At 32.5% G+C, this 72,089-nt stretch overlaps 3 protein-coding genes and 2 pseudogenes across 13 annotated transcripts; 4 read left to right on the top strand and 1 right to left on the bottom strand.

Annotated features, from left to right (window-relative positions):
• Positions 1-18,978: 18,978 nt before the first annotated feature.
• LOC149519086 (disease resistance protein At4g27190-like) lies at positions 18,979-23,711 on the top strand (annotated as a pseudogene).
• Positions 23,712-24,956: 1,245 nt separating this feature from the next.
• On the top strand, positions 24,957-54,556 carry LOC111288550 (uncharacterized). 9 transcript variants are annotated; one of them, XM_089759366.1, is made up of 16 exons: positions 24,957-25,446; positions 25,607-25,729; positions 26,475-26,554; positions 26,673-26,767; positions 26,879-28,128; positions 28,910-30,455; positions 41,647-42,345; positions 43,121-44,077; positions 50,369-50,971; positions 51,286-51,343; positions 52,630-52,740; positions 52,847-53,044; positions 53,496-53,658; positions 53,743-53,900; positions 54,056-54,267; positions 54,379-54,556. In XM_089759366.1, exons 4-11 carry the CDS (start codon positions 26,702-26,704, stop codon positions 52,701-52,703), a joined length of 5,253 nt encoding a protein of 1,750 aa, XP_089615492.1. In that variant the 5' UTR covers positions 24,957-25,446; positions 25,607-25,729; positions 26,475-26,554; positions 26,673-26,701; the 3' UTR covers positions 52,704-52,740; positions 52,847-53,044; positions 53,496-53,658; positions 53,743-53,900; positions 54,056-54,267; positions 54,379-54,556. The 9 variants fall into 9 exon arrangements, with proteins under 9 accessions (XP_089615492.1, XP_089615493.1, XP_089615490.1 ...); XM_089759367.1 differs by having other exon boundaries at positions 24,958-25,446; positions 26,859-28,128; XM_089759364.1 differs by having other exon boundaries at positions 24,958-25,446; positions 25,650-25,729; positions 26,673-28,128.
• LOC111288789 (tyrosine--tRNA ligase, chloroplastic/mitochondrial-like) lies at positions 52,988-58,704 on the top strand (annotated as a pseudogene). The gene is made up of 7 exons (XR_016341873.1): positions 52,988-53,044; positions 54,056-54,163; positions 54,379-54,473; positions 55,307-55,460; positions 55,553-55,614; positions 56,229-56,354; positions 56,472-58,704. The product of XR_016341873.1 is annotated as a tyrosine--tRNA ligase, chloroplastic/mitochondrial-like (transcript).
• A 67-nt stretch (positions 58,705-58,771) lies between these two features.
• LOC111287246 (SART-1 family protein DOT2-like) lies at positions 58,772-66,677 on the top strand. Its single transcript, XM_022877638.2, has 13 exons — positions 58,772-58,902; positions 59,601-60,441; positions 60,948-61,089; positions 61,204-61,258; positions 61,702-61,815; positions 61,913-62,009; positions 62,686-62,752; positions 62,898-62,957; positions 63,080-63,692; positions 64,072-64,454; positions 64,979-65,199; positions 65,838-65,922; positions 66,293-66,677. The coding sequence occupies exons 2-13, from the start codon at positions 59,630-59,632 to the stop codon at positions 66,365-66,367; spliced, it is 2,724 nt and encodes a 907-aa protein (XP_022733373.2). The 5' UTR covers positions 58,772-58,902; positions 59,601-59,629; the 3' UTR covers positions 66,368-66,677.
• A 225-nt stretch (positions 66,678-66,902) lies between these two features.
• LOC111287247 (bidirectional sugar transporter SWEET2-like) lies at positions 66,903-69,508 on the bottom strand. 2 transcript variants are annotated; one of them, XM_022877639.2, is made up of 6 exons: positions 69,313-69,502; positions 68,055-68,091; positions 67,742-67,958; positions 67,469-67,627; positions 67,278-67,397; positions 66,903-67,183 (listed from the first exon to the last, which is right to left on the bottom strand). In XM_022877639.2, the coding sequence occupies exons 1-6, from the start codon at positions 69,371-69,373 to the stop codon at positions 67,070-67,072; spliced, it is 708 nt and encodes a 235-aa protein (XP_022733374.2). In that variant the 5' UTR covers positions 69,374-69,502; the 3' UTR covers positions 66,903-67,069. The 2 variants fall into 2 exon arrangements, with proteins under 2 accessions (XP_022733374.2, XP_089615494.1); XM_089759368.1 differs by lacking the exon at positions 67,742-67,958 and having other exon boundaries at positions 67,278-67,627; positions 68,038-68,091; positions 69,313-69,508.
• Between the last annotated feature and the right edge of the window lie 2,581 nt (positions 69,509-72,089).

Below are 72,089 nucleotides of genomic sequence, written 5' to 3'. Positions count from 1 at the left end.
TAAAATAAAAATATATATTTTATATTTTCATATAATTATGATATATAATTTTCATATAAAATATAATACGAATTTATAAATTATCAATATATACCAAGTCTAAGTATTGTTACTCCAGCTGCTACTGCTACCTTTTACTCTTTTTTAAATCCATATGTAATTAACTTATTTCACCTTGTGTATGATCCAACTATGCATGATTCTTCTGTTTTTCCTGCTGCTACCATTTTTCTTTTCTTTAACCCACAGATAATTTACTTATGGCATCATTCGGATTATTTTTCTCTTTCATTATTCTTCAGGACCTATAAGGTATGCAAACAGGTATAAAATTCTTGATGTAATTGTTAAGGGAAGCTATGGAGTAGTTTGTGTAGCGCTTGAAGCACATTCTGGGGAGAAAGTGGAAATAAAGAAAATAGAAGATGCATTTGAGCTCAATTCTGATGCAATAAGGATTTTACGTGAAGTGAAGTATACCTCTTTCATTCTGATGCAATAAGCGTATAATGTTGCTACTATCGAAGAGGGAGTTCAAAGATATATTTGTTGTTTTTGAGCTTATGGAGTCTGATATTCACCAAGTCATCAAAGCTAATGACGACTTAACCCGCGAACAGCACCAGTTTTTCCTTTATCAAATGCTTCGTGTAATGAAATATAGGCATACAGGAAAACATTTTTTTTTTTGTACATTTCTCTAATTGTTTCAGGTGATCTGCTTTCTTATGTGTTATAATGTCATGATCATTGATACATTTGTAATTGGCTTTTGGCCTTTTAGCTGCATAATTATACACTTTTACTTCTCTTAATGAAAGGTCGAAATTCAGCTTTCTCTAAAGATGTAAACTTTAGTTATTTCCTCAGTTTTTTTTACCTAGCATTGATAGCTTTACATGATTTAATTGAGAGGAAATTGGTTGGGATAGGGTTCTTGAAGTAATTGCAAATCGATACAGATTGATAAGTTCTTGGTTGCAGCTAATGTGTTGTGTATCATTGCGACCATAAACTAAAGAATATACTGATAAATGGATGTTGACGTTTAAAATTTAGGGGGTCAAAATAATATTTTTATAATAATTTTTTTAAAAATATATCAAATCTATTAATAATAAAAAATAAATACAAACATATAATAACAAAACTTATAATTATAAGTATGCTATAATATATATATATATATAACAAAATGAATATATTAAAAAATTATTTTAACGATTTCTAATTGTAAATCACTAACAATATTTTTTATAAAAATAAAATCATTATTTTTTTACAATATTAATACTTTATTTTATTATATTTAATATTTAAAGTCTTAAAGTGAAAAATCATAAAAAAATATTTTTAAATAAATAAATATTTTTAAAACAATAAAGTAAAGACTTTGATGCTATAAATTGAAACTTTTTAATTTTTTACATGATTTTTTACATTATGAAAAATGAAATGATATTTAAACTAATCATATTAATTATTTTGACGTGTAACAAATTTCAAATAAAATGAGCATGTAGAATATAGTAAAAAAAATAGTTGAAAAAATCACAATTGAATATTTATCAAGTTAATTTTAGTTGTTATAATACTTGCATATATATATATTAAACTTAATTTATATATTTTTGAAAATATAATGTTGATAAATTGATTCATTTTAAATCGAATCATTTTTAATAAGTAAATACAAGTCAAAGAATTATAATTTTTTTGAAATTAAGAGTTGTAATATTTAGATACAAATAACTTTTGTAACTATATATCCAATATAAATACATATAATAAATAATAAAAAATATCAACATAATAAATTTAAATTTGAAGGGGCCAAACTAATTTTTTTATTAAAAAAATTAAAATTATTATGAAAATAATATATGTATACAATTCAAAATTTTTGGGGAGCCATGACCCTAGGCTCTTTAAAGATCCGCCATTGATTGTAAACTTAATGTTTGTTACTTTTTGCTAGCAACATTTGCATTTAGTAACACCCCAACCAGTCTATTTTGTTTTTGTTGCATGCCCTTTTTTTTTTCTTTTTCTTTTTCTTAAAGAATAGCGGATATGTATGTTTATACTTTACTAGTAACTTATTCATGTGTTACTGTTGTAGATATTTAATTTTATCCGAGCACGTTCTAACTAATTGTGATTCTTTTAAAGTTAGGAAAAATTCATATCCAATATTTCTTTAAGATTTATGAATTTTTAAAAATAAATTTTAAGTTAAAATAATCAAAATATCCTATAGTCAAATATAATAAACTTGTCAAACTCATGTCAACCTTTGGAATTCACAGTTGAATAGGACTATTAAGACCCTAGATTAATAAAATTACAATTTAGATTCTTGAAAATCTTGATTCCACCACATAAGGGCGAAATTTCCAAAATGCCCTTTGTGAGTATTTTCGTAATTTGGCTTTTTTGAGGTAGGTTTTTCATTAAAAAAAAATTCATATCATGTTTTAATATTATTTCATGAATTTTGATGCATTGAAAATCTTGATTGCACCTTACAAAGGTTGAAATTACCAAAATGCCCTTTAGGGGTATTTTTGTAATTTGACATTTAAAAGGTTGGTTTTTCATGAAAAGCGATAGATCATGTTTAAATATTGTTTCATGAATTATATAACACATTAAAATCTAGATTGCACCATAAAAAGGTTGAAATTACCAAAATACCCTTTAACGGTATTTTCATAATTTAACTTTTTTTAAGTTGATTTTTTACGAAAAGCTCCATATCATGTTTTAATATTATTCTATGAATTTGATGCATTCAAAACTTTGATTGCACCTTAAAAGGGGTAAAATTATCAAAATATCTATTTTAGGTATTTTCATAATTTGATCTTTTAGAGGTTGATTTTTTTGCAAAAAGCTCTAACTAATAGTTAAATGCTATTTTATGAATTTTAGTTCATTAAAATCATGAAAACAAAAATTGGATCATAAGATTTAAGGAAATTTATGAAAAAGCTTAAAAACACTAGTAAGGGTAAAATGGTTTTTTCTTATTAGGACAACCACATTAGAGGCCCAAATAGGTTATTGATCTTAAAAAGTTTAAATCCTAGGGTCAATAATACATTCTTAGGCACCAAGCCTAGGGACAAATAACAAAGTCACTACAACCCTTCGATGAAATTGGTCCAAGGGCTACGAAAAGAAATCTTGGTCTTTAAATATATCATTTAAGGCTAGAATTTATAGGAGGTAGTAGTTAAAAGTGGTATGAAAACCAGAAAAAGAAAGGAATAAAAAAATCAAAAAATTAAGAAAGCTAGAAAGGTATAAGTTTCTTCCTTTCTATGCATATTCTATACATGCTTTAATATCATTCATGTAATTTCCTTTTTATCTCTATGATATTTCAAAGAAAGATAACCTTTTCCAAGGTTGGTCTCTTCTACATTTTCTCTTGAATCAATAGTTCATCTTACCAAGTTAATGGTATAGTTTGAAGCAACAAAGAATAAAAAAGCAATAAAATCCAAGTGGAGAGTTCATGACCAAGGCTTTTCATGCCTTGGTTAAAACTCCCCTTACTTTTTTCTTATGGATTACTTGTTTGGCTTGAGATATTTTAGTGTGTTTGTGATAACGGAGATGGTTATTTTCATATTGGTTTGCCATTTTGATGTTGTATGTTTGTTGTTTGGCTATAAAATATTATTTAGTATTTTCATCCTTGGTAGTTCTTCAAATGTTTGACAAAAATACTTAAAAATAAAAAAAAAGGTCTAAGCTAGTTTTCCAAGTGTTTGAATTATGTCCTAGTAAAAGAAATAAGTTTATGGTTGTGGGAAAAGCCTTGGCAAGCATTCGGCCATGCTCTTCCCTAGTATAGCCGAAACTTCCATGCAATGTTTTTGGTGGCTAAATGTTGTTGCAAACTAGCTTCTTGCTTTTTTTTTTTTTTTTTTACTTTTTTATGGAATTCAATGTTTTCCAAGAGTTAGATAAAAATTTTCAAAACAAGAAGATGAAATTTGCAAGGTTTTTTAGTGATATTTAATTTGTTTTCCAAATGTTTGTCATAAGCCCTAATAGTGGCTACATTGCCTATGTTTAATGGCCAACATAGAAAATGCTTTAACATGGCCTTAGTGGTTTTGGCCTTAGCCTCCCCCATGGTTAACCAAACCTTTTTCCTCTTTTTGACTCCTTGTTACTTAGTTTTTTTGTTAAGTTTATTCATGCATGGTTAGTTTATTAAGTGCTTGTGAAATTGTATTAGTCATATAATTCCATGGTATTCTAGTTTCATATGTCATTTGCATTTTAATTATTTGTCATGTGCATCATTCATGTAACATTTGCACAATCATGAAGCCCCAAATAAATTTCAAAACTGTGGTTTTGTGGCTTGCTTTAAAAGTCCACCTATAAATTGGGGATTTTTAGAGAGGTTTACAAAAATCATAGTAAACCTTAAAACCAAACCCTCATCCAAAAACCAAACCCCAAAACCAAACCTTCATCTAAACCATAAAAACCCTAACCCTCATTTAACACCAAACCCCAAACCAAACACTCATCCAAACCCTAAATTTTTATTAAACCACCAAATTTCAAAATCAAACCCCTAAAGCTCAAAGTCAAATCCTTAAAGCCCAATGTCAAACCCCAAAACCCAAGTTCAAACCTTTAACCCAAGGTCAAATCCCAAATCCCAAAGTCAAACCTTATAACCAAGGTTAAACCCCTAAACGCTAGGTTAAACCCTTAAACCCAAGGTCAAACCCCCAAATCCCAAAGTCAAAACCTAAACCTAAGTCAATCCCAAATCTCAAAGTCAAATCCCTAAACCTAAGGTCAAACCCCTAATTCCCAAAGTCAAACCCCCTAACCCAAGGTCAAACCCTTAAACCTAAGGTTAAAGCCCCAAAATCAAACCTTAACTTAAATTCGAAAGTCAACCTTAAACCCTAAAACGAACCCTGAACCCTAAACCTAACCAAAAACTCTAAAGCAAAACTCTAAACACTAAAACCAACCATAAACCTTTAATCCTAACCTAAACTTTAAACCAAATTTAACCCCTATTATATATATGACTCTTGATCACCTTTCATTGCAAGATATGGAAAAGAAAACAACTAAGCCCTTTAAAGAGTATGCCTAAAGGTGGTATGATATAGCTACTCAAATACAACCATTATTAATAGAGAAATAAATAATAGTGTTGTTTGTAAGTACTCTCAAGTTGCTTTACTATGAAAAAATGATTGAAAATGCGACTAAAAATTTTGTTGACATGATGATTTCTGGAGAGATCATTAAAAATGTCATAAAAAATGATAAGCTTGAGAAGGGTATCCACTGCTGCTAAGAGGGCACCTAAGAAGAATGAAAGTGAGACTCAAGCTATGAGTTATGAAGGATAGCAATATAAAAACTACCCTTAACAGGTTTATCCCACGTATTATCTTGCCATAAATCATACTTTAACTCCATGATTTTTCTACCTATTTGCTTATCAACCCACCTTCAAATCACCTACCTATAATCCAAACACCTTGACTACAATAAGACCTTTTATTTATCTAACCAACCCAACGATGGTACATGAGAACCACGAAATAATCAAGAAAAACCCACTTTCGATCCTATTCTCGTGAGTTATACAAAATTGTACTAAAAACTCTATAAAAATTACTTGATTGCTACTATCTTTACAAAAGCACCTTAACCTCTTTAACCCAAAAGGTATAATCTCGTTATTCACTATGACTATCATTATGGGGTTACTGGCCATTCCACCAAAAATTAAACCTCTTTGAAGTACAAGGTGCAAAGTCTAATTAAAAAAAAGCTGATAAATTTTAATACCAGTGGGAAAACAACACCCAATGTCAATGATAACTTGTTGTCCAATCATGCAATTAATGTTCTGAACGAAGATAAGGGGTAAATGAAAAGAAGAGTGGATGAGATTAAAATACCATTCAATTAGCTGTATGAAGCTTTATATAAGGCTGGGATGATACACTTGGTGAACCCATATACCTATCGTAGAAAATGTATCTAGAATTAGATATACAAATATCATAGTAGAGCTCTAAGGCATTCAATTAAAATGTGCAAACAATTTCATGATGAGTTACAAAGGCTAATGGATTTCTACCAGATCAAGTTGTATGAAGAAACAAAAGCTTCAAAAGGTGCTGAAGTAATTATGACTAATAAGTGGGTACTAAAGCCAATTACCATACATTATGGTGAAAAACCAAGACCTATTGTGGACAAGTTTATTCTCAGGCCAATGACCTTCAAAGTCTCAAGTCCATTCCCTTACAAGGATGAAAAAGCCATGCCATGGAAGTATGGTTATAAGGTGACAATCCAAGGACAAGAAGAAATCATACCTAAGTCTGATACTGCCAATATAATTGGTGTAGGTGGCATGACCAGAAATGGAAGATGCTATACTCTAGAGGCACTAGAAAAAAAGAAAAAAAAAAAGAAAATAACGAAAAAATAGACTGGACCAGAATTGATTCTAGATATCATAAAATCTATGGTCGAAAAAAAAGCTTGTGACTTTTTAAAGTTAGTAAAGCATAATGAATACTCTATAATGGAGTAATAAAATAAGATGTCAGCCATAATCTCCTTATTGTCACTACTATTAAATTCAGAGCCATATCATAATGCCTTGTTAAAGGTGTTAAATCAAGCTTATTAGCACATAATGTGTCAGTGGAATTTGTAAATCATTTGGTAAGGAAGTTGGTGATACCACATTATATATTCTTTAATAACAATGAGATTCCACCCGAAGGTAGAACAAGTACAAAGGCTTTGCATATCACTATTAAATGCAAAAGTCATATCATAGCCAAAGTCTTTATTGATAATGATTCGACCATTAACATTAAGCCCATGTTTAGTTTGGTAAGACTACCTATTGATATATCTCACATCAAAAGCTATCATACGATGGTCTGAGCGTTTGATGGAACCAGGCATGAAGTTTTAGGAGATATTGAATTATCTATGCAAATAGGACCTTGTGTCTTCAACATAAAGTTCTAGGTTATAGACATTTTTTCATGCTACAGTTATTTGTTGGAAAGACCATGGATTCACATGGTAGGTGTTATTCCTTTCTCTCTACATCAAAAGGTTAAATTCAACAAAAAAGATCAGTTAGTGATTGTGGTTAAAAAAGAAGACTTGTTGGTGACTTAGCCCATGAATGCTCCATACATATAAGTTGTAGAAGAGGCATTAGAATGCTCTTATCGATTCTTTGAACTTGTTAATACTATGGGTGGAGGTTTCAAGTTCAGTAAGATCATGATCAATCAGATGATTAATAAATATTGGAATAATGAAGTTGGACTAGACAAAAATTTACAAGGGATAAAAGAATCATAAAAAATTATAGACAACAGTGGAAGACTGGGCTTGGAATATGTAGCATGAGATGACAAGAGAGGAAAAAAAATGACAAAGAATATGGTAATGGTTATTCCTTACTTGTATGAAACATTTAATCTTAAAAGATACATGTACTCGGTAGGTAAGAAGAATGTTGAAAGGGAATTAAGCATAGAAGAAGCTTTTGCTAAATTATCCATTCAGATGATAAATGCAGACATCTGAAAGGAATGAATGCTAGTTTATCCATGCCTACCAAACTTTGAACTGAAAAATGAAAGTGTCATCCAAATACCTATTGTCATGGATACTTTCTTAATGTAATTGCAACTCTCAATCGCTTATACCTAAAGTATTGGGATGATTTCTTATATATGGGCCTCTTATTATCTATTATCTCAATAAAAAATAGTAGCATGCATTTTATTCATTTATTCTATTCAATCTACTTTTTTATCAAAACATTTTGCCAATACTTCCTATTTCATTCAATTTCAAGTCCTTAAATGAATATGATGATAATCATGATAATAATTAGGAATTTAATTTTGAAAATTCAATTAACACTGATGAACTAGACACTGAAGGAGACTTTGAAGAATACATTTTACCTCTAGATTTGATGAGATTAATTGAATAAAAAAATAAATTCATTAAGTCTCATCAAGAAGTTATTGAGATGATCAATTTAGGGGATACTAAGAACCAAAAAAAAAAAGTTAAGGTCAATACTTTTTCCCAACGATTGATAGATAACAATTAGAGAATTTGCTTTAAGAATTAGTAAATGTGTTCACTTAGTCTTACCAAGATATGCCTGGACTTAGCATTGAGATAGAGGAACACAAGCTACCCCTAAAGCCTGAATGTAAGCTAGTTCAACAAAAACAGAAAAGAATGAAATCAAAAATATTGTTGAAAATTAAAAAAAAAAAGGTAAAAACATAGTTTGATGTAGGCTTTCAGCAAGTGGTCAAATATCCTAAATAGGTGGCCAATATAGTACTTGTCTCTTAAAAAGAAGAAAAGGTATGAATGTGTATGAATTATCATGATTTGAACAAGGTTAACCTGAAGAACTACTTTCCACTGCCACATATTGATAAACTAATGGATAATATAGCCTGACATGTGGTTTTCTCTTTTATGGATAGATTCTCTAGCTATAATCAAATAAAAATGGCTTAAGAAGACATGGAAAAGATTACCTTTGTAACTATGTAAGGAACTTTTTGTTATAAGGTTATATCTTTTGGATTAAAAAATACTGAAGTAACCTATCAAAGGGTTATGGTACCACTCTTCCATGATATGACACACAAAAAATTTAAGGTGCATGTAGATGACCTAATTATAAAATTTTGAGAAAATAAGGATTATATAGTTAACCTCAGAAAATTATTTAAGAGATTGAAAAAGTTTCAACTTAAGTTAAATCCATCCAAATATCCATTTAGAGCCAAGTCAAGGAAATTGCTAGGTTTTGTGGTTAGTGAAAAGGACATTAAAGTTGACTCAGACAAGATACAAGTCATTTAGAACTTATCCTCACTCAGTACACCAAAGAAAATTTGAGGTTTTCTAGGTAGATTAAATTACATCTTTTGGTTAATATCTCAACTTACCTTCAAATATGATCCCATCTTTAAACTCCTCCAAAAAAACAACCCTAATGAATAAAATAGAGAATGTCAAGAAGCTTTTGATAAGGTTAAGCAATACATGTCTAATTTTTCAATATTAGTATCATCTGTTTCGAGAAGACCATTAATTTTGTATATGGTGGTACATGAGAAATCGATGGAACGTGTACTAAGACAATAGGATGAATCAAGTAGAAAGAAAATGGCTATTTACTACTTGAGCAAGAAATTCACGAAGTATGAGTCTAAGTGCTCATTGCTAGAGAAAATATGTTGTGCTTTGGCTTGAACAGCTAAAAGACTTGGGCAGTATATGATTTACCACATTACCTGGCTTATAGCTAAACTTGATCTAATCAAGTATATCTTTGATAAGCCATCATTATCGGGGAGGATCGTAAGATGGCAAGTAATGTTTTTTCAGTATGATATAGTATATGTGAGTCAAAAGACGATTAAAAGAAGTGCCATTGTCGAATTTCTTATAGATCATTCCTCTAAAAGCTATGAGTCCATGAAACTCAATTTTTCAAATGAAGAATTAATGGTCATCTCAGGATTAGAGAAAGATAATGATGGTGAAAAGTCATGGAAAATGTATTTCGATAGGGCTAATGCCATGGGGCATAAAATTGAAGCAATTTTAATATCTCCAACAAGGCATTATTATCTCGTTACAGCAAAATTAAACTTTAACTGCACTAATAATGTGACTAAATATGAGGTCTATGTTAAGGGTTACAAGCTGCTTTGGATAGAAATATCAAAGTATTTAAGGTGTTTGAATATTCAACTTTGGTTATCTATCAACTGAAAGGTGAATAGGAAATAAGAGATTCAAAACTTATCACATACCATAAATACATTTCAGAATTGTGTGAACAATTCAAAATAGTCTAGTTTGAACATTTGCCTCATGAAAAAAATCAAATTACAAATGCATTTGCAATTACAAATGCATTTGCCACTTTGGCTGCAATGATATGAATAGGGAATAATGTTGAAATACAGCCCATCAAGTTGGATGTCAAGCACATGCCAATACATTGTGCCAATATGAAGGACGAAAGATATGAAAATCCTTGGTATTATAACATTTTGTAATATCTAAGGAGTCAACAATACTCGAATCAGGCAACAGAGAACGATAAGAGAGTCTTAAAGAGATTGGCTATGGGATTCTTCTTAGATGGTGAGATTTTGTATAAAAAAACAAAGATCAGATGTTATTATACTGTGCAAATATCTCCAAGGTAAGAAAAATTATTAATAAGGTACATGACGATGTATGTGGAGCACATGCAAATAGGCACATGATGACAAGATAGATTATGAGAGCCGGATACTAATGGTTAACGATGGAGAGTGATTGCATTGATTATGCTCGAAAGTGTCATAATGCCAAATCTATATCAACAAGATCTTCTCACTTTGTTGTATGTTTTGGCACCATCTTGGCCATTCTTTATACGGGAAATGGATATCATTGGTTCCATCACTCTAAAAGCATCAAATGGAAACAGATTCATTTTTATGATGATTAATTATTTCACTAAATGGGTCAAAACAACTTTTTTTTACAAATATAACTCGATCAGTAGTCTGTAAGTTCATCAAAAAAGAAATAATCTGTAGATATGAACTCTAAAAAAAGATCATCTTAGATAGTGCAAAAAACTTGAACAGTAAGATAATGCAATAAGTATGTGCTTAGTTTAAAATTAAACACCATAATTCAGCTTCATACTATCCAAAAATGAATGGGATAGTAAAAGCTGAAAATAAGAATGTCAAAATGATTTTGAAAAGGATGATTGAAATATATAAAGATTAGCATGAAAAATTGCCCTTCGCTTTGCATGTTTATCTAACGTCAATAAGCATCTCTATTAGGGTAACTTCGTTCTCCAAGGTTTACGAGATTGAGGCTATATTACCAATAGAAATAAAAATCTCATCTTTGAGAATCTTAAGAGAAATAGAACTAAAAAAAGCTAAATGGGTTTAAGAATGCTATGAGTAATTAAACCTCATTGAAAAAAAAAGTTAACAGCACTTTGTCACGGGTAACTATACCAAAAAAAGATAATGTTGGCTCACAATAAAAAAGTCTAACCTCATCAATTTCAAGAAAGATAGTTGATGTTAAAAATAATCTTATCAAGTCAACATGATGACAAGAAAAGTGGACTCCAAATTGAGAAAAGTCGTATGTTGTGAAAAGGGTATTTTCTGAAGGAACCTAATTTTGTTAGAGATGGATGAAGATGATATTATAAATCCCATAAATTTTGATGCTGTGAAGAGATACTTTGCTTAAAAAAAAAGAGAGAGTTCAAGTTAAAAACCTAAAATGGTGGCTTAAACTAAAAAAAAAAAGATGGAAAGTTAAAGTTAAAAACTTGGAAATGTGACTTGAACTAAAAGGAGATTTATCTAAGTTGAAAACCTATAAAGGCAACTTGGATAAATAGGATACAGCATCATTTGTGAGGTGCATCAAAATCAATATCAATGAGTTTTTGAAGAGTTTTGAAATGTTAAGTGTATCATGTGGTCGAATTTTTGAAAAAATCTTTGATATGTTGTCATGATTTTCTAATTGTTTGTCTTGAGGCATTATTGCCCCAAATAGCCATCCTTATATGCCTTGTTTTATCCCATTGCCATCAATTGTAATATGTTTCTTCAAATAAATGATGTTCATTCCATTGTAGTTATGTTTCACTTTTAATCCTTGCCTTTTCCTTTCTATTTAGAAGCTTCGCCATTAATAAGAAAAATATATAATTCGCATCTTATACTATGAAATTGGGATAATGACTAATAATTGAATAATGTCATGAGAGATTGTGCATTTACTTTGAGAAAGTTTAAGGAGACAAAGGCCAAAATATGAAAATTTCAAGGTTTGGAAAAAGTATTAGTTTTGCAAATTCCCTTAAAAGAAAAGATGAGTGCCTATTTTGATTGATGAAAATCAGATTTGATTTTTCTCATGAGAAGCATGTAGAGATTGGGATTCAAAGGAAAAAGTCTGGGGAATTTTAATACCACAATCAAAACTTTCATGCAATTACATCTCGGATAGGACATGTATTTGCATCATTAACAGTACTGTTATTACTTACCTACTTTGATCGTGGCTTAGTTTGGATCATTTTATTTTTCTGACTCACAATTCAACCCCGATCATTTGTTTTGATCTCAACTCAATCCAGATTTTTATTTTTTTGACTTGTGATTCAATCCCAATCACCTATTTTGATCTCATCTTAGTCCATATCATTTTATGTTTTAAACTTGCAGTTCAATCCCAATCAACTGTTTTGATTTCGGCACAATTCAGATCATTTTATGTTTTTGACTCGAAGTTTAATCCCAGTCACCTGTTTTGATCTTGACTCAGTCCAGATCATTTTATTTTTTTGACTTATGGTTCAGTCCCAGTAACTTGTTTTGATCTTGGCTCAGTCCAGATTATTTTATTTTTTTTACTCGCGGTTCAATTTCAATCACCCTTTTTTTATCTTGGCTCAGTTCAGATTATTTTATCTTTCTAACTCATCGTTCAATCCCGTTCACTTGTTTTGATCTCAACTCAATTTAAATCATTTTATGTTTTTGACTCATGTTTTAATCTTGGTCACCTATTTTGATCTCGGTTCAATCCAAATCATTTTATGTTTTACGGTTCAATTTCGGTCACCTTTTTCGATCTCAGCTCAATTCAGATTATTTTATTTTTTTAACTCGTTTTATGTTTCTAACTCGCAGTTCAGTCCTGGTCACCTGTTTTGATGTCGACTCAATCTAGATCATTTTATTTTTTTGACTTACGGTTCAGTCCTGATCACTATTTTGATCTCAACTCAGTCCAGATTATTTTATTTTTCTAACTCGTGATTCAATCCCGGTCACTTGTTTTGATCTCAACTCAGTTCAGATCATCTTTTTTTTTTTTTTAACTCACGATTTAATCTTGGTCACCTATTTTGATCTCTACTTAGTCCATATCATTTTATTTCTTGTTTCACAATTCAGTCACGGTCATTTTCCTATTTTGGTATACTTCGATTACTTTTTAAATTTCAACTTTCGGGCCCGAACGTAATGGCTGTCGAGGTCTTTGTATCATTCTTATATCTCAAGAATATGCAAAAAAAGGTAACTATAGACAATTATTTTCGTTCAAGGTACGATTGATTTGTCAGTTCAAGTCTCTTTCAGATTGGCAAACCTCGGATGTGTTCGTTTCTCATTTGTGCTATAGGGCCCTATATTTGTTAATCAGTTACAAGCTTTTTGGCCTAATCTTTTATTATTATTATTATTATTATTATTATTATTATTATTATTATTATTATTTATGATTTTATTTTTATTTTTGTTTCATTTCATTTTTTCTTTTATTCATGAGTTGACAGAATTGAAAAATGAAAGGTGTTTCCTTTATTCATAATCTAATTCATCGTAGAATTATTTGGAATCAAGCAATAAATTGGCATAAAACTAGGAATCTAAATCGAAGGGATTTAAAGCCTAAGACTATCAGTCAAATCGGACAAAATCCAATCGCAAGATTCAAGCATATATTAAATCATTTTAAGGCTTAAAATCACTATTAAGATATACTATAAATGGGATGTCAAAATCCCATAAAAAGAACAAGAAAAAGGGGGAGAAAAGTCTGGGTTTTAGATTGATACTATTTGGTCAATTTTGTTTAGGGTTAATTAGCATTAGGGTTTTTGAAGTTTGAAAAAACAAATTTATTATGGTACTTTGAAATCTCTGAAAGAGGAAAGTTTTCTAGAAAATTTTAGGAAATTTTTGGAAAAATCTAGAAATTTTTGAAAAAATCAAGGTTTTGGGTTGAAGGTCTAAATTTTTTTTGTTGAATTTTTTGAGGAAGTTTGAAGTTTCTAGTCGAATTTCGGCTAGGTTTTCAAAAACTGACAATCAAGCCTAGTTTTCGATGGCCTCATCTGAGATTTCTAAAGAAAGGCGAGAGAAAAAAAAGAAGTTAAGGAGAGAAGGGTCCAAAGGTTTCTCAAAAAAGGCTGAAAAGCTTAGCTTTTATACTAGCACTAAACTACATTGTTTCACTCAACTTAGGATCCACGCGTCAACCAGCTGGCCCGCGCACGACCCACATGTTGGATCCAGCCCGATCATAGGTTTTATTTTTTCTTTTTATTTTCTATTTACAACTTTATTTGTTTTATTTTCCTAAATTTTCCTATTTATTTTCTATTTCATTTTATTTATTTTATTTATATTATTATTATTATTTTAGTTCTTTTTAATTTCATATAGATTTCATATAATAAAAATGTTTCAAAGGGAATTCATGAATCCTACTAAGCTATTGGAGGTTTTTTCATAAATTTAAATTTTTTATGAATTTTTTCAAACTATTGGAGAATTTCATAAATCAATTTGCAAAAAAATAATTGCTAATAAAATATTTTGTATTTTTATCCTACCAAATTATTAGAGGATTTGCATCTTAAATCTTATCAAATTATTAGAAGATTTCGTATATTTTCTAAGAAAAAATAAATTTATAAAGAAATCTCACTAAACTATCAGAGACCTACATCAAAATGAATCTTATTAAACTATTGAAATATTTTAATTATTATTTCTTTAACTAAAATTTAAAATATGATGACGGAGCCTTTTCAGAGTGAGATACTAGTTTTCATGAATACTCTTGAAATGATAAAATTATCTTAAATTACTACCAAACTATTAGAGTAATTTTAAGATTAATTTTCAATATTAAATATTTTGGTAAATCATAAATATGGTTAAGATTTGGATAATTTGAAATCAAACTGGTACCATGCTTTGGATGGACGTTGTGAGGGTGCTATAACCTTCCTCATGTGTAATCGCATTCTCGAATATGAAATCTGATTTCGTGGACTAAAATATACTATTTAAAGGTACCTAAGTCAATCTTGAAACTCCTCTTTAAATAGACAGACTCTGTTAGGTGACTAATCACACCTAGATAAAAAAGATTGATGGTAACTCCTTCAAATTCATGTCTAACGGTAAGTCCATAAATTTATACGTTAATGATAGAAACTTTTTCCTTGAACTCATGATAAAATTCAAAGTATGACTAACGAAATTCTTGAAAAAATAACGAAGAACAAAAAATAAGGATAAGGAGGATGAAGGGAATTGAAAGTTTTGCTTTTAATTTGAAAATCTTTCCCTCTAGTATTCATCAATTGATTCAAAAAATCTTTTATTAAAACTCCAAAAAAATAAGCGTTTGCCTTGACAATTTAGACAGAAATGAACTAAGAGGAGGATAAAATGTTGAAAAGGTAAGACCTTATAAGCTAACACATGGTGCCATTTTAAAAAACTATAGGTTCAAATAAATCATCTAAATTCTCATTTTATTCTTAGATGACTATATAAAAGGACATCACTAGAAAATTATATTAAGGCAAATAGTCAACAAAAACATAGTGTGTTAATAAAGTTTCGAAGTTTTAATTTTAATGATTAAGATTTAATATTTGACAATTAAGTAAAAAAATATTAAGACAAAAATAAAAACAGCATGTGTAAAATTGGTTAATGATATTCTTGGGTAAATTAAAAAAAGTCAATTAGGATTGTTCTATACACACAATGAAAAGTTGGTATCTCTCATCTCACAAATCTTTATTGTATTTACAAGTTAATTGACCAATTGGGATTGTGCTATATACTTGAATTTGAATTTTTTTTAAATGAATAGTTATAAAACCTTTACTTATTCACAAATGAAAAGGAGTAGAGCAAAATACAGAAGAATTATTAAGCGAAATATTATATTGCGAAAGTTTTTATATAAAAAAAAAAAGATTTGAAAAATATTGGAGAAATGAGAAAATTTTTTACCCTAGTAGACAACTCGGTACCAAATAGGTATATATGAATATTTATTAGGTCTTATCATAAGCTATTTAAAATGAAATAATTATTTTTCATCCTATACCCCTAATTTAGAATTCAAACATGACACGACAAAACGGAAAAACAATCCTTTGTTTGTTGAGATTATAGATACGCTTAAATGTTTTTTTTATACCCGATCCGTATATGCATAAAATATAATCTATTCAAATTGATTTAAATTAATAAAAAAAATTTATATAAAATATTATTTTTTAAATATAAATATAAATATAAAAAATAAAAAATTATATATATATATATATATATATCGGATCATATCGAGATCAATTTATCTAAAACTCGACCGTAACTTTCTTTTCGAAAAAATAGATTCAACCCGAAATTTTATTTAAAAAAATATTTTATAGGATCGAATTAAATTGAAATCCAAAACATTCGAATTGAATTGTTAACCCTAGTTAAGATCAATATTTTAGAACCAAATACAGCTAGCCATGCTACCTAGATTAAATAATCTACTTGACTTTGGTTTGCAATTAAAACTTTTAAGTGGTTTCTATTTAAGGAGTTGAGTAGGTTTGCATTCTCATTTACTCTCCTGCTTTTCAGTTTCCATTCGTTGTCTTTGCCTCAACTTATCATCTCTGCTTATAATAATTTCCAAGCACAAGCAATTTCTACATCCTTTTGTTTTGATTCCAAAAAAAAAAAAAACAAAATCAAATTAAAGTTGATTTGATTTTGTTTTTCTTTGATCCCTGTTTGCTTTTTCTTTTAGAGCTTAAAATTAGAGGCTGTTTCTCAAATTTTGTTTCCTTCAATTTCCATTTTCCTTCCCGCTTCAATTAACTGCAAAAAACTAAAAAACTAAAAAAAAAAAAAAAGCTGCTCTTTGTGATAGTTTAGAGGAATTTTCCTTCACTTGATTTCCACTCCCACTCTATTTTCTTTTATTTGCAAAAAAATTATCAATTTGCTCGATAATTTTCTTTTTCTTGATTCCCGCATAAAAAAAAGGGAAAAAAACTGCTTTTTAATCTTCTTCTCTCCAAGTTCTAGCTTCCTTCTAACTCAAAAGAAAGAACCAAAAAAGAAAAAAAAACTGCTCTAATTTCTTGTTATATATAAGGTTCATATCTACTTTCATTTTCTTTTAACTAAAAACAGGTGCTCTTTTTCTTTCATTCGGCTTCTACTTCCGTTCGTTCTAAGTCAAAAGAAAGAGTGGAAAGGAGACATTATTGAAGAAAACAATAAGAAAAAGCTGCTCCTTTAATCTTTTACATAAAGTACGGCTGAAGAAGTCTGCAAGTGCTGAAGAACTGGCCTTAGTCCCTGTAGTACTAAATCCAGATCTAAAGCTTTCGAAGACCCCCATTGACTGGTAATTAGTTAGGAACATCATCATCATCATCATCATCATTGCTTTATTATTATTTTTTTTCTTTTGAATTATATTTTAATCTCTTTAGTTATTAAAAAAAATTATGCATATATATAAATAATATATAGTATGACGTTATGAAATAAATTTTAGATAAAGTTATTATTGTTAATATTGTAGTGATTTGAAAAGGTGCTTTTTTAATCTTCCTGTACTGTTGAAGAACTCCTGGAAGTAGGCGAGGACCCAAGTCCCTGCAGCTTTAATTCCAGCCTCTAATTCTTTAGAAGACGCTAAAGTGAGGTAATTAGGAACATTTATATTTCCATGAATTTATTTTCTCTGATCTTTAAAATTCATATTATAATTCATGAACTTATTTTCTCTTATCTTTTAAATATGAATAAATTGCACACTTAATTTTTAAAGTTTTTGTATACAAAATTGCTTTGTTCAAAAATACGTATTTATTTAATTTCATTGTATAGAAAATTAAGTCCATAGAGTTTAGGTTGAAATTTTTTTTAAATACACGTGAAACAAAATATATAAATATTTTTATTTTTATATTTTATTTTTTTTCGGATCTTTAAATAATTTCATCAATTAATATAATATATTTTTATTTATATATATATATTTTTTCGGATCTTTAAATAATTTCACCAATTAAGTTGGTGTGACTGAGTCAAAGTTTATGAGGACTAATTTAACATCGTTGTTGCGCGTAGAAAAAATTTGAATTAGGAAAATTTATTTTAAAAAGTGTGATAAAAAACTGTGTCTAAAAATTTTTAATATTTTAAAATTACCAAAAAGCCAAAAATAAAGTAATAAAAAATATAAATCATAAGTATTTATGTCTTTTTATTTATGAAATCTTTTTGTTTCAAATGCATTTGAAATAAAAACTACCCCCTCATCAAATAATCTTATTTTTTATTTTTTTCAAAATATAATTTTTTTTTAATTTCCACCCAAATCTTGCTTGTGTCAAAAAATTTTAGTTTGTTTAAATAGGCACGTGCACTATAAGCAGTTGGCTATGTGGGATACTAATCCAAACTTTTCCATAGCAAATAAATTAGGGTTTATTATCCTACATATGTTGGTAAAATTTTTAAATTTCACAAAATGTAAATATATATATATATATATATATATTACTCCTGTCCTGTTAGCTAGGCTTTGGAAAATTTAATAAATTAATATAATACCTTAATTAACATGTGATAACATTTGAATTCGAATTTAACTAGTAAAGTTTATAAATCCTATCATTGACATATAAAATCCTAAAAAGGTTATTGTCAAATTTCTTTTCTTTAATTTCTGTTTTCCTTCTATTTTTCCTTCATAACAAATATCTGTTTTACGTTAGCTTCACAGCCTAACCATTTTCCTTTCACAGTTAGTAGCGTCTTCGTTGAAGCAAAGGGGCGCCCTTTAAATTTGGTTCTTAAAATATTGCATAGATCTTTATCTCAAGTGGTAAGTTTCAACTTTCAAGAGAGTAAAATATTGCTCATTTTCTTCAACCTTCTTCGCTTTCTTTTCAGGGTTTATAAAGTGTACTCTCTTTTTTTTAATACTTTTGCATCTGGTTAGCAGAATTGTTTTCTGACTTCAGATTACCGATAATGGCCGACGCCTTCTGTCTTTCTGCTGCTTCTAATGCCTTGGGAACACTGATGGTAGACTGCCTGGTGAAGCCTATAGAACGTCTGATGGTAGACTACCTGGTGAAGCTTATAGATCGTCGTCTTCGTTACTTATTTTCGTTTTAATAAGATTGTTAAAGAGCTCAAGGAGCAGGAAAAAATTTTGAGAAAAGAACAAACTTGAGTTCAGAAAGACGTTGAAGAGGCTGGAAGGCATACTCAAACTCATGTAATTGAGAAGGATGTAGAGGACTGGTTGACAAATGCAGAAAATGTCTTCAAAGATGTACAGAGTTTGGAACGTAGAATTGAAGAAAATAAGAGATGCTTCCTTTCCATTAAGTAAGAAGGTAGAGCAAAAGACAGTGACGATCAAAGAACTTGTCAAGTCTTCTAAATTTGACAGAGTTGGTCACCCTGCTACTTTCCCTGGCATAGAATTCTTATCTTCTAAGGATCTTGTGGCTTCAAAATCTTCAACTTCTGCTTTCAATGAGATCATGGAGGCATTCAAGAATGATGAAGTCAACATGATCGGAGTATGGGGATGGGAGGGGTGAGTAAAACCACCTTAGGCACCGAAGTGGGCAAGAAAGCCAAAGAATTACAACTTTTCTGGAAAGTTATAAAAGCTGTCGTCTTCCAAACTCCAATCATCGAAATATTCAAGTTAAAATAGCGGACTTCTTAGATTTAAAGTTTGAAAAGAAGAGTAAAGAAGGGAAAGCAGAGGAATTATGGCTTCGATTGGAAAAGGAAGAAGAGGTCCTCATAATCGTTGACGATATGTGGAATGAGCTCAACGTGAAGGAGATAGGCATTCCATTGCGTGGAAATCGCAAGGGCTGTAAAATCATTTTGACAACGCGTCGTAAGAAAGTATGTGAATCTATGGTAAGTCAAGTTACGGTTTCACTCGGTGTTTTAGATGAAGGCGAGTCATGGACTTTATTCAAAACAAAAGCAAACCTTGATTAAGGTAGAGATCATGCACACACTATTAAGGTGGCTATGGCTGTTGCAAAAGAATAAAAGGGCCTACCTGTAGCTATTGTAACATTAGCAAGGGCTTTAATAGATACTAAAACTGTTCAAAGATGGAAAGTAGCACGTGAGAAACTTAACTACAGATTACTGGAAATTGGGAATGTTGAAGAAGAGGCAGAGAAAAATGCCTACATGTGTCTGAAGATCAGTTACGATCACTTGAGGAAGGAGACGACCAAGAGATGCTTCTTATTGTGTGCTTTATATCCAGAAGATTACTCAATTGATGTGGAAGCGTTGGTGAGACATGCTTGGGGTTGAAGTTATATAACAAGGCTACTCAATTGAAGAAGCGAGGTTTGAAGTCTTGGAAGCCATTGACTACCTCAAAGATTCTTGTTTGTTGTTAGCAAATACAGAAAGGTATGTTCCCTAAAATCAGGAACTTGTCTTAATTTTATTTCACTGTTGAAACTTTTACTCATAAGTCATACATATGTACATAGCCTTGAATTATATATACAACACGTAACCAAGATTTGAACTTTAAATTTTCAAATTTTAATCTCATATATATATATATATATATATATATTAGTTGTTAATTGACCTCTCAATTTAAGAAAACTAGCATATGGAGAAAATTTTATATCATCGTAAATAAACTTTACACCATCAACTAACTGGAAAACAGTGATTTATTATCAAAGTAGTGAGTTACATTTTACATACACAAGGCTTTAAATGTGTACTTTATAATCGACATTTGTAGACAAGAAATTTAGTTCTTTTATCTTCTTTTGAAGTCCAATTAAAGACTCTCTTTGTCAAATACTGAAATTATTAAATTCTGTCTTCTTCTTTTTTTTAATTTATATCATGTGAAATATCATATAAGGTTATTTCATTCTCTTTCTCTTTTTTTTTCTTCATTTTTATTCTTATTGTTCTTTTTTTTTTTTCCTTTATATCTTTTATCTTTTGTCTTGTACAATTATTTATCTTCTAAAGCACCAAATTATTTGGTTTAATGGTAAGTGCATATACTTCCCTATGTTCAAAGAATTGGGTTTAAATGCTTGATTCTCGCGTGTGTACATATATATGAAATTATCCTTTAAATAAGTATGAGCCAGAACACATTGTCTTGTGTTTTGGTGTGATCAGGTACATTAAGTTACATGACATGGTTCGTGATGTTGCTCTATGGGTTGCATCCAAAGAAGAAAGTGGTTTTATGATAAAACCTAGTTTGGGGTTAGCGAATGAAAGCATTGAACCTTGTAATGCAATCTCATTGTTGGATAGTGAAGAAAAAATATTTCCTAAGGGATTGGTTTGTCCGAAGCTTGAGATCCTATTGCTAAAGAACTGTCATACATCAAATGAATGTTTTCAAGAGATGAAAGAACTAATAGTTCTGAGTCTTGCAAAGCCTTATCGTAGGGAGTTCTTTTCCTTGAATTCTCTTACGTCTCTAAGAAAACATCGAGCTGTACATGTGGAAGATTTCGATGCGTTAGAGGACTTCTCATCCCTTGGAAACCTGACGACACTTGAGATTCTCAGTTTGCGTGGTTCAAAAATTCAGGGATTGGCAGATGAATTAGGGAACTTGAAAAATCTAAAGCTGTTGGTTCTAACCAATTGTAAAGTTTTGTCGAGATTTCCCCCTAATTTGATTCTAAGTTTCTACCAGCTGTAGGAGCTATACGTAAAAGGTTTAGAGATTGCAAGTGGAGAGTTAAGTACTGCTATCCTTCCCGAGCTAAGATTCTTATCCAGATTAGAGGCACTATACTTGGAGTTACCTTATTTACATATTCCAAACGACTTTGAGTGTCCTAGATTACAAAGATATGAAATAGCCATAAGGGAAAGGACGTCTTATTGGCATAAACCGGTAATCTCACCAAGATCCTCCTTGCTGATTGAGGGGGGGTTTCCTTTAAATGTAATTTCAGAGTTACTTTGGAATGTAGAGTCTCTTATGTCATATTTGATGTATAAGATTATTAATAGAATATGATAATAATCATTTTATATCATATTTGATTTGTTTTTAAATACAAGGATAAAAATTGTATGAAAGATTAATATCCTCTTAGTATATGATTATTCAATCCACTTTGAGAGAAAATTATTTTTAATCTATGAGATTAAGCTTCTATATCCAATTATATTCTTACAAATTATATCAATAATTTAAATTGTATAATCTTTAAAGAAAGATAATTTTGACAAATAAATAAATTATCTTGTCTTAATTCTTGCATACATTAAACACAAAATAAAATATCATTATTTAATTTAATCTTATTAATAATATTATCTTATTTTATCTTATCTTATCATAATTTTGTATATCAAACCTGATTTTAAAGTCTTAGATATCAAGGATGAGTATGTAGAATGCTTGACTAATAAAACGCAATAGAAGGTGATAGTTTCATTGATTTTACAAAATCTAAAAGAAGTAGAAGTTAAATCCTGTGAGAATCTGCTAGTGGCATTTCAGATGGAGAAGGTGGAAAATGGCGCACCACTGCTCTCAAGCTTAGAACGCTTATGTCTAGAGAATTTGTCTCATTTGAGTTGCATATGGGAATTGCCATCTCAACATATAAGCCCTGAACGTTTAGTGGATTTAAGTTTAAACGATTGCACTAGTCTGAGATCTCTCTTCTCACTTTCTGTAGCTCAAAGTCTGGCACTCTTTAGAAAACTTGAGATAGTGGGCTGTGATGAATTGAAGCAAACAGTAACAGAATTGGAAGGTGATGAAGAAGAAATATCATCAACCATCAATTCTCACACATCTTTGCGCTTCCCAAAGTTAACATATGTCGAGATAGATAATTGTGATGGTTTGGCTACATGTCCTTGATTCCGTTAATCACTTGTTCTAGTGTCTCCTTCATATGCTTAAACAACCATTGATTCCTTTCCTTCCATATCTGATATATACAAAGCATTCCAAGCTATGCGTAGTATGATAGATATCTTTTGGCACTTTTGCAATAATTATTGTAATCATTTCAGAAGACTTGAAAGAAAGGAACAGGGTTTGCTCTACAGCACATATATAATCAATTAATGTATAGTTTGTTAGTATTAGTATTATTAATTGATATAATGTTTTTTTACTTATGTGATGAATTATAATCAGGAGGTTCGGTTATCAGCACTCAGGGAATCATTCAGCAATACAAAAGAACTTGGTCTCCGGAGAAGTAGGGTGGTAAGTCATAATCTGGTTCCAGATGCTAACGGAGAGGGACTATGTGGATTAACTTCCCTTCTACTGGAATATTGCGAGGATCTTTAATGCTTGGTTGATACGACAACAATGAAGGTGCCAACTTCTGCGTTCACCGATTTGGTCGAATTAGTTACATATAATATGGTTGGTCTGAAAATGTTATGCAAGGGTCAGTCTCCACAAGGTTTCCTGCAAAATTTAAAAATTTTGGAAGTTGTAAATTGCAGAGATGATGTCCCGTTGTCTCCGACAGGAAAATTACAAAAATACAACAACTGGTTGTACGGAAATGTAGGAAGTTGCAAGTGGTATTTCAAATGGATGAGCTTCTTTATAACAGTGAAGAAAATCCAGAGCGGACACTTTCAAATTTACAATCTTTGAAGCTTCTTCATTTACCAGAACTGAGAGGGATATTCAAAGGACCCAACAATTTGTAATCCTTTTCTTCTATTATCAAAATACAGTTTCTTTTGTATAAAACTTAATATTGAATCAATTAGGAACATAAAAAGGATCAACAACATCTTATGATGAATGGTCTTGTTGGCTAGTATCTTCTTCTACACTCTTTTCCTTATTCAATTTGTTCAAGGCTTCTAGAATCTTACTTAACTCCCCTTCAAACTTCTTGTAGGCTTTTTCTATCTTCTCAAGATGATTGGCATTGTCTTGTTCCATTTGTTTGGTTGTGGCTTTGGCTCCGACTTTGGTGTTGTACAATACTGAATGGGTTGAATTGGATAATGACGGTAGAACTATCTTTGAACATTATATACCATAATTAGCATGCTAATTGTGTATGCGAAGAAATTTTCAAAATTATCCTAATGTTTTAAAAATTCTATATGCATGCATGCATAAATACATAAACAATATAAGAATGCATGTAATGACGTTTGTCACATTATGATGCATGAATGAATACATATGTTAGTAATGCTGGAATAAGGATACAACATACAACAATTTAATAATAAATAAGAATCAAATAAAATTTATCATGAAGTTGATATGAATGAAGCTCAAAAAGTCCACTCATATATCCTAACTAGAGTTACATTTTAATAATGAGTATATTCGGCTTTGTCTTCAGGTTGGCTTCTTATGTTTTACTGTATGTGATTTAAGTTAAACTAATGGTTTCCAAATTGTTCTCACATCATTGTGTATTACAAACTAGTAAGATATTTTAATCTTTATCCATCATAAGCTACAAACAAAAATGATTCAATTTGAATGAGAGTATTTTACTAATCATTACGAAAATGATTATCTCACGATAGCATAGATACTTTATTCTCTCCTAAATAGGACAAAGCTTAAGTATAAAGCTCATGTGATGCATATGTATATGATAGCATGGGTAAAGGGACACATATACTTTATTCTCAAATTTCACAAGCCTAAGTCAAAGAATGCAAACATTCTTTTTCTTTTTTCGGTCGACACAGAGCACAAGAGATAATGACTAAAATAATAAAAAATGACTATATAAAAAGACAGCTAAAAAATTACGTTAAGGCTAAAATAGTAAAAAAAAAAAATTTAGTGTGATTATAAAGTTGATTCGATTTTCTTTTTCTTTTTCTTTTAGAGGTCAAAAGTAGAGGCCGCTTTTTTTCTTCAATTTCCACTTTTGCTTCCTGCTTTAATTAACTGCAAAAAGGAAAAGACGAAAAAACCAAAAAAGCTGCTCTTCGTAGTAGTTTAAAGGAAAAAAAAACCGTCTTCTTTATTTTCCTTCACTTGATTTCCACTCTATTTTCTTTTGTTTCCAAAAAAAAAAAATCAATTTGCTTGTAAATCTTCTTTTTCTTGATTTCCACATAAAAAAGGAAAAGAAAAACTGCTTTTTAATCTTCTTCTCTCCAAGTTCTAGCTTCCTTTCAACTCAAAAGAAAGAAAAAAAAAAAAAAAACTGCTCTAATTTCCTGTTATATATAAGGTTCATTTCTACTTTCATTTTCTTTTAACTAAAAAAAAGTGCTGTGTTTCTTTCATTTGGTTTCTACTTCCGTTTGTTCTAAGTAGAAGAAGAGAATCCAGTAGAAGCTGCTCCTTTAATCTTTTACATATAGTCCTGCTGAAGAAGTCTGCAAGTGGTGAAGAACTGAAGACCTAGTCCCTGCGACACTAAATCCATATCTAAAGCTTTCGAAGACCAACAGACAGGTAATTTTATTATTATTATACCTTGTGAATCTATTTTTTTCTTTTGAATTATATTCTAATCTCTTTAATTATTAAAAAAATTATGCATATATATATAAATACATATATATTATGACGTTATGAAATAAATTTTAGATAAAATTATTTCTTAATTTTGTAGTGATTTGAAAAGGTGCTTGTTTAATCTTCCTGTACTATTGAAGAACTCCTGGAATCGGGGGAGGAACCAAGTCCCTGCAGCATTAAATCCAGTTTCTAATTCTTTAGAAGACGCCAAAGTGAGGTAAGTAGGAACATTTATATTTCTATGAATTTATTTTCGCTGATCTTTTAAATATGAATAAATTGCACACTTAATTTTTAAAGTTTTTGTATATAAAATTGCTTTGTTAAAACATATTTATTTAATTTCATTGTATAGAAAGTCCATAAAGTTTTGGTCGTAAAAAAAGGTTTTTAAATCGTACTTTGCTTCTTTTTTTTTTTTTATTGAATTTAATCGTCTTTAAAAATTTTTTGGGTTTTTATAATATTTTTCAGCCAGGAAAATATGTTATTTGGGTGTTTATAGTTTTTAAATGTTACTTTGGTTTATCTATTGGGTCAATTAATTAATGAACTTTTTTATGATGATGATGATTTTACAAAAAAAAAAATTATATTAAAATTGATTATTGTCGGTGAAATAAAAATTAGATTTATTTAAATATCAAATTAAAAAAAAACTACCGAACACAATTATTTAAAAGTAAGAAAAAATATGCCTCGTAATATGTTTAAAAATATTTTGATGCACCCACTGTGTGGGTGAAAATATAAAAAAATAAAAAAAAAATGTTTTGAACAAAATGGTTTCCTAATGAAAAAAAGTTATGAATGAAATATAACTAGTGAAGTTTAGAAATCCTATCATTGACATATAAATCCTTGAAGTTATTGTCAAATTTCTTTCTTTAGTTTCTATTTTCCCTTCATAACAAATATCTGTTTTACTTTAGCTTCACAGCCTAATTATTTTCCTTTCACAGTTTGTAGCGTTTTCGCTGAAGCAAGGGAGCGCCCTTTCAATTTGGTTCTTAAAATATTGCATAGATCTTTATCTCAAGTGGTCAGTTTCAACTTTCAAGAGAGTAAATTGTTGCTCATTTTCTTCAACCTTCTTCATTTCCTTTTTTGGGTGTATAAAGTGTAATTTTTTTTTTTTTACGTTTTCATCTGCTTTGCAGAGTTGTTTTCTGACTTCAGATTACTGGCAATGGCCGCGGCCTTCTGTCTCTCTGCTGCTTCTAATGCCGTGGGAACACTGATGGTAGAGTACCTGGTGAGGCCCGTAGAGCGTGGTTTTCGTTACTTATTTCGTTTTAATAAGATTGTTGAAGAGCTCAAGCTGCAGGAAAAAAATTTGAGCAAAGAACAAACTCGAGTAATGCAGGATGTTGAAGAGGCTAAAAGGCATGTTCAAACTCAAGTAATTGAGCAGTATGTAGAGGACTGGTTGACAGACGCAGAAAATGTCTTCAAAGATGTACAGAGTTTGGAACGTAGAATTGAAGAAAATAAGAGATGCTTCCTTTGGTGTCCTAATTGGAGTTGTGGATATCCGTTAAGTAAGAAGATAGAGCGACAGACAGTGGCGATCAAAGAACTTGTCAAGTCTTCTAAATTTGACAGAGTTGGTCACCGTGCTACTCTCCCTGGCATAGAATTCTTCTCTCCTAAGGATCTTGTGGCTTCAAAATCTTCAACTTCTGCTTTCAATGAGATCATGGAGGCATTGAAGAATGATGAAGTCAACATGATCGCAGTATGGGGGATGGGAGGGGTTGGTAAAACCACCTTAGTCACGGAAGTGGGCAAGAAAGCCAAAGAATTAGAGCTTTTCCATAAAGTTATAAAAGCTGTCGTGTCCCAAACTCCAATCATTGAAAATATTCAAGTTAAAATAGCAGACTTCTTAGATTTAAAGTTTGAAAAGATGGGTAAAGAAGGGAAAGCAGAGGAATTATGGCTTGGATTGAAAAAGGAAGAAAAGGTCCTCATAATCCTTGACGATATGTGGGATGAGCTCAACTTGAAGGAGATAGGCATTCCATTGCGTGAAAATCACAAGGGCTGTAAAATCATTTTGACAACACGTCGTAAGAAAGTATGTGAATCTATGGCAAGTCAAGTTACGGTTTCACTCGGTGTTTTAGATGAAGGTGAGGCATGGACTTTATTCAAAACAAAAGCAAGCCTCGATGAAGGTAAAGATCATGCACACACTATTGAGGTGGCTATGAATGTTGCAAAAGAATGCAAGGGCCTACCTGTAGCTATTGTAACATTAGCAAGGGCTTTAAAAGGTACTAAAACTGTTAAAGGATGGGAAGTAGCACTTGACAAGCTTAAGAACTACAGATTAATGGAAATTGGGAATGTTGAAGAAGAGGCAGAGAAAAATGTCTACATGTGTCTGAAGATCAGTTATGATTACTTGAGGAAGGAGACGACCAAGAGATGCTTCTTATTGTGTGCTTTATATCCAGAAGATTACTCAATTGATGTGGAAGCGTTGGTGAGACATGCTTGGGGTTTGAAGATATATAGCAAGGCTGCCTCAATTGAAGAAGCGAGGTTTGAAGTCTTGGAAGCCATTGACTACCTCAAAGATTCTAGTTTGTTGTTAGCAGATACAGAAAGGTATGTTCCCTGAAATCAGGAACTTTTCTTAATTTTAATTCTCTGCTGAAACTTTTACTCATAACTCATACATAGGTACATAGCCTTCAATTATACATACAACATGTAGCCAAGATTTGAACTTTAAAATTTCAAATTTTAATCATATATATAAATATATATATATGTATGGGTATCCTCTTAATTAGGAACTTTTTGATTAGTTGTTAATTGACCTCTCAATTTAAGAAAACTAACATATGGAGACAATTTTATAGTATCATAAATAAACTTTACACCGTCAACTTAAAAATTTTAAAATTTTTATTGAACTGGAAAACAGTGATTTATTATTAAAGTAGTGAGTACCTTTTACATACACAAGGCTTTAAATGTGTACTAAATAATCGACATTTGTAGACAAGACATTTATCTTCTTTTGAAGTGCAATTAAAGATTCTTTCTTTGTCCAATACTCAAATTATTAAAGTCTGTCATTTTTTTTTTAATTTATGTCATGCGAAATATCATATAAGGTTATTTTATTCTCTTTCTCTTTTTTTTTTCTTCATTTTTATTCTTATTGTTTTTTTTTACTTTATATCTTTTATCTTTTATCTTGTACAAATATTTATCTTTTAAAGCACCAAATTATTTGGTTTAATGGTAAGTGCATATGCTTTCCTATGTTCAAAGAATTGAGTTTAAATGCTTGATTCTCCCGTATGTGTACATATATATGAAATTATCCTTTAAATAAGTATAAGCCACAACATATTGTCTTGTGTTTTGGCATGATCAGGTATGTCAAATTACATGACATGGTTCGTGATGTTGCTCTATGGGTTGCATCCAAAGAAGAAAGTGATTTTATGATAAAACCTAGTTTGGGGTTAGCGAATGAAAGCCTTGAACCTTGTAATGCAATCTCATTGTTGGATGGTGAAAAAAAAAAATTTCCTAAGGGATTGGTTTGTCCGAAGCTTGAGATCCTATTGCTAAAGAACTGTCATACATCAAATGAATGTTTTCAAGAGATGAAAGAATTGAGAGTTCTGAGTCTTGTGAAGCCTTATCGTTGGGAGTTTTCTTTGAATTCTCTTATGTCTCTAAGAAAACTTCGAGCTCTACATGTAGAAAATTTCTACGGGGTAGAAGACTTCTCATCCCTTGGAAACCTGACGACACTTGAGATTCTCAGTTTGCGTGGTTCAGAAGTCCAGGAATTGGCAGATGAATTCGGGAATTTGAAAAATCTTAAGGTGTTGGATCTAACTAATTGTAAAATTTTGTCAAGATTTCCCCCTAATTTGATTCGAAGTTTCTACCAGCTGGAGGAGCTATACATAAAAGGTTTAGAGATTGCAAGTGGAAAGGCAAGTACTGCTATCCTTCCGGAGCTAAGATTCTTATCTAGATTAGAGGCACTATACTTGGAGTTACCTTTTTTACATATTCCGAATGACTTTGAGTTTCCTAGATTGCAAAGATATGAAATAGCCATAAAGGAAAGGAACTCTTATAGGGATAAACCGGTAACCTCATCAAGATCGTCCTTGCAGATTGAGGGGGGGTTTCCTTTAAATGTAATTTTAGAGTTACTTTGGAAAATAGAGTTTCTTAAAGTCTCAGAGATGGAGGATGAGTATGTAGAATGCTTGAATGATAAAACACAACAGAAGGTGCCAGTTTCATTGATTTTACAAAATCTAAAAGAAGTGAAAGTTGAATCCTGTGAGAATCTGTTAGTGGTATTTCAGATGGAGAAGGTGGAAAATCACGCATCATTGCTCTCAAGCCTAGAACGCTTGTATCTAAAGGATTTGTCTCATTTGCGTTGCATATGGGAATTGCCAACTCATATAAGCCTTGGACGTTTAGTGGATTTAAAGCTAATCTTTTGCCCAAGTCTGAAATCTCTCTTCTCACTTTCTGTAGCTCAAAGTCTGGTACTCTTAGAATATCTTCAGATAAAGGGCTGTGGTGAATTGAAGCAAATAGTCACAGAATCGGAAGGTGTTGAAGAAGAAATATCATCAACCATCAATTCTCACACTTCTTTGTGCTTCCCAAAGTTAACATATGTCGAGATAGATAAATGTGATGGTTTGGAATATATTTTTCCGCGGATGATGGCGCCCCAAGGGTTTCCGCAACTGGAAAATCTTTACATAATTAATTGCCATCAATTAAAACAAGTGTTCAGACCTGCAAAAGAAAGGGATGAAAATGACACTATGCTTCCCCGACTAAAGTTTCTTACATCTTTGATGAAGTTGACAGTGATCTCTTGCCCTCTATTAACTGATTCTAGTGTTCATTTTGAAGCTGTGAAGGCTGAGCTGGAGGTACTTTCTTTTTCTCATTATCTAGTAGTTTAATTTTATTTATTTTAAAACATTTTTCAAATTATTAATTTAAGATGAAATTCATAACTTTTGATCTTGCTTTGAAACCAAAATATTCTCTTTTAGGAGGAGTCATTGGTGCTTTAGTTAACTCATGTAGTTGTTTAGAGCTCTCGATTCTCGACCTAAAATGGTTTTATTTAATACACACCCGAATACACGCAGAGACACTAGGTCTAAGAAAAAAAAGATTTCAAGGCATGATGCCATTTGGGAATTTTGGTTGGTTCAGATTTTTAGGCAGCTATCATCCTTAGATCATTAAATCATTTAATTTTTTTTTTTTTTTGATAAATATAGATTGCTTAGGTTACTTGATTTCAAAAAATTCCAAATGTACTTTACATGAACAGTAGTTGTAAAATGTCTTTTTGAAATTTTTTACTTTATGTAATATTTCTAAACTTTTATCATTATCTTCTTACTGATTTAGAAGAGGAAAAAGAAACTAAAAAGAAACTATTTCGACACATACGTAATTATGTGTATTCCTTTTTATTAATTCAAACATGACTCTAATATTGAGTTTCTTCTGTATATATATATATTATATATATATATATATATATATATATTTATTGGAAGGTTGCCCTTGCTTCACCGATCGAGGGATGTCATTTTTAAAATATATAATTTTTTAATTGAATTAATATTATTTAATTTTAAATTAAAGCATATAAATAATAATTATTTATTTAAATAATTTTATTTTTGTATGTTTTAATATATATATATATTAATAGTAATATAAATATAATTATTTTTGTTTGTTATGAAAATTAATTATTTACAAGTAACATTATACAAATGCATTTGCAAGTGTAATTTATATGCGTTTTTTAAAATATTTTTATTTTATTGTATAACTTAATGCATATTATTATTGATGGTATAAAAATATATTAATTTTCATTTTATTAATTTCATTTAATGAAAACCATGCAACAATGAAATAAAATCGTCATTTAAAAATATAATCTCAAAAATAAAATTTTTCTATGGTTAAATTATTATTAACAAATATTAATATTTTTATGATATTTATTCATATTTTTTTAAATTATATTTTTATTATTTTTTACTTTTTTAAAACAATTTTATAAATTTAATTTACATTGAACCGTGATTGTATGGGTAAAATTTTTAAAAAATATTTATACAAAATTTATTTTAAATTAAATAAATTTATAACTAATATTAATAGTAAAATCACACATTGTTATTTTTTGAAGTGAACTTAAAAACATAATGTTAACCAAAGGCCCAACAGTGAAACAGACCTCCACGCGGCAAGTCCAATTAGTCTGGAGTCCTTTTCTTTTGGGATCCTTTCTTTTCGATCTGTTTTTTTTTTTTTTTTTTTTGGTAAGCAGTAATTTTATTATCCAAAACTAGCAGAATTATGTTATAACACCACTATTCCACAATCTGTACAAAGTATTAAAGAATGGCATTCTAATAGCAGCCTTTTATATCATAAATACTTTAAGATTCCAATCAGCCCAAAGTTGTTTGTTAATTACATCTCCAGCAATCCAACTCGGTCCGTGTAGCCTATTCCTGACAATGTCCTTGGTCCATCAATCACTTGTTCTAGTGTCTCCTCCATATGCTTAAACAGCCGTTGATTCCTTTCCTTCCATACATGATATATACAAGCATTCCAAGTTTTGGCTAGTATGATAGACATCAGGGTTCTCCCATTCATCCTATTCTCTGCCCATTTCAGCTCAGGAACCCAACTTCCTACTCTTTGATTAATCCTGCGCATTTAAAATGTCCTTTGCCAGATTTCTTTAGTGTAAGCACAACCGAAAAACACATGATACCTTGATCCACCCTCACTTTTGACACAAGTCTACCTTCAAACTCTATTCTCCAACCTCTCAATCTATCCATTGTTAGAAACCTGTTCAAAATAGTCATCCATCTGATCAATGAATATTTTAGAATATGGTACTAAAACCATATAAGCTTACGCCGCACAACCTTTTCTTGCTTAGACCTAATTGCATTCTATAAATTGAACCAAATGCACCGTTTTGGTGCAAGTAAATAATCCAAAATTGATTTTTTTTAGTTAGTTCAATTCTCCCTATTTCTCTTAATTTCAATTTCTCTTTCTACCCAAACCTCTCTTTTGTCTTTTTCATATTTTATCATGCAATTGCCATTAGTGTAGCCTTAATCGGCTGATACCCGTCACTCGCTAAAGTTGAAAGCCTCCCAAAATCAACTTTGATACTCTACCCGAGCCTCTTTTTCCTATTATCAAATTGCTTTTGTTTGAAAATCCTTGGAAATCCACATATCTACGACCTTAAGTCATAATATCCTATAGTCGATAGGACCTCCTGCTGCTGTCCGATAACTCTGAAACACCATCCGTCTTTTCCTTTTCTCACACCTGTCCAAACAGCTAAAAACCCCACGGAAAGCTAGCACTGAAAATCTTTAAACGATGTCGTCCTCCCCGCCATCCATGGTCTCTGAAAGCGCAACTTTGTTTCTTCCTTTTCTGCCTTTTTCACTTTACCAAACTCTAATGAACCCAAGATCCTAAGCCCGAATCAATGCCTACAATATCTACCTCTCACCCAAAAATCCTAACAAAATTATCAGAAACCCTAGTCTCCGCTAGTTTAAATTGTGATCACGGTTGCTTTTTTAATTGCCTCATGTTTATTGTGATTGCGAACGTAACAGATTCCATCACGATTTTTTTGCTCATTAAGGTCATGAATTTTTTTTTTAATTTTACACGACTATAAAATATATTAATTGTAATTATAAACATAAAAAAAACCTTATTTTAAAATTTTTAAAGTAATTTATTTACTTGATAAAAAATTACTCACAATTTTTTTAGAATTATAACAAAATGACATAAAGTGAACAATAAATTTTTCTTTATAAAAAATATGTTTGTCATTATGAACATCTTGTATGAAATTGATAAAAATTCCCTTTAAATTAAATATTTTCCTCCAAATTAAAAAAAAAAAAAAATTGACCAGTCAACAATAAAATTTTCCAATCCATTCCCCTTAAATCAAAATTCCCACTAAGTCAAAATTCCACAATAAAGTAATAAAATCCCAATCTATTGCCTCACGGCCCCACCAGACCCTTTAGTCCTTATGCAAATCATGTTGGAAGGAAGGCCCTAAAAGACATTTTCACAAACACTTGACATGCAAGCTCCATAAAGCTTATTGAAACATAATAAACCAAGGTTCAATGAGCTACCAAAATCACAACTTTTCACCACAATCATACACAAATTTTCAGCATAAGTTTCTCACAAAAAACTATCTCCAATCAACTAAGCTCAAAGTTCAAATAACCATATAACTAACTTTCAAATTTGTAAATAACAAACAAAATAACATGTTCGTTACTTCAAAATGCATCAAAGATATTCATTTAGTAGAGTAAGAGATAACTTACACAAAAATTTGCATTTTTCTCACAAAGACAAAATATCCATCTTTCTTCTTTCCTCTTTCATGTTAAACACCCTATCTTCTCTATTCTCTACACTGTTTTTTCAGCCCCTATATTCATTCTATCATTTACTTCATTTACATTATAATGGCCTAACTATAGAAGAAAAAAAGGTTCCAACTCAATGTGCTAAGTAAATGGGCTACTAGAAAAAAGAAAAGACAAGTGACTAACCCAATATAATTAGGTTTACAATCCAACGTCCACCTTAAACCCAATTACCATTTTTCATTTCCAACATCATCTTCATCCTTCTAAGCACATCAATCTTCAATGGCTTGGTAAAGATATCCGTTACTTAATCTTGAGACTTGTAATGCACTAACTCAATTTCATTCTTCTCCACATGCTCTCAAATAAAGTGATGGCGAGTTTCAATGTGTTTACTTCTTTCATGAAACACCGAATTCTTGGCCAAAGCAATAGCCGAGTGATTGTCAACAAAAATCTCCGTAGGACACTCTTGCACAAACCCCAAATAGTTCAATACATTTCTTAACTGAATAGCATGACAAATGATAGAATTTGCCGTTATATACTCCGTTTCACAAGTTAATAAAGTCATAATAGGTTACTTCTTGGATGACCAAGTGAATGCACAATCACCAACAAAGAAAGCAAAACCAAAAGTGTTCTTTCTTTCATCCAAATCTTTACCTCAATCACTATCCGAATAACCAACAAGTTTCACATCATTGCAATAAGAATAGAACAAGCCATCATTGATAGTTCCTTTGAGATTCCTTAAGATCATCTTTCCCACACTAAGGTGTGATTAATCCGGTGCCTCCATGTATCTACCAATCAACTCGATAAAAAATGTCACGTTTAGTGCAAGTGATATAGCGTGAACTTCCAACTAGGCTCTTGAAATATGTAGGATCCACATTACTACCATCAGTACTTTTCCTAAACATCAAGCCACAATTAAAAGGGTGTTCATTTCATTACAAGCTCCATCTTGAATCTTTTGAGAACCTCCTTCGCATATGCACTTTGAAAAATAAAGATCCCATCATCCTTTTGCACTACTTCAATGCCAAGAAAGTGTGCCATCAAGCCAATATCTGTCATCTCGAACTCTTGAATCATACTTTTCTTAAATTCATCAAACATGGTTGCATTATTTTCGATGAAGATCAAATCATCAACACAGAGACACAAATAACACATCTCCACAAGTGGTCTTCTTCACATACAAAGCATGTTCAAAAGGACACTTCTCAAACCTATTATTATGGAAATACTTGTAATTCTGGCATTCCATACACATGGTACTTGCTTGAGCCTATAAAAAGCCTTTCTCAACTTGTACACATTGCCTTCACAACTTGGTTTCACATACCTCAAGGGTTGTTCCACATATGTCTCTTTTTCAAGAAAACCAATCAAGAATGTGAACTTGACATCCAATTGATAAAGTTTCCAACCATTTTAGGCAATGAAGGAAATCATCAATCTAATGGTCTCTAACTGAGCAATCGGAGCAAAAACTTCACCATAATCAATACTGGGCTTTTGCTTGTACCCTTTTGCCACCAATCTCGCCTTGCATCTTTGAACTTCTCCCTTTGCATTCTTCTTAGTCTTGTACACCCATTTCACACCAATGGCCTTTTTACCTTCCAGTAAAGAAGTTAAGGACCAAGTATTATTTCTTCTCAATTGCCTTCATTTCCTCATCCATTGCTTTCTTCCATTTCCCTTCTTGAATAGCCTCTTCAAAACAAATAGGATCACAATGCATATAAAAACAATAAAAATTAATATCTTCATTATTTTTGGTGGCATCATAAATCTCTATTAAGCTTTTAGTTTTTCGAGGCCTTTCACTAGGGCTTTCTCCGGATGATGAAAATGATGATAAAGATGATGTTGTAGGGGAAGTGTGAAGAGGTGTTTGTGGCTCTACACATTGGACCACTATAGGTTCTCCTTCATGCTCAAGTTGAAGTTCCACAACACTTACTTCATCATGATTCCAATACCACATGCCATTCTTTTCAAAGATTATATCTCTACTCATAAAAACTCTTTTAGAAAGTGAGTTGCCCAACTTGTAACCCATAGCCGATGCACCATAACCAAGAAAGCTACATTTTTCCCCTTTGTAATCAAGCTTTGTTCTTCTAGCTTCCAGAATTTTGGCATAAACAATACACCTAAATACTTTGAGATGGGCTATACTTGGTTTTAAACCACTTCAAGCTTCCTCCAAAGTCTTCAAGTAAACATTTTTAGTAGGACATCGATTCAACAAGTACACGTGCATGCAATCGCTTCCACCTGCCCAAAACTCTCTTGGCCTCTTCTTTCCCTTCATCATACTCTGCCATATCCAAAAATTGTCCGATTCTTCCTTTCAGCAACTCCATTGAGTTATGGAGTGTAAGAAGGGGTGACTTGGTGCATTATCCCATACTCCTTGCATAAGTGTTTGAATTGATCCGAAGTGTACTCTCCACCTTGATCAGACCTTAGAATCTTTAAATAATAACCAATTTGATTCTCCACAATGTCATTGAACTCTTTGAATACATCTAACAAGTGCAAACTTCCTCTTCAAGAAATACACCCAAGTTTTTTGATTAAAATCATCAATAAAAGTCACAAAATATCTATTCCGTCCACTTGAGATTGGTTTCAAAGCACTACAAATGTTGATATGCACAAGCTCCAAAGGTCTAGTTATTCTCCACCTGCCTTCATTGCCAAAACTTATCCTATGTGGTTTGCCAAAAATGCACCCTTCACAAATTTGATTTGGATGACTAATATAAGGCAACCCTTTCACCATATTCTTACTTGCCAAAGCTCTCAAGCCATCAAAATTAAAATACCCAAACCTCAAGTGCCACAACCTAGACTCATTTTGCATAATAAAACTCAAGTAATGAATTTTATCATATTGCAAATTCAGGTGAAACATTCTATTTGAAATCTTCACAATAGTAATCAACTTCCCATTCCCATCTTTTATAGTGAAAAGACCATTCTCCATATGTATTACATAACCTTTCTCTAAAAGTTATACCAAACTCAAAATTTTTGTGTTCAAAAAAGGAATATAGTAAACATCAGAAACAAAATTATGAGAACCATTCTTGAGCTTGAGGAGAATGTTACCTTTTCCTTCCACTCAAACTTTGGATTCACCTCCAAAAGTGACATTGCCTTTCACTACTTCATTCAACTCAACAGAGACATTCTTGTTTCCGGTCATATGGTTGCTAATCGCATTATCAAGATACCAAGTGTTGCTTTCATCAACAATAGTCCTATTAGAAGTGAACAACAAAGTAGAATCCGCATCACCAAAATCCTTCTCAATGTAGTTTGCTTGCTCATCCACTTCAGCACCTTGCTTTCCCTAACATTTATTACTATAAAGCCCATATTTATAGCTATTATAGCATTGAACGTTCTTTTGTCATAACCTTGCCGGTTTGGAAAGTTGTTAAAGTTGCCATCATTTCTACCTCTTCCTCTTGGAACATGCCATGATTGATGTCGTCCACCTCTTACTCTACCTCTACTTATAAAGCCTTTTTTTTATCATCATAACCTCTACCACCATCTTCATAGTGATGACCTCTATTTGCATTACTTCTACCACGGCCTCTATAACCTCTACCTCTTTCTCTTTGAGTACCTTAAGGACCAACTTCTTTTCTATCTTCATCCAAATTAAGCTTAGTGTGAAGGGCTTGGTCAATGGCTAGTCGTTTTCTTGTTCAACCTTTGTTCATGTACTTCCAATGTTCCCATCAATTCATCAACTTTCATGTCCTCCAAGTCCTTTGCTTCTTCAACAATCACCACTATTTGCTCAAACTTTGGAGTTAAAGATCAAAGAATCTTTTTCAAAATTGGGAGATCACCAAGTTTCTCACCATTCCTCATCTCATTCACAATAGCCAACACTCTTCCAAAGTACTTTGAAATGGTCTCAATCTCATTCATGTATATAGCATCAAACTCACCCCTTAACACTTGTAGACGAACCTTCATGACCTTGTCAATCCCTCTATGTAAATCCTTGAGGATATCTTTTGACTTCTTAGAAGTTGTCACTGTCGAATTCTTCTCAAAGTTTGACTTATCAATTGTTTGCTAGAGCACAAATAAAGCTTTCTTATCTTTGTTCCTCACATCTTTAAGAGTAGACTTTTGAGCCTTCGCTAGTCTCTCTTCCTCCGCTTCGCTAGGTTCCTCAAACCCCTTGTGAACAATCTCTCGTAAGTCTTAAGACTTTAACAACACATTCATTTGTATACTTCAATTATCATAATTGTTCTTGCCTAACATAGGAATTTGGGGTTGCACAAAGTTGTTAGCCATCATTATGCCAACTTCACCAAAACCCACTACAAATCACCACACCAATAAAAACCGCAAATGAAAAACCCAAGTTTAGTAAGCTTCACCAAGGATTCAACACTAACAAACCACAAGCTATGATACCACTTTTGTTGGAAGGAAGGCCCTAAAAGACATTTTCACAAACACTTGGCATGCAATAAACTTCTTGAAACATAATAACCCAAGCTTCAATGAACCACCAAAATCACAACTTTTCACCACAATCATACACAAATTTTCAGCACAAGTTTCACACAAAAAATTATCTCCAATCAACTAAGCTTAAAGTTCAAATAACCATATAACTAACTATTAAGTATAGCTAACTTTCAAGTTTGTAAATAACAAACAAAATATGTTCTTTACTTCAAATGCATCAAAGATATTCATTTAGTAGAGTAAGAGATAACTTACACAAAAGTTTGCATTTTTCTCACAAAGACAAAAAATCCATCTTTCTTCCTTCCTTTTTCACGTTAAACACCCTAATTTCTCTACTGTTTTTTCAGCCCCTATATTCATTCTAGCATTTACTTCATCTACATTATAGTGGGCCTAACTATAGAACACAAAAAGGGTCCCACTCAAAGTGTAAAGTAAATGTGCTACTAGAAAAATAAAAGACAAGTGACTAACCCAATATAATTGGGTTTACAATCCAACAAACCACACATTTCACTCTTCCTTTTTTTCCCCTCATCCCCTAGCCCTTCAGTCCTTCACGACCTCAACCTTTATCATTTTTCACTCTTCTTCTTCCTCTCTTCTCACTTCTTTACTTTCTTCTCTATGTTGTTGTCTCTTTCATCTCATCTCAGACCCAAACACATAAACCCCCCCCCCCCCCCCCCAAATCCATAAATTCAAGTCGACACAAGCTTGAAGCCTCTCACCTTCCTCTAAACAACAGTTCAACTTTTAGGCTTAGGCACCCAACGGCCAACAAGCCAAGCAGCCCACTAGCCCTTGCTCTCTAGCTGTAGAGTTATGAAATTGATGGTCAGGCAGTCGATTGAAGACCGAAATATTCAAGAGCAACAGAACCAACAAAAACATTTGTAATTTTAAGTTGCTTACCTTCCAAATTCCAATCAATTACTTTGTTGCGCTGCTTGATGTTGATGAATAAAGCTGAAATTCTGAATTTGAGTGTGTGAATTGAGTTAGAGCTTTTTCTGGTTTTTGGGTTTCTCTCGAATCAATTTTGCACAATGAAAATTAAAAAAAAAAAAAAAAATTCTTGACATGTTTAGATTGAAAACCTAATAGTCCACTAATATCCGATATGTTGTTTTGTAACGGATGCGATGAGCCGCTACGGTTGAGATTGAAATTCTCCCTCGCTTTTTTCTAATAATGGTTGCAAAATATAATGTTATCACGAAATAGTGCCATTATATGGCTTGCACCACCGTTTTTTAAAATCCTGCTAGTTATTTATTTATTTATTTATTTTTGATGTATACTTGTCTATTGCTCTTGTCTGACGGATATGTTGGTTATTATTGTTTTGCATGCCTTTAGGAATGAGGCTGATTTCTTTTTTTTTTAGGGTTTTTAAAGGTTTTGATTCTTTTAGTAAGGTTTTTTTTTTTTTTTTTGTTGATAGATTTCTATTTAGGCTTCTCTTTTTCCAAAGATTTTTTTGGGATTAGATTCAAACTCTTTTTTATATTTAAAGATATAGATTTACATGTGTATGTGTTTTTTTTTTCTTTTTTGATTTTTAGATTATTGCATGGACCTTTTTTGGATTTTTTTTTTTTTGTTAGTATGTTTTAATTTTGGGAGATGATATTTTCAAAAATTTTGAATTTTGAATTACTTTTTTTCAAATTTTTGAGGTTTTTTTTTTTTGAAAGAATTTTGTTTGTTTTATTTTATTCTTTTGAGATTTATGGTATTGCATGCATAGATCCATTAGGCTAAAAACTAATCAGGTTGCCAAATAAGGGGTCAAGCGTCAATAAAATTAAGCTGAGCTGGCTATCAATTGGCATTAATTTGGGTTGAGTTTGTAATTAATTGGTATTTAATTAAGTCGATGTGATAATGAAGTGGTTATTTAATTAGGTTGACGTGTGGCAATCAATTGACTTGCTATGGTACCCCTTCAATTCAATTGGCATTCAATTGTTGAGGAAAATGTATGGGGTTTGTTTTAATTGTAACCAGATGAAATTTCGCATTTCCATGTGCGGAGCATAGGTTTTGCACTTTTTATTTTAAAAAATGTATGTAATATATAAATAATAAATAAAATATAGATATATCAATAACAAAAGGAGAGGAATCCATTTCTATTAGTATAAGTTTAACTTACTTTTAAATTAAAATGATTAAGATTAAAAATATTATTCGATTGATATTAATCATAAATTTATTTTTCTTTTAAAGATAAAAAAATATAAAATTTATACTGTCGTAAGTGGATTCTTACAAATAACAAAATATATACATATATGTATAAACAAAAAAATAATAATTATAATAAATATATAAAAATATATAAACATTAACACACAAACATCAATAAATTAATTAAGATTATTTATAATGGTTCACTCACTTTGAATTGATATATATTTTTTTTGACAAAGTTCTTATATTTATAGGTAGCTTAAAGAATAGACCAATGGACCTATTTAATGAGGTTGAGAAAAGGAAAGCTTTTCTATGTTTTTCCTTTTCATTTTGTGGAGAGTGAGAAAATATGTTACTACCATAATTACCCCTTAAATTAATTTGGGGATAAAATTATAATATGTCATTGATGTAAGGTATAGATTATAAATTTTGATTTTTATATTGTTACAAATATTAAATATAATATTTTTTGGTACATTTTAATATTTTATATTTTAATTCAAGTATAAATAATTAAAAAATATATGTGCAAAGCTCATGTATTTTCAAAATTTTATTGTAGTCCGAAAAAAATTTAATACATTTCATTTAAATCCCTAGAATAAAACATGAAAATAGGTGATTACATTATTTAAGTGTAATATATACGTGAACGTGTGTAGCACTGTAAAAAAAGTTTTGCAAGTAGGCTCGAGCTATGTTAAAATTCTAGCACCTTCTGCAATTATTTCTTTTGGCATTTTTGCAATAATTATTGTAATCATTTCAGACGACTTGAAAGAAAGCAACAGGGTTTGCTCTACAACACATATATGATCAATTAATGTATAGTTTGTTAGTATGAGTATTATTAATTGATATAATGTTTTTTATTTGTGTGATGAATTATAATCAGGAGGTTCGGTTATCAGCATTCAAGGAATTATTCAGCAATACAAAAGAATTTATTCTCCGGAGAAGTAGGGTGGGAAGTCATAATCTGGTTCCAGATGCAAACGGAGAGGGACAATGTGGATTAACTTCCCTTCTACTGGAATATTGCGAGGATCTCGAATGCTTGGTTGATACGACAACAATGAAGGTGCCAACTTCTGCATTCACCGATTTGGTCGAATTAGTTATAAATGATATGGTTGGTTTGAAAATATTATGCAAGGGTCAGCCTCCACAAGGTTTCCTGCAAAATTTAAAAATTTTGAAAGTTGAAAATTGCAGGGATATTGTCTCTTTGTCTCCTACAGGAAAATTACAAAATATGCAGCAACTGGTTGTACGAGATTGTAGGAAGTTGCAAGTGGTATTTCAAACCTCTTTTTCTCCAGGTCTTCCTAAACTAGAATCGGCTTCGGTAAGTGAGTGTCCTCAATTAGAGCAAGTCTTCTACATCGAGGCAAAAGAACAAGATGGAGTTGAACATGGTATTATGCTCCGATGTCTAAAGCATCTACAACTTGATAGGTTAACAAACTTGAGCAGTTTTGGTCCTCAAAACTATTTTTTTGAAGCGCCTATTTTGGAAAATTTAAGAGTTTCTGAGTGTCCTCGATTCACCAACTTTTCCATTCAAAAACTTAACAAGCGGGTTGACTTAAAGGTACTATTTCTTTTAATCTTTTTCTTTTTATTTGATTGTCATAATAATGTAGATATTTATTGAGTAGATTTTGAAGTGTCTCTTGAATTTCATATCTATTACGTTGAATTTAGAATGATTTTCGGTTATCTCGTAATAAATACCATTTTAGTTTTTTTATTAATATAAAATTTTTTTAATTTTGACGCAAATTATTTTAAATATTTTATATAATTTAATTATAATAAATAAATGTTTGAAAAACTACTCCTTTCAAAATTGTAAAGGGATATTTTAAAAAATAATTAATGATTGTTTGAAAATTAAAAAAAGAAAGCAATAGTTGAGAAGGAGGAAGTATGAGTGTTTTTTTTTTCTTTTTTCCAACAAAATGCAAGGGCAAGTGAATTCTTTTATTTCTTTGAAAATAAAATTAAAGTTTCTATATTTATCTCTAGCTAGTTAAGATTCATCGAAAGTTTTCTTTACCTCATTTTATATGTAAATAGTTAATTGCATGTTCAATAGGAGTATATATTAACAAAATCTTTTTTAAAAAAAAAAATCAATAAAGGATCCTTTTTGGTGGGAAATGGTTGCTGGAAAAAGGAAAAGTTTCGTAGCTGTGGTGTTTATATCATAGTAATCAGATCCAGTCGTACATTTGAATCAGTGATCTAATTCCGATCAATTTTAATATTAGCTACATATGAAATTGACTCCACTTTTTTTTTGCCGTGTGTTTTTACTAGTGAATGATTTTACAATTTTAATTTATGTGATGAACTATGATCAGGGAGTTCGATTGTCCGTATTCAAAGAGTCGTTATGCAAAACAGAAGATCTTATTCTCAGCAGAATTAATATGGATCACAAAAATCTCGTTGCAGATGCAGATCTAGAAGGGTTAACAACCCTTAAACTTATGGATTGCAAGGATCTTGAATGCTTGGTTGATTCAACAAACGAGCATGTCCCAACAAGTGGAATATTCACTAATTTGGTGGAATTAGTCATGGAAAACATGATTGGTTTGGAAATGTTGTGCAAGGGCCAGCCTCCGAAGGGTTTCCTACGAAACCTAGAAATCTTGACGGTCAGAGGATGCAAGGATATTGTCTCTTTATCTCCCATGGAACGAAATCTAAAAAAGCTGACAGTTGAACAAAATGGAAGGTTGCAAGAGATATTTCGAATCGATGAGTTTCTTTATAACAGGGAAGAAAATCAAGCACCATTACTGTCAAATTTAGACTTTTTGAGGGTATGGTATCTGCCAGAATTGAAATGGATATTAAAAGGTCCCGCCCATTACGTTAGCCTCCGAAGTCTGAAGATTGTAAATATAAGAAGATGTAACGAATTGAAATCTCTCTTCTCAGCCTCCATCGTTCAAACCCTAAGGCTTCTAGAAGAACTAGTGATTGGTTATTGTGATAAATTGGAGCATGTTTTCCTGGAGTTAGAAAGTGATGATGATCAAACAGAATCAGACACTCTGTGCTTGCCAAACTTGAAAACTCTGGATATAACTGGATGCCCAAGACTAGAATATGTTTTTCCAAACACTTTGGCTCAAGGTTTTCCTTGTCTGCAAAACCTAAAATTTCGTAAATTAACAAATTTGAATGGTTTTGTTGCAGAAAACTATTTTGTCAAACTGCCTGCTTTGAAAAAAGTAGATGTTATCGACTGTCCTCCATTGACAAATTTTACCATTCAACAAGAAGTTGACAAGCCTATTCAATTAAAGGTAAGTAGTAATTCTTTTACTCTTTTCTTTTCTTTTCTTTTCTTTTTTGTTTAAATTTTAGAAGATAAATTATTTGAAATACTTCTTCATTAATTAAATGATTTTGCACTCTACATTATCGTACTGTTGTTATGTTATGTAATTGCATTTAGCAAAATTAGGAGCACCACCATAATGTTTAAATTAATATTTGCTTGTCCTCAGTTTCTTAGCTTAACGGTAAATAAGCTTTTATGACAATATAGAGGTTTTGCTTTTAATTCAAGATCTCCATCTTATATACCAAAAAAAAATTAATATTTGTTTTACACTGTCCTACTATTATCACAACAATTATAATTCTTTTTTTCTATTCTCAAAATACAATATCTTTTGTATCAAAAATCAATATTGAATCTGCTAGAAAATAAAACAAAAAACCAATCGATGGGAGAAATGGTTGCCGGCTAAAGGACAAATAGTTCATAGTTGTTAAATCCTTCTAAAAAATTCACTGCCATGGTTCGTTATCGTTGATTAATCTTTGTATTTCATTTAATCCATTAGTAGATTTTGCCAAATGTGAGTTGTTCATTGATGCCAGAAATTGATGTTTGAGACGTTGAGATTAACTGCAAACAAAAAAACTCACAAAGAAGATAACTCACAATAATTTGAATAATGACAGAATATGATTATTAGATTAAAAAAGATAAAAGTTCACCACCAAGATTAGAAACTAAGAGATACAGAAACATTATCCTAAGAATTCTAATCAAGGATTAAGAATAATAAAAGTTCACCACTCTAGGAAATTCACCTAAGAGATACAAAACTTGAAAAATAATCTAAAAGATTGCTTAAGTATAAAGAAAACACTGGTATTCCTTTTACCAAAAAATAGCAGAAAATATATAGGCTATGAACATCCCACTAAGCATGAAAACTTTCAGATTGCATTGCTAGAATCATGTCTAAAATCATAAGATTTGCATGTGAACATAATCTACGCCTTTACTCCTGAACCTGACCACAATCTCATTCATATTCATGATCTTCTTTTCTAGTTAGTGCAAACGCAATCTCCCTATTCCAGCCCACCTTATTTATATGTGGATTTGGATCAAGGCTAGGCCCATCTTATTTTTGAATAAGTCTGCCTTAGTCTTAGCCCAAGTTGTATGATGTGCAGACACTCCGTTGTCAATTTCTTCTGATTGAAAAAGACTTGTCCTCAAATCTGAACTAGCATTCCCTCTATGGTAGGGTGATAAATCAGTAATTGGCTTGGTGAGCAGTTGTAGACAAACTCTACTTGAGGTAAAACAAGATCCCACTGCTTGATATTCTTTCTTACATAACTTCTTAGAAGGTTGTCCTAGCTACGGTTGGTTACTTTTGTTTGACCATCTATTTAAGGATGATAGGAGGAACTTTACTTGAGATTGGTGTCAAGCTTCCTTCAAAAGGTGCGTAAAAAATGGCTAAGAAACCTAGAATCCCAATCGGACACCATGGATCTAGGAACTTCATGTAACCTCACAATTTCCTTGAAATATTGATCAGAAACATGAGAAGCATCTATAGTTTTTTTACAAGGAACGAAATGGGCCATCTTGGAAAAATAATCCATAACCACCATGATAGAGTCTTTGTTCCTTTGAGTTATGGGTAGTCCAACCACAAAGTCCAAACTAACATCCTTTCAAAGAGCATTTGACACGAGCAATGGAGTATACAATCCAATGTTTTGACCATGACTCTTGGCAATGTGGCACACTCTACATTGTTCAATGTGTTTCATCACATCCCTCTCCATTCTCGGCCAATAAAATTCGTCCTGCAAAAGAGCAAGTGTCTTGTCTCTTCCAAAGTGTCTACCCAGTGCACCATCATGAGCCTCATTGATTAAGGCTTGTCTCAAGGAACATGAGGGAATGCAAAGGCTGTTAGCCTTGAAGAGATATCCATCATGTAACAAAAACTGATGGCGTGGTTCTTGCTTGCATTCTTCCCAAATTCAGCCTAAGTAAGGATCTATCTCATAGAGCCCTTTGATCACCTCAAATCTAATAACTTCAACAACCATAATCCCCAATAAAGAGTGCTTTCGACTCAAAGCATCTGTCACCACATTCTGGGTTCCTAATTTGTGTTTGATAGGAAGTTGTAGGCTTGAAAAAACTCCATCCAAGCTACATGCCTTCGATTGAGCTTGTGCTAGTTATTGATAAACTTCAAGACCTCATGGTCTGAATATAGGACAAATGGCTTGGGAAGAAGATACCAACTCCAATGGAATAAAGCTCTATATATGGCATAGAATTCTTTGTCATAGGTTGAATACTTCCTATTGGCTTCATTGAGCTTCTCACTAAAAAATGCCATAGGCTTTCCTCCTTAACTTAAAACAGCACCTATTCCAGAATTGGATGCATCACATTCCACCTCGAACACTTGATCAAAATCTGGTAAGGACAAGATGGGAGCTTCAGTGATCCTGGTCTTGATGAGCTCAAAGCTATGTTGGGCTTCTTTGGTCCACTTAAAAACTTCATTCTTCAAACATTCAGTGATAAGGGCCGCAATTGAGCTAAAACTCCTAATGAAGCGCCTATAAAAAGATGCAACAGTGATAGGGGTCACAATTGAGCTAAGACTCATAATGAAGCACTAGACCATGGAAACTTCGGATATCATGTAGAGATGCTGGTGTTGGCCAATTTAAAATTGCCTCAACCTTGCTGGGATCCATCTTTATTACTTTCTTTGACACCACAAACCCTAGGAACACAAGGCTGGAAGTAAAGAAGCTGCACTTTTTAAGGTTAGCATAAAGTTTTTGTTCCCTCAATATGCAAAACAGTTGATGTAGATGATTCAAGTGTTGATTCTCATCCTTACTGTACACCAGAATATCATCAAAATATACTACTACATATCTGCCAATACAAGGTTTAAAGATATGATTCATAAATCTCATGAAAGTACTAGGAGCATTGGATAAATCAAAAGGCATTACCATCCATTCATAGAGATCATCCCTTGTCTTGAAGGCTGGTTTTTACTTATCTCCAGGCCTCATTCTAATTTGATGATAATCACTGCGTAGGTCTATCTTGGAGAAAATAGTTGCTCCATGTAGTTGGTCTAGCAAGTCATCTAATTGCGGAATAGGAAAACGATAGTCAACTGTGATTTTGTTGATTGCCCTACTATCCACACACATGCACCACGATCTATCCTTCTTAGGCACCAAAAGGCTAAGATTGCACAAGGGCTCATGCTTTCATGCACCATTCATTTTCTCACCAATTCATCAACTTGGCGTTGCAACTCCGCATGCTCTTTAGGACTCATTCTATAGGCTACCTTGTTAGGTAGAACAGCTCCTAGGATAAGCTTTATGCTGTGTTGAATGTCCCTCATTGGTGGTAGACCAACTGGTAACTCCTCTTGAACAACATCTTGAAATTCTGTCAATAATGGTTGTATCACTACAGGGGGCTCCTCATTGTCTTTATTCTTCTCAATTAACACCAGTGCATACATAGTACCACCCATTTTAATTTTCTTTCTGTAATTAGCCTTGGTAAACAAGCTGCTTACTTCCCCTTTGGTTGGTTTTGACATCACCATGGGTTTGGTAGGGTCTAGGATGATTTTGCATCTATCATTCACAAATGTGTAAGTATTGCGGCAACCATCATAAATAACCCTTCTATCATAATGCCAAGGTCTTTCGAGCAGTAAATGACAAGCATCCATTGGAGCTACATCACACCACACTTCATCTTTATATTTCTTTCCTATGGAAAAAGAAACCAAACACCTCTTGCTAACTTGATTTCATTCTCTTTCTGCAGCCAAGACAACTTATATGGTTAGAGGTGATCCACTACTTTGAGGCATAATTTCTACACCATAAAGGTAGAAAAAACGTTTTCTAAACTTCCACTATCAATTATAACATTACATACCTTCCCATAGGCAGTACATCAAGTGTGGAACATGTTTTTACGCAACCAATCTTCTTTCTCAACAGGTGTGGTACTCAAACTGCATTGTATGACTAAGGATGCTACACAATTACCATATGTTACCTCTTCCTCCTTTTCAAAGTTTTGATCCTCTTCAGCCAGTTCCTCTTTATTTTCCTCCAAGTCTTCCTCTACTAGAGTCACAATCTTCCTGTTTGGGCATTATGAGGCAATGTGTCCAAGCCCTTGACATTTAAAACACCTCCTGGTTTGTGCACTAGACTAAGGCTTGTTTGTTGAGGTCCCATCTTTCTTTTGGGGCTACTTTGGAATGGGCTGAGAAGGAACAATAGTTTTGGATGAGCCACCTTTATTGATATAGCCTTATCGGGACCCAAATCTCAAGTTACTACCACGGGCCTCCTTTTGTTGTCTCTTCACCTTTAGGGCAAGCTTGCATACATCATTGAAAGTCCAATAGGGTTGAAGTTGCACCACATTACCTATTTCAATCTTCAATCCTCCAAGATACCAGGCAATAGTCTGATCCTATTCTATCAATTCACACTTTAACATGAGGTGGTCAAACTCAACCGTATACTCCTTCATTGAGAGATCTTTGTTTCAAGTTATGGAGCCTAAGGAAAACATCTTGCCGAAATTTGTTTGGGAGATACTTTCTCTTCAACTCTTTTTTCATCTTTTCCCAAGTTGTAATTTTTCTCCTGCCTTCTCTTTCCCTTTGCTTCTTCAGATTTTCCCACCAAAAGGATGCATGCTTTTTAAGTGTGATGGTCACTAACTTCACCTTGCGATGTTCAAGGGCATCATGGTATTCAAATATACGTTCCACCGTGTGTAGCTAATCTAAGAATTCTTTAGGTTACATTTTCCCCTCAAACTCAAGAATTTCTATCTTCAGATTGAATAAGCTAGGTTGAAGTTGATTTCTGTGCATACAGTCTCGAACTTGCCGTAGGTGAGATAGGTGCTATCATCAGAATCGTTGTTGTTTTCATGGAATGGATTGGTTTCTCCTTCATTTTCTTTGTTTTTCCTTTGTTGCCTCCTTATCTCCTTTCTCTCTTCTTGTATATGTAATCGATATTGCAGTTGAAGGATCTGTTGCCGCATCTCCTCTATGAGGGCATCCTTTGGGTCAACATTGGTAGTTGCTGCAACATCGGTGTTGGCTTCAACCTCTTCTGTTGGTGCTTGACGATGATGACTGACCATAGCTCTGATACCAATTTGATGCCGAAAATTGATGTTTGAGATGTTGAGATTAACTGCAAACATAAAAGCTCACAAGGAAGATAACTCACAATAATTTGAATAATGACTAAATATGATTATTAGATTAAAAGGGATAAAAGTTCACCACCAGGACTAGAAACTAAAGGATATAGAAACAACACCCTAAAAATTCTAATCAATGATACAAAATAATAAAAGTTCACCACTCTAGGAAATCTATCTAAGAGATATAGAACTTGAAGAATAATCTAAGAGATTGCTTAAGTACAAAGAAAACTCTAGTTTGCTTTTTACTAAAAAATAATAGAAAATATATAGGGTAGGAACATCCCTCTAAGCATGGAAACTTTCAGATTGCATTGCTAGAATCACGCCTAAAATCATGAGATTTGCATGTGAGCATAATCTGCTCATTTACTCCTGAACCTGACCACAATCCCATTCATATTCATGATCTTCTTTTCTAGTTAGTGTGAACGCAATCTCCCTATTTTAGCTTACCTTATTTATGTGTGGTTTTGGACCAAGAATAAGCCTATCTTTTTTTTTGATAAGTCTGCCTTAGTCTCAACTCAAGTTGCCCATCTTATTTTGGATAAATCTACCTTAGTCTCAGCCTAAGTTGTATGATATGTAGACACTCCGGTGTCATTCATCTCCCTTATATGTCTCTTAAACTTTTCTAACTTAAAAGATGGTCACGTTTTATATATATATATATATATATATATATATATATTTTGAGAAATTTACTTTTGCTCCTTGATGATTATATCACCAAAATGATGTATATGATTTGAATTCATATCATCTGGCTTTTTTTTTTTTTTACTGATGCTTAACATTTGTAATGAACTTATATATAGCTTTGTTTGTATTATGCTTCAATCACACAATTTATTATAAGCCTTACTTCGACATAATTTGTTCTTTTTTTCTTTATGAAACTTGTTAATAATGAATTTTACATGATTCCACATACAATTGAAAATAAAAAATCAATATGATAGTATACATAAATTAATTGAGATCAATATATATATATAGAGTAACGCCTGCTCTTTCTTTTACACAGGAGTTGGTTATCTGTTTTGAATTTAAAAATGATGTTGAGTTGTGCAACACCCAATTGAGACAAAGATCACCAAATTTGGAATACATAAATGTGGGGAAGTTTGAACAACTATTTCAGCTTCGAGGTGGATACTTCATCTCAAGTTTAGAGAAAATGAGGCTTGTTAATCTGATTTGGCTACGAGATATATGGAAGGGTCTCATACAAGTTGTAACCAATCTTAGAAAATTGGAAGTAGACAACTGCAGTAAATTGACATGTATCTTCCCAATAATGCTTATTCAAAAATTTCCACAATTGACCTTTCTACGAATACTCCGATGTGATAATCTGGAGCAAATAATTGGGAATGATAACATTTCGGCATCATCATCAAAAGGTCATGACCAAGATGAAACGGGTGTTAAAAGTGAGAAGGAATTGTTGATGTTGAGTCGATTACAAGAGGTGGATCTTGTAACATTGCCACGCCTAGTGAGCTTCGGTCCTGTGGGTTATCATTTGGTATTCCCATCTTTGTGCTTCTTAAAGATTGAAGGATGTTCCCAGATGACAACAAATTTCACTGTCGATTCAACATTAACTGTGCATGCAAAAAAACAGGTATTTATCCACCTAACACTCTTTACTCTCACGTTCTTTCTACTCCTTTTGCTGTTCTTTAATATGATGGCATCAAAAGTGGCCTCAACAAGTTAAATAAAAGATCACTCTCATATATTACATGCATGGAAGCAGCGAAATTTCATTCATAAGCTTTAAATAGAATCTGTCCATTATTTGAGTTGGAAAAAAAATCTGCTATTTTGACATAATTAACTGTGTTCTACTACAATTCAGGAAATATATGATACAAGTCCCTCAAAACAATATATAAGATGGTCTAGAACTCAACCTACCTCACTGCCTCCATACAGGGAAGAACCAGGAGATGTTTCACCATTGAAGTGAAAAACTGCAAAAGCATAGTTGAATGTAAGTTTCACCTCAATACTATCACCAACAGTCTAGGCTAGTTAATTAGCCAGGTAAACTAATACTTATTTTTGTGGTTCTTTAATTGCTTGAAATTTCAGTTTCCTATTAGGATAGACCCAGATCAATTCATAGGTGCACTTGAGCTTCCAATTTCTTGATCTGCTTGTTTGTTTCTAAATTTGTAACCAGTGATATTCTGGGTTTGCAAGTATGGATCACATTTATGTGTATTTTCGCCAAAACTATACAGTGTTGGTTGAGTATAAACTGTTGGCTGATTTTCAGTCAGGCCGTGCTTTAATTCCTATTGAATATATATCTGATTTTGATTCTACGCGATATCAGAATGTTTACTTGTCCTAACAAGTCCACGGAAAAATCACTTGCTGTTATCCATATACTTGATCACTTCCATAGTTACTTGCATAATGTCTACTTCTACTTGGTTGATTGTTTTTATTAACCATGCTTACCTTGCTCATCTTAATTATTACAGTTCTTATTTTTATGTTCTCCAATTGTTAACCATGTATATTTGTCAACTAAATTCCACCAGCAGTCACTGAACATTGATAATTGCTTCTTGTCTCTGGCGCTTACATGCTCAAGCTTTGAGGTCCCTTCCCCTTTTATCCTTTTTGATATGTTTGGATGCAGATTTTGTGGGGCTTTGAGTTTGTATTATCAACTTTTTGGGTGAATTTAGTGCTTAAGATGATGGAGATGATAGGATAATATAAGAATGTAGATGACATCATCCTGTCCAATGTCTACTGTGAGCAAGATAGCAGAGCAGAATGAGATAATTTTTCTTCTATGCAATGTTTGGTGTAGATACCATTAAATGTCAAGTAGGATATTTTTTGTCATTGGTCTAAATACCCCTCTCTATTCTACGCCAAATACAAATTTTAAATGAAAATTGCAACTCTTAAGGGTGGGGGGGGGGATATGAAAGAAAAAAATGAGGGCAGGATACTACAATCCTGTCCCATATGATTAACTAATCCTCCCATTTTTCCACCAGATTGAGTCATTTTATACCAAGGACGATGACTCAAATTATTTGTCATTCTATCCCTCTTTTGAAGTGAATACCCATGGTATAGGATCATTTATTTAATATATTTACCCAATTCTCTCTATCACCCTTTGCTCCAAATTCACTCTTATTATTACCTAGCAGTGATATCTTTGCATGATTTAATTGAGAGAAAATAGGTTGGGATTGGGTGCTTGAAGTAATTTCAAATTTATACTGATTGATAAGTTATTGGTTGCAGCTATCGTGACCTTAAACCAAAGAATATACTGGCAAATGCAAATTGTAAGCTTAAAGTTTGTGACTTTGGGCTAGCAAGAGTCACATTTAGTGGCAACCAGTCTTTTGGACGGTATGTAGATTTTTTTTTTTTCCATACCTTCATATTTTTTTCCTCTTAAAAAATAGTGGATACATATGTTTATACTTTATATGTTATTTTCTGATGTTCCTTGCAGGACTATGTTGGTGCACGATGGGACAGGGCTCAGAGCTGTGTGGATCTTTCTTTTCTAAAGTATGGCTTTTCTGTCACATGTGGCCTTAGTTCTTTTCCTCTAAAGTAATTGGCAATTTGTGGAAGCTTGTTATATGGTATCATGGACCAAAAGCTTGGCACAGATTTGCTGTCTGGCTATCTGCTACTTGAAGTCAAGGTCAAACCATAGCATCTTCTACCTCACGTACAAGTTCAACGCGTCAGATTTTTTTGGGTTCAATTTTTATAGACCTTTTATTTTTGTTATATCATTTGGTTTTTAATGTTTTATTTAATTCAATTATGGATATATTACTGCGTATTGGAGTACACTTATCGAGTTACCATGTCTCATTTGAGCTATATATGTCATACTTAGCAAATCGACACATTATAATATATATATATACATATATATATATATATAAAGAATACTTGACTGCTTTTTAGGAAGCAGTAATGCCTAGATTAAAATAATTGTTGTTCAGGGAGGACTATGAACTCTCCTGAACGTTGAAATATCTATCCTTCTGGTAATTGTGTCAGGTTATATCTCTAGATTGCTTTACTTGGGGTCTGACTTTCAAGTTTACTTAGTTAAGTCTAATTTTTTCGGTAACTGTCTGCAGTGTACACCAGCTATTGATATTTGAAGCATCGGCTGCATATTTGCTGAGGTATTGACAGGGAAGCCCCTATTTCCTGGAAAAAGTGTTGTACATAAATTAGAATTGATCACCGATCTTTTGGGGACACCTTCACCAGAAACCTCTCTCTCACTTCGTTTTGTGTGTATGTGTTTTTTTTCCCTGGGGGGCTATTTTGCTTTTCTTTTCTAGATTGCAAATTCGTGATATTTGTTTCACACAATTGCAGGTTCGAAATGAGAAAACAAGAAAATACTTAACAGAAATGCAGAGAAAACATCATGTGCCATTTTCACGAAAATTTCCAAATGCAGAGACCCATTAATAATGTGGCTATTATAGAGGCTATTAGCATTTGATCCAAAGGACCGCCCAACTGCTGAGGAAGTGTGTTATCTTAATTTTCATGCCATAAATATGTATTCTTTAGATGCAATCCAGCCAATAATGAATGGAGCTTTCTTCTTTATGTCTATATTGTGTCCAAGAGTTTGTGTTCTTTTAGGTTCATCATACTGAAACTTTCTGCATTAATGTCCTAGGCATTATTGGATCCTTACTTCAAAGGCTTGGCTAAAATTGAGAGGGAAGCTTCTTGTCAGCCAATCTCAAAATTAGAGTTTTATTTAGAGAGGCGAAGGGTGCCAAAGGTGGACATTATGGAATTAATTTACAGGGAGATACTAGAATATCATCCTTAGCTGCTCAAAGACTATCTAAATGGAAATGAAGGAACCAATTTTTTCTATCAAAGGTTTGAATACTTTCTAATTACCTAATGTATTTATCATTGATTTTAATGTGTCTTATCTTGTATTCTTTTTGCTCTTAATCCACTTGATTATGTTATGGTTTTTTATTACAGTGTCATTTCAGAAAGCAGTTTCTATATCTTGAGGAGAACGGAGGTAGAAGTGCTCCAGTTTTCCCTCTGGAGAGGAAGTGTGTGTCCCTTCCAAGGTGTTACATGTTTCAGACAACTCAGTTTCTAATGTATTAACAATTTACTTTTAAGTAGAAATGTTAATTATGCTATTGCTTTCTCCTGCTTTCCAATCTATACATACATAACATAAACACAAATAAAGATACCACTCCATTTTGTATGAATTTTCCCCAAGTTGAATGATATATGGACTCAAAGAAATTAGTTAGCACCTTTTCTCCCTCTTTGTAGATACAATTTTCCAACTTATATTCTGTTTATTTCGAGTCTACAGTTCATTCAAATACTATCCCTCCAAATACGCAGTCAACTTTGGTTTCATGTGAGAATCGACAAATTACAGGAGGCTTAAAAAAAAGTAACAGACGCAATTTCTGGTAATCCAAAGATAACATGGCCTCTGCCTAGGGTGCCAACGGGAATGAATGATTTCCGTTCTGCTTTTACGCCAGCTTTCTTTTGGTCAAGCACAATTTGTCATGCAAAAAACTATTTTGCATGTTTCTCTGGCCTTCCTCTATCTGTGTCTGCCATATGTCGCTCGGTAATTGGGACTAGACCTCTTTAAAAGAGTTTCACATTGTTGAAAACTCTGATATCCCATAGGCTTTCTCTGGCATGAAATGTGAAAATACTTTTGTTCATTGATAGTAGGTCAGTGCTGAGTAGATTTGTTATGGCTTATAGCCATGTATGTCCCTTTGTTGCTTCACCATGTAGCTGATCCAAAATTTTGTTCTCCTTTTGTTCTGTACAGCAAAAACAGGGAGAGTTGTCGGATCTGTCATATCATATGAGAAAGAGAAAAATGATAAAGATGTTTACGAGGGTAAAATTTTTTTTACAGAAATGCAGTCCTTCCTCCACAGAATGTCTCCCCACATTGTTTCCTCAAGACTAGCACCACAAATCAAGAGAAATCTGGAATACAGGCTGACAGGAATCCACAAGCCAAACTGCAACCTCAGTTTAGCATGATGGCAAAACCAGTCACTGGAATGGTTGTTGACATGAAGAGCAATCCTTATTACGAACCGCAACCCAAGGCTGAGCAATTAAATGATAGACCACCCTTGATGCAAAACTTCTGCAGGCACAATCCCAGTTTGGTGCAGTTGGTGCTGCAGCTGCCCGTAGGAATGTGGGGACAGTTCAGTATGGATTGTCTTAACTGGGATTGACATCATGGTCAGTTGATGACTCGGGGGTTTCTTTGTCAAGGGAGGATGGGTCTCTGGTTTTGCTCTTTTCCAATGCCTAATTTATGCTCTTCTGCAATTAATACTCCTTGTATCATTGAATTTTACGAGTGAAATAAGTTGCTTCCAATTATTAGGAGACTCGTTGTCTTAAGTCTAATGGAAATACAAGTAGATTGACACCAAGATTTTAATGGGTGTATTTAGAGTAAATTCAATTAACAAGCATCAACGTTCAACACTCGGGGCTGGTTATGGCTGAAAAGTAGCATATCTCTATGTTGAATGGACACAGCTAAAAGTATTCAGTAACCCCATATTTCAAATGAGCAATCAATACATTGGACTTCGTTGTGCATGGAATTTTTTTTCTTTTGGGTAAAAAATACTAGATTTGAAGTAATTATTTGACCAGTAAACCAAGAACGTCAAATGATTGAGACATACAATTTTTTTTGGGTATTTAGACAGAATTTTTGTTGTTAGTTGCGAACATTTCTTTAAACAGCCTTCAAATTTGGGCGTTAGGCATGCAAAGCCAAATACTAATATATGGGCCGTTAAGCTCTAAAATCCCACTCTTGCAAAGCCAGCCGGTGGCTTGTCTAGTTATCCTTCCTTCTCTGCCAAATGCCACGTCTCCTCTCTTATTCTCTCTGCTTTGAGACTCGGAGAAAAGCCACAGCCGCGATCCAGGTCAGCTTTCTCAGTTTTTCGCTTTTTCATATTTATTATTTCATATTCAAAGAATGACATTTTTTATTACTTAAAGCTACAATTTTTTTTTTTTTTTGGTTTTTTACATTGAAGCAGAACATTGTATACGGCTTCAAGGACTTTCCTTTACATCCACTATGGAAAACTCTTGCTACCCTTTACTACCACCAATTTTATTCCTTCTTCTAAAAGACCCTTAAAGAATCTCAGTTTTTCTTCCATAAGCTGTAGCTTAAACACTCCTCAGCCGACTCTTGAACCAAAATCTCAACTGGGTAGTCCCCCAAATGTTGTTAAAATACTTGAAGAAAGGGGATCGCTTAATCGATAACCAGTGAAAATCTTAGGTCGGCTTGTTCAGACCAAACTGCTGTTCCTCTTAAAGTTTACTGTGGTTTTGACCCGACTGATGGGAGTTTACATTTGGGAAACCTTTTGGGGCTCATTGTACTTTCTTGGTTCCAAAAATGTGGCCACAAAGCTGTTGCCGTGATCGGTGGTGCTACCGGTAGAATAGGTGACCCTTCCGGAAAAAGCCAGGAAAGACCTGAACTTGATTTGTAAACATTGGAAAATAACATTGTTGAGATTATGGATATTATAAATAAGATTCTAAATAAAATTGCAAATTTGGGTACTCAAAAAGAGTCAAACTTTGTGATTTTAAATAATTATGATTGGTGGAAAGAGGTTAGGTTGCTTGATTTTCTTAAATAAGTTGGTCCATATGCGAGGGTGGGGAGTATGACGAGTAAGGAGAGTGTTAAAAAGAGGTTCGAATCAGAACAAGGGATGAGCTATACGGAGTTTACTTGTCAGTTGTTGCAGGTTATGACCTTTTATACCTTTTTAAGAATGAAGGTGTTAATGTACAAATTGGTGGGAGTGATCAGTGGGGTAATATTACTGCGGGCACTGAGTTGATAAGGAAAATTTACAAGCTGAAGGAGCTTATGGGTTGACATTTCCCCTTTTATTGAAGAGTGATGGCACCAAGTTTGGAAAATCAGAAGATGGTGCAATTTGGCTTTCACCATCTATGTTGTCCCCATATATGTTTTACCAGTATTTCTTCTCTGTTTCTGATGCGGATGTGATGAGGTTTCTCAAAATTCTTACTTTCTTGAATTTGAAAGAGATAATGAGCCGACGAGTGCAATGACAAGACCAGGCTATGTGCCCAATATAGCCCAGCGGAGGCTCGCTGAGGAACTTACTCGTTTTGTTCATGGTGAAGATGGTTTAAGTGAGGCTTTGAAGGCAACAGAAGCATTGAGGCCTGCATCAGAGACAATGTTGGATTGGAAAACCATTGAAGGGATTGCCGGGGTTGTTCCATCTTGCTCCTTGCCTTACAATCAAGTGTTGGATCTTTCAATTCTTGATCTTTCGGTTTCTTCTGGTTTGTTTGAGAGCAAATCAGCTGTCGTCTATCGAAGCAAGGAGGCCTCTACTTGAACAACAATAGAGTCGATAATGAAAGTAAAAGAATAGCGGCTGAAGACATTGTGGATGGCAAAGTTCTTTTATCCGCAGGCGAGAAGAACCAGGTGGCTGTAAGAATATCTTGATTGCTTGTACAACTACCTGATTATTTATTAGAAATTATTTTGCTACATTGTTGTATGTTAAACCAAGTTTTGGATCCAATGGTATACGAACAAAAGAAAGCTAATATTTTCTCGTCAGGCGATCATTATTTTGGTTGCAAAAGTTTTTATTGTTGGCCTTCAGACATGGTCTTTTTCTGTATATATTGTTTCTCTTCTTTGTCACTTTGAATTATATAGATAAACAAGTGGAAATAAACACCAATAATGGCATTCATGTTTTGATTTTATGGGGAAGGACCATCTTGTATGAAGTGCATTGATTGATTGGGATTTTTTTCTTTGACTGAATAAGAGATATAACATGTTGACAGCATGTTATAACAATTTATAATTCTATTAGCACGTTCTGGAAATAGTTGGTTGGGATCTCCAGCACCTGACCTCCATCAGAAACCAAAGCTTCTTCAAATGTCAGGGCCAATGTATCTGTTTGCAATGGCAGTTAAGGGTTCTTTTCTTGACCACATGGCAAAAGCAGAGAACTCCCCACGGCGTATGCCAAGTTGCTGCCAAAAAAAAAATCAAAAACCAAAAATGAATGCAGCTTTTCCTGTTAACCCAATTCAGGTTTTCAAATAACGAACTTTAATATCATTAGAGCAAAGTTAAAGGGGTAGGATGGTTGCCTGTTGATAAAGGGTAACCCCACTGGCCATATTGAGAAAAGGCACTCTCCAAACTCCGAAGCCCAACCCATCTAATCACCGTCTAACGCATGGTCCAAATATACAAAGCCCACCGACCAAAACCTTTTCTTCTCAAAAGCAGCGGCAGAATTTTACCAAGACTCCCCTTTTCTTTGTGCGAAACGAGTTTACTACTGTCTCAATTTCGTCACTCTTCCATCTCAGGCCGCTGGATTTCCTCCTTAGCCGTCACTACCGCAGTCTTTTTTGCATTCCTCCGAATTTCTGGTAACACCCATCTGCCTTATTCCTATTTTCTTTTTATCGTTGTTTTTTTTTTTTCTTTTTCTCTCTTTGTTCAGCAAGAAATTAATTGTTTATAGAATTTAATTGTTCTGTTTTATTAATTTTTTGGGTATTTATTGGTGAGTTGAGTTTTGAATTTATAAAAGAAGCTTGTTGTAATTAACATGCTTTAACCCAAACGAGGCCAAAAAAATACGATTTTTAGTATTTTTTTTAATTGAGAACATTTTAGATTCTGTATTCAGAACACAACTTTAGGTACTGTTTGGTTGAGTTTTTACTTTTTTTTATGAAGTAAAAAGACCGCGTTTTGATATAAGCAAGTAGTAATTTTTGAAGAATTAGAACAAAATATATGATTCTAATTTTATATAGAAAAATTACATTGCATTTTTACTTTTGTTTAATTTGAATATAACTATGGTCTTGCATTTCTGCTCTTTGCTTTTGCTTTTTTTTTTTTTTTCTCAAATTTTAAATAAGCAAAGGGTAAATAGCAAAAGTGATAACCAAGTAGAGCCTTGTTTATTTTGGTTTTAGATTTGATGCTTTGATTAATGTGTATTGCTTCCTGGCCCTTGGTATGATTCCGGGTTGTGCATCTGAGATATGTTTTGGACAATGTATGGAATGAATCACATATAATTTTGTGCTGATAGTTATTCATTCTTTCTTTGCAGATAAGTTTTTGTGCGTTTCTGTTATTGCAATGGAGAAGGATAGGTATGATAGGGAAGATGATGCTTCCAAGGAACGCTGGGACGGAGGAGTCTATAGTGATGAATTAGAGCAAAACAACAAGCATCGAAGCAAGGACAAGAAGAAGAGCAGCCGAGAAGAAGAAAAGGATCACCGAAGTAGGGATAGAGAGAGGGACCGTTCTAAGAGAAGTAGTGATGAGGTGTTGAAAGAAAGGGAGAAAGAGTATTTGGAAAAGGATAGAGTGTCGAACAGGGAGAGGAGGAAGGACGATAGAGATGATCAAGGGAAGGACAGAGGTAGAGATAGTAAGGTGAGGGAAAAAGAGAAAGATTATGACAGGGACAAGTATAGAGAAAAGGAACATGAGCATGAGAGAGAGAAGGATCGAAAGGATCATGGAAAGGAAAAGGACAGGGAAAGGGACAGAGAGCCTGAGAAGGATAGGGGAAAGGATAAGGGTAGAGATAAGGATAGAGAAAAAGAAAAGGAAAGAGTCAGGGCAAAGGAAAGAGAAAAGGAGAGAGAGAAACTTAAGGATCGAGAGAAGGAGAGGGAAGGTGAAAAGAATAGGGATAGAGAGAAGGGAAAGGAGAGAACTAAACATAAAAATAGAGAGGCAGACCTAGAGAATGAGAGATCAAGAGAGAGGGATAATGCAGTCAAGAGGAATCAGGAGGAAGATTATGAAGGAAGTGAAGATGGAGAGTTTGCATTAGACTATGAAGAGCGTAATGATAAGGATGAAGCCGAATTGAATGCTGGAAGCAATGCAGGTGTAGTGCAGGCATCTTCATTAGAGCTTGAGGAACGCATTGTGAGGTGAGTGAATCATTTAGTCACAGTTGACCTTAAATTTTCTATATATTAGACAAATTCTTAACTGCTTTATTCCATCTTTTTATGAACTGTTAATGCTAGACTTGTTTCCTAAAACAAGAACTCAGAAAGGCACTATGCTATATGAGTTAGTTAGCATATTTTACTAGATGGAAAAATTAAAATTGTGCAGTTATTTTGAACTTCAGTTTTATAAGGAATGAATATGATATGCCAGTATTTAAAATATTTGGTGCTCAGGCCATAAGCCTTCTCTAGATGCATGACTTAAAGGCTTTATTGCTGAATTTGATGACATATTTGACATTTGATCTGATAGTGTATCTTGGTTATTCGCATTACTGGCTTTTTGTTAATAAAAAATTTAGTTAAATTATAAATTGTTTGGGAGAGTAATTTGTTCTGAGTCTTCTATGCTATTCTTCATTACAACTGTTAATCTAGTGCAAGTATTTATCTTTTACTTTGCCTTCTGTTTATTTGCTCAGAATGAAAGAAGAAAGATTGAAGAAGAAATCTGAAGGTGTTTCAGAGGTTTCAGCATGGGTTAGTAGAAGTCGTAAGCTTGAGGAAAAAAGGAATACTGAAAAGGAGAAAGCCTTGCAGCTTTCAAAGATTTTTGAGGAGCAGGTGTTTTTCTTTGTTACTTCCTTTTTACAATACTTGATTTTTTCCCGGAATTTCGTTTATTTTTAAGTGATATTAATGATTGTAATAATTAATGCTATGGAATAAATTTTTCAGGATAATTTTGTCCAGGAGGAAAATGAGGATGAGGCTAGTAGTAATCACGCTTCTCGTATGTTTGCTTTCCTTTAAAACTTTTCTCTTTGTAACAGCAATTATCAATTTAAAGTAGTCTCCAAGCAGCATACTGTTAGTGCCATATTCATCCATCTTTGTCCATTTTCTGATGTCTAAACCAAACACTGAGACCTAATATGTGAACAACTGAATTATAATTAAATCATATAATTTTAGGATATTGGTCTTTGTTCTGGATAGAAGAACATTTCTTTATTGCTAATTTGTTATTTATAGACCATGTTTCCACGACTGTATCTGTAACATGACTCCTGATTGGTAGGCCAAATGGTCTACTTATAGCCATAATATTTTAGGATATTGTTCATTGTCTTGACTAGGAACCAATGTTTCATTTTAAAGTGTTGTGACGTTTTTTACTTCTATCCCAGCATCTGATCTCATTGGTTCATTTTTTTCTTGACAATTTGTTAACAGATGATCTAGCAGGGGTTAAAGTCCTTCATGGCCTTGACAAAGTGATGGATGGTGGAGCTGTTGTTTTGACACTCAAAGATCAGAGCATACTTGCCAATGGTGACATTAATGAAGGTAAACAATGGTTGGGTGCTACTCATGTATGATTTGGCTATGTTTGTGAGGTGACGTAGATGTTTGTGTAACAGAGCTTTCTGGTATGATACGACAGATATTGATATGCTCGAAAATGTTGAAATTGGAGAGCAGAAGCGGCGGGATGATGCTTACAAGGCTGCAAAGAAGAAAACTGGGGTTTATGATGATAAGTAAGATTCTGTTTCTATAATCTGTGAATTTGTGTAGATTCTGTTTCTATAATATGTGAATTGTGTGTCTGTTGATGAATATGCATCTGCCCAATTCTAGCACATATATGTAGGCTTTGCTTGGCAGGAAGGATGGAAAGGAGTAAGGATGGAAAACTTCTTGTCCGATGGTTAAAATTCATAACCACTTTCCTATTTTATAGCTTAAACATTAGACTAACAAATTTTCTATCCTTAGCCCTTTCCATCCTCTCTACTAAGTGAAGCCTTAATCTCAAACTACTTTAGGTTGCTACATGAATAAATTTCCTTTTCTCTACCAAACAGTTAATTCCATACTCTTTGAGAAACAGTAATTACTTCAGCCAATCTTACTAATTGATGTTGGACAGGAAAGAGGATCAGATCAGCCAGAAATTTGTAACATGTTGCATGGAACAAGAAATTAAGGATTTGAGACTAAATTTTAGCATTAATTGAGCTCAAAAGTATGGGAAATGCAGGGGCATTTAGGTATTTTTTAATGAGGTTTGGTATTGGATTAAGTTTGGGTTGAAGAACTGGGGTTTACTGTTTAGAAGCCTTTTTTTTATGTTACAATGTGCCCTTTTTTGCAGTATAATTTGCCTATTAGCAAAATTAGTATTTACTTTTAATGTGGATTCTCCTGATTTAGGTTCAATGATGAGCCTGGTTCAGAGAAAAAAATCCTGCCACAATATGACGATCCAGTTGCTGATGAGGTTAGTTTATAAGCTTTGTCCTCATGCTTAATCTTTCTTTTCCCTTTTGAATATCCATTAAATCTTCAAAATTCCCTTGTATTTTATTGGAAGAAAAGTGTCATTTGGTAATTGATGGCTGTTTGTACTTAATATTTATTTTCAGGGGGTAACTCTGGATGAAAGGGGGCGCTTTACTGGTGAAGCGGAAAAAAAATTAGAGGAGGTAATGTGTTTTTAATGGTCTTTTTTACCTGTTATTACAAACATATTTTAACATTTTCCTGCTAATGATGTCCCTTCCCTCTGTTATCAGAATATTTTAACATATTTTCACTCACTTGCCAGCTCCGTAAAAGGTTACAAGGTGTTCCTTCGAATAACCGTGTTGAAGATCTTAACAATACTGGGAAGGTTTCATCAGATTATTATACCCAAGAGGAAATGCTTCGATTTAAAAAGTCCAAAAAAAAGAAAGCTTTGCGGAAGAAAGAGAAGTTGGATATAGATGCCCTTGAAGCAGAAGCTATCTCTGCGGGGCTGGGTGCTGGGGATCTTGGTTCTAGAAATGATGGTAGAAGACAAGCAATTAGAGAGGAGGAGGCCAGATCTGAGGCAGAAAAGAGAAATAATGCATACCAATTAGCATATGCCAAAGCAGACGAGGCATCTAAAACACTGCGGCTTGAACAAACTTTTACAGTTAAACCTGAGGAAGATGAAAATCAAGTGTTTGCTGATGATGAAGAGGATCTTTATAAATCCCTTGAAAGAGCAAGGAAATTGGCTCTTAAAAAGCAAGAAGAAAAATCAGGTCCTCAAGCTATTGCAATCCTTGCTACCACAGCTGCTAGCAGTCAAACTGCAGATGATCAAAATACCTCAGTTGGAGAAGCACAAGAAAACAAAGTTGTAATTACAGAGATGGAGGAGTTTGTATGGGGTCTTCAGCTTGATGAAGGTTTGGTTTCTTTTTAAATCTATGCTACATTAATTTTGTTTAAAACATGGCCACTTATTTCTTTTGTCTTGCCAGCTTCTTTATGTTCTGTTACAAATCTGGATTATAATGAAGCATGACGGGTCCTGCACTAGGGTAGGCGCATGGAATGTTTTAGGTTCTAGATTTTTCATCAGTAATATGCATCTTTTTCTCTTATTTATGAATATCTCCTTTTTCTTTTTGTCACACATGCCTCAATAACACCAGCCTACTGGACTCCTTTTTCTTTCAATAATAATGAAAAATGAATCTGATGTTTATGCTTATCATTTCTTCCTGGTAAATAGTAACTTTTATTTTATTATTATTATTATTATTATTATTTTCTTATCCTCAGAGGCCCATAAGCCTGAAAGTGAAGATGTTTTCATGGATGAGGATGAAGTGCTGGGAGCTTCTGAACAAGATAGAAAAAATGGAGAAAATGAGGTGAGTGGATGGACAGAAGTAGTTGATACTAGTGCAGATGAAAAGCCTGCTAATGAGGACAAAGATGAGATTGTTCCAGATGAAACTATTCACGAAGTAGCAGTTGGTAAAGGATTATCAGGTGCGCTGAAGCTGCTTAAAGATCGAGGAACACTTAAAGAAGGTATTGAATGGGGTGGCCGGAACATGGACAAGAAAAAGAGCAAACTCGTTGGAATTGTAGATGCTGATCGTAAAAATGATAGATTTAAAGATATTCGCATTGAGAGGACAGATGAATTTGGTCGAATTGTAAGTACTTAAATCTGATCAATTGCTTTCTTAAGTCTGTGCCACGGGATTGTGGTTCTATTTTATGTTGTACAAATGGTTTAGTGTTCTTTATTTTGCACAGAAAGGTGTGGCTTCCCATTGATTGGGAACTGATTGGGAACAATGAAGAGTTGCAGACCAGATCTTCTGTATTTCATACTCATGGCTTTAACCAAATATGATGAGACCACATTTCTTGCTAAACATGGTTCCTGTTTTATGCAAACAATTTATATGGCAGGGTTATTTATTGACAGAAACTTCCTACGCAAAATAAACCAACAATTAGCTTCTTAGATTTGGCTTGGTGAATAATACAAAATAACAGAAAAACCTAACTGTGTCAAGGATTACAAATGTGTTAAGACCTTGCTGAAATGTACTGTTTTTGGTATCAAATTTGCAATCTAGAACCAGTTCAATATTTATATATTTAATAATAATGTATGGGTTTTTATATTTGCATTTGAGCTTACAAATTATGACTTTCTCATCTTCTCCAGATGACTCCCAAGGAAGCCTTCCGGATGCTTTCTCATAAATTTCATGGAAAGGGGCCTGGCAAAATGAAGCAAGAGAAAAGGATGAAGCAATATCAGGAAGAATTGAAGCTGAAGCAAATGAAAAATTCAGATACACCTTCACTTTCAGTGGAGAGGATGAGGGAAGCTCAAGCTCAGTTGAAAACACCCTACCTTGTCCTTAGTGGTCACGTTAAACCAGGGTATGTTTTTTCTTTTCTTAGGTTAATCTATGATGGCTTAGTTTAAATTAAGATTTTTGCTCAACAAGTGAAACAAATTCACATATCATATCAGCTACTTGGAATTAGGATTTGCTATTTTGTTTCTTTTTTTTTTTCTTTCTTCTGTTTCAAAGCCCTACTTTTCACATCCTCCCAGCTGAAGCTTCATCTAAGTTATATTAGGCAATATATTTTGTGGTGCCTGGTGCTATGGGGCATCTATTTAGAGTTATGTTGATTTTTATCTGATAACTTAAAGTTCAGTCTCGGTTGCGATTTCCACTTACCTGTAGTTTTAAATATTAAATACCATAGTATGATGATAGCTATCTTCATTCTGAATGGATATTTTATAATCTTGGTACTTGAAATCAAATTGGCCCTTTCCATTGGTAATATTTCTGTAAATCTGGGTTGCAACCTTGTGGTTGTTAGTGTGAAATGTGTTTATTGGGATTTGTCCTTGTGGGATATGAAGCTTGGTTTACCATTTTCTGCTGTTGGTATGGCTGCCATTGCATATAATTTTTTATCATTTATTAATTTAGTTGCTTGTTCATTGCATTTGAATAGGTTGCAATCCTTCCTCATTTCTCTCATGTGTAATTGATTTCCAGGCAAACGAGTGATCCTACAAGTGGCTTTGCTACTGTTGAGAAGGATATTCCAGGGGGCTTGACACCCATGCTTGGTGATAGAAAGGCAAGTTTATTCTTACCTTGTACATGTATTGGTCATTGCATTGCAAGATAATGAAAACTAGCCATGTTTTTGCTATAGAATCTTTTTCTTTGCTCAGTTACTCTGAATTCTAGCAAACGGGAAGAGCTTCCTGAAGTTCTAATTATTTATTTATTAGAACATGTAGTCGTGTGCTATTGCTGATTATGATGCTGAAGTCTTTATTAATGGGAATGATTCCCTAATGTAATATTATATGTGCTTCAAAAAACTAGACTTATATTTGTATGATTCTTTTAGTTTGACAAAAACCGTTAGTCCATTACTGCTTTAACCTGCTAGTAGTAGATATTGCATTCGTTTAATTATGTTTTATATGTCATTGCTACAGGTTGAGCATTTCTTGGGAATCAAGCGCAAGGCTGAGCCAGGGAATTCAAGCACACCAAAGAAACCTAAAACATGATGGTTTTGGCTTCTTTGCTCGTATATGCAGCTGGTAAGAAGTTGTGTTAGGATGCTAATTACCATGATGGTTTCGGTTTTCTGAAATGGACAGGGAAGCTGGTCATGAAGAAGAGATCACCCCTATCAAGCTTTTGCTCCTCAGATAACAACGAAGGATCGTCCAAGTCCTATTACTTCTCGATATTGCCAAAACTTTTTCTTCTTTTCAATTAGGAGATTGAAGAAGTCTTGAGTTTCTCTCTTTGTTTTCTCCACCAGAGAATAGCTCACTCCTTGATTTACCAACTAATCCAAAGTAATTTTGTAGACCTTTTTTGGCCATTTTATAAAAAAAAATTGGCTTTGAAATACATAAAATGCATGATTTCCTTTTTTTTTTTTTTTTTTTCATTCGCTTCACTCAAATATCTGTACAGTATTACCTACAAACCACTAGTAAAATGCCACAAGAAAATGATTCAAGCTAATTCCAATTAACTTATGCTATATCAATACCAGCTCTAGCATGATAAAATTTGCAGACAAATACCAAATTCTCTTAACAAGCAGAAAAACCTGCCGACACATTTATTTGGCCAAAGAATTGGAATATTTTTGGAACAGTACACTGAATGAAATAATACACGACGTCAAGATTCTCATCACTATGCACCTCAACATCAAAACTTTACATCTTCACATCATTTAAAAATCCTCTCAGTTACGCATGTGACACGATGAGCGGTTCTATGGAGTCTTCCACAGACTTTCTTTTAAAGTAGAAGTACAATGCCAGTTGTACAATCCCCAGAACAGTTCCGATTCCATTTGGAACCTGAAAAATTAAGAGGCAATAATATTAACACATAAATGGCTAACTTTTATATAGAGGAAACATGTACTTGTCATCAATGTTGGGGGAAGCTTACGTAAATAAAGGCATCGAAGTTGAAGATGCCGTATAATAAGAAGGAGGTGCTCATCAAGAAAGTAGAGAGGGAGAGATAGAATGGCATGAATTCAACACTCTTTGTTCGAATTACTAAATTCTGCAAACAAAAATTTTCTAAGAGAACCAAACATTGAGAAAAAGAACGGTTAGTACTTTTGATCAACTCACAATTATAAACAATGGGGAAGCAAACATTGATATGAGAGAAGCACAACTCAGTAACCCGACAAAGATCCACCGTGCTTCTCGGTCGACTATCTGCAGGCTCCCAGCAACTATGATTGCAAGAAGGCCAAAAACCGCCAGTAGCAATCCAAGCATCTTCATCTGCAATCAACATAACGAATATGAACGACAGTGGAAAACAAGATAAATAAAATGCTCTCGAGAAGGAAATTAACCATAACAACAAATGCGTATATTTTTTAAAGAATAAGTAACCTTTTCCTTTCTATCAGCATATACAATGAAGAGGATAATGTAGGCTATCTGGAAAATTACACCAATTGAATTGACTGTCATAACCAGTACATTGTTATGTGATATTAATGGCGTGCCATACCACGTGCAGATCAAGCAGTTCAAGAGGGCATATACATAAGGCAATCCTGAAAAATGCTCTGTTGACTGGTTTCTGATGATTCTCCTAAATGTGGGTCTGAAAAGTTAAAGGAAATGCAATAATGAAACTAATCAGAGGAAATAAATGACAATCTATTCATTTTGACAACAAATACCTAGAAGTAGAACATACATGGGTGATACAAACAGCCCAAAAGCAAAGATGTTCCCTGCAATAAACAAGGATCAATATCAGAATAAAGTTGTTTTATATGATTTTTCCAATCAGAACTTGTACATAAAGCAAACAGCTCCTAATTTATAGCTTTTAATTATACTATATTTCTTCAACAAACCGAATACAGAGAATTACCAAATGGCATTTACAATTATGAATGAGTGAAAATGCTTAGATTATTATCAAGTACAAACGGCATATTGCTCAGTAACAATTCATTGGTGCATGCAAAGCATCCTTACTGGAGGCAGCAATACCATTCAGAACCAACAGACTTATGGTGGAAAAACAACAAACATGAAAAGGTAAAAGCATTATTTTTGCTTTTAGCACTATATTAAGCAACAAAAACTGTTCGAACAAAAAAAAAAGCTACAAACAATGGATATCAGTTTTGAACTGCTTCAATTTCCATTTTAATGGCTCCAATTGTTTTGCAGAAATTGAGTGAACTCACGTTTTCTGCTGCAATAAGTCAGTTTTAAGCATCCATCACTATAACGCTTTCGATTTGCCAATAGGGGTACTCACATAGCAAGGATCAAAAGCATAAATGGAATGCCAGGATGTTCTAAACATTGACCAAGTAACAATTACTGTCTCATTCTTTAATTAGAAAATATTGCTTTCCAAATTCTAGCTCAGAGGTTTCTATTGTAGAATACTAAGTTAGAATCTAATGAATTCCTGCTCTAAATGAAAAAAAAAAAAAAGGAGTTCTTTCACATGAAAATAGGATTATTTGATGGAAAGACAAGGTAAACTGATTACAACTTTGAAAACTGTAAGAAATTGAAAATGATAACCCAGAAATAATTATTTCTCAACTCCTATTACTCCATAATTTCCAGCAATGAAGTACAAGATCCCAAATGAACTTATAGACAACAAAGAAGTAACACTTTTTTGACCCAAGAAAAGAAACAGTAACCCTTTGAAGAATAAATTCTGCATCTTTATGAAATAAATAATAAATTTTGAGCACTTTCAACAATTTCTTCAACTTTTAACAAAACCCAATTCCCAGCAAGTCTCTCATAACCAAAAAAAAAAAAAAAACTGATTCATTCAGAAAATGAAAAAAAAAAAAAAAGAGGCTTTAACAAAGAATGTAATCAAATCAGTCTCCAACAAAAAAAAAAATGTACATGAAATTCAATTTACAAAAAATAAATAAAAGAAAATAAAAAGGAATCAGATTAAAGAATGTTACCGGCGATACCAGCTGCATCTCTGCAAAGCGTGAAGGAATCGGTTGTAATAGACAAAAACATGAAAAAAGAATTTTTCTTACAGACTAAAAGATGAAAAAATAGGTACCAGAAAAAACAGACCAAAATCCAACTAAAACCACACCTAAACTGAATGTTTATTTGGCATGTGCTTGTTTTTTTTTTTTTTTTTTTTTTTGCTAAAAATGGGATTTATGGAGCTGGAAATTCGAAAAGTCGACTTTCAGACAAAACAAAAAAGGGTGATGAGCTGGCAAGTCAATCAGAACCATAGAGGATCTATTCAAGCTTCAAGTTTATTCCATATAGTTGTCAAATCTGATCCACTCAACGTTACGTTTTCAGGTTGAATCGTTTTTCAATATATATTTTGTAAATAAATAAAAATAATATGAGGAGGATCAAAGCCTAAAATTAATTAGTTTTATACTTTTTATAATATTATGCACAATTAATATTTTAACAAATTGATGTTGATTTTAATAATATCGTGTATTTTAAATTAATCTAAAATCTCTATCATAATGATGAATAATATTGTAATTTTTTAATATATATTTAACTGTTGAAATTATTTTATATGAAACAAATATTTGATATCTTTAATTAATTAAAATGTAATATACGCAATTAATATGTATAACATGATTAAATAAAATTAAATTAACTTTTATATAGTAATGAATTTCTTCTCAAATAATATATATTTCCCTGGCAAAAAAAAAACATATATTTCCTATTTGAATTTTTTTTTACTATTATTTGTAGAAGCCAACTCGTTTTCTTAATACAATTCAACATTACACAACTTCTACTTCAAGTAACTTCATCATGAAACTTCCTTGCTTTGAAAATCTTTTTTTTTTTTTTGTTCAAGCTGTCTTTTAAGGTAAATGATTAATCAAGCAACACCATTAAATTTTTTTTTTCTTTTACTTTTTAAGCATTGCTTAGCATAAGTTACAGTAATATGTTAGCATAAGTTGTCTTATAAACTTTTTAATGATTAATTAAGCAATTTATATATATATATAATAGAAATTTTGTAGCTTTATCTAATGGGTCATTTAGTTTGAAAGCTTAAATTTTGTAATAAAATATTTGAATTTTAAATTTATTATGCATGAAATTTACTATGAAACTTGTGAAAACATAATATTCATAAAATACACAATCTCTTAATTTTATTTATAAAATTTAAAAATTTCATCAACCATGACTGAATATTACATTTTTTTTAATACATAAAAGCAGGCCTGAGAACGTGCTAAAAGCATATGCCCTAAGCCTAACAATTCCAAAACAATCCTCCTACATCAAATGAACAAGTGGAAGAAGAGGCTTGTCAAATTAATTTAAATAAATAAGAAGCAAGGTGGTTTGCACTTGAAACAAAATGATAATCCGTACAGAAATTAGCTTCACGAAAATAATATGTTTAATTTTGTCACTCCTAATGTTAACTTGTCACCATCAAAAAATACGCCCATAAGGATCATTCGGAAGCAATGGGTCAAGAATCCTTTCTACTATAAGCAAACAGAAGCAGATTCAACCAATTCATTGATTTTGTTCCATTTATGATAATACTCAAAAACTTCATCTAACAAGAAACATCACTTGCACAGCTGAACTGTCCTTTTCATTTTGTACAGTAATTTTATTCACGTGAAAAATATTCTCAAATACAATTGGATCTTTATCACTATTATAATTCATATGTCAGTATGAACAGATCACTATTATTATTATAATATAATTAATCATTTATAATTTAAAATCATAGAAAAATTATTGAAATATTATGTAAAATTTATTTTTATAATTAAATAATAAAATTTTATATAATTTTTTATTATAATCAATTAGTTATAGGTGAAATACTCTTATTTTATCTCTGTCTTAACATTTTATTTTATATATCAGGCAAACAAGTAACCCTTCACAATGGAACTATCCCTTTCCAGAAATTCGATCATTCTGTCATCTATCTTTCTTGGTAGATAATTAGTTTCACTTACTTTATTAATCCGAGTTGTTGCTACAGTAAGTTTAGTATTTAGGGGGTTTTCATATGGAAAATTTCCTCTTGTTTTGATTGCTCGGAACACACCTAGAGTGAAGAGGGAAGCAGTTAAGTGGTCCTGGATTGGTGTGGGCTTCACGATAATAAATAATAACGTTGGATTGCTATACAGGGACGCAGAGGTGTAAACGAACAGAATTTTTGATGAATTATTTGTGAATATGTTTAATTTTTATTTGTTTATATTCGTTTATTAAGCTTAACAAATTATTTTAAACATCATTTGTACATTTGTTTATTAAATAAATCGAACATGAATAATTATTTGTTCGTTTATTTATATTCACGAATAAACTCATTTATAGTTTGTTTAAAATTCGTTCGTTTATTATTTGTTTATTGTTCATTTGCTGTTCGTTTATAATAATACTAATAAAATTATATATTTATCCTTTATGCTAATCCTATTTTAAAATTCATTTATATTTGTTTGGATTCGTTTATGTTCGTTTAAAGTTTGTTTGTTTAAATTTGTTTAATTATAATTGTTGTTCATGAACGTGTTTATTTATATATGTTCATAACTATTTTTATGAATATGTTTATTTAACGAACATGTTTACGAACGAGCTTATTTAATTTAATTGAATGAATACGAACTAAACACGAACAACCATTATCTAAACAAATGAATATGAACAAATAGAGCAATTTTCTTAACGAACATGAACC

This window comes from Durio zibethinus, chromosome 4 (assembly GCF_047325235.1).
Source record: "Durio zibethinus cultivar Kanyao isolate XHJ-2024 chromosome 4, ASM4732523v1, whole genome shotgun sequence".
In the NCBI taxonomy this organism is placed as follows: Eukaryota; Viridiplantae; Streptophyta; class Magnoliopsida; order Malvales; family Malvaceae; genus Durio; species Durio zibethinus.
Note: the sequence above shows the minus strand (reverse complement) of the source record. Positions and strands in the feature narration are given on the sequence as shown.

Bases quoted from the DNA above. Each gene is read 5' to 3' on its own strand.
- LOC111288550 (XM_089759364.1), top strand. From the start codon at position 26,702: ATGGCCGCGGCCTTCTGTCTCTCTGCTGCTTCTAATGCCGTGGGAACA. The intron at 30,456-41,646 runs GTACTTTCTTTT...AATTATAATCAG, and splicing joins CTGTGAAGGCTGAGCTGGAG to GAGGTTCGGTTATCAGCATT. The intron at 44,078-50,368 runs GTAAGTAGTAAT...TCTTTTACACAG, and splicing joins ACAAGCCTATTCAATTAAAG to GAGTTGGTTATCTGTTTTGA.
- LOC111287247 (XM_022877639.2), bottom strand. From the start codon at position 69,373: ATGTTTTTGTCTATTACAACCGATTCCTTCACGCTTTGCAGAGATGCA. The intron at 68,092-69,312 runs GTAACATTCTTT...TGTTTATTGCAG, and splicing joins AGATGCAGCTGGTATCGCCG to GGAACATCTTTGCTTTTGGG. The intron at 67,628-67,741 runs GTTACTTATTCT...TGTTGATTGCAG, and splicing joins ATGCTGATAGAAAGGAAAAG to ATGAAGATGCTTGGATTGCT.
- LOC111287246 (XM_022877638.2), top strand. From the start codon at position 59,630: ATGGAGAAGGATAGGTATGATAGGGAAGATGATGCTTCCAAGGAACGC. The intron at 61,090-61,203 runs GTGTTTTTCTTT...TAAATTTTTCAG, and splicing joins CAAAGATTTTTGAGGAGCAG to GATAATTTTGTCCAGGAGGA. The intron at 62,010-62,685 runs GTAAGATTCTGT...CTCCTGATTTAG, and splicing joins ACTGGGGTTTATGATGATAA to GTTCAATGATGAGCCTGGTT.